The sequence below is a fragment of the Thalassophryne amazonica genome, chromosome 16, assembly GCF_902500255.1.
Source record: "Thalassophryne amazonica chromosome 16, fThaAma1.1, whole genome shotgun sequence".
Lineage (NCBI taxonomy): Eukaryota > Metazoa > Chordata > Actinopteri > Batrachoidiformes > Batrachoididae > Thalassophryne > Thalassophryne amazonica.
Window position 1 is genome coordinate 45667781 of NC_047118.1, and position 72089 is coordinate 45739869.

The 72089-nt window shown below is 44.5% G+C and overlaps 1 pseudogene; it reads right to left on the reverse strand.

The window, feature by feature from the left end:
• Positions 1-21023: 21023 nt before the first annotated feature.
• Positions 21024-57616, reverse strand: LOC117528717 (annotated as a pseudogene).
• Between the last annotated feature and the right edge of the window lie 14473 nt (positions 57617-72089).

Consider the following 72089-nt stretch of genomic DNA (forward strand, 5'->3'; position numbering starts at 1 on the left):
TGCAAGAATCCCCCGCAAAGTCCCTTTGTTAAATAAAAGACATGTGCAGAAGAGGTTACAATTTGCCAAAGAACACATCAACTGGCCTAAAGAGAAATGGAGGAATATTTTGTGGACTGATGAGAGTAAAATTGTTCTTTTTGGGTCCAAGGGCCGCAGACAGTTTGTGAGATGACCCCCAAACTCTGAATTCAAGCCACAGTTCACAGTGAAGACAGTGAAGCATGGTGGTACTACATTCTGACACATTTCTCACATTTACGAGGTCTGTTAGAAAAGTATCGGACCTTTTTATTTTTTGCAAAAACCATATGGATTTGAATCACGTGTGATTGCTTCAGCCAAGCTTGAACCTTCGTGCACATGCGTGAGTTTTTTTCACGCCTGTCGGTTGCATCATTCACCTGTGAGCAGGCTTTGTGTGAGCAGTGGTCCACCCCTCTCGTCGGATTTTTATTGCGAATAAATGTCTGAACGATTTGGAGCTTTGCTGCATCAATTTTTTCCAGAAACTGTGAGAGACCTCCAGGTGGACACCATTCGGAAAATTCAGATGGCTTTCAGGGACCATTTTATGGGGATTACACAGATTAATGAGTGCTCCAGCCGGTTTAAAGACCGCCCACAGCGTCTGAGAGCGCGGCACACTCCGAGCGCCAATCGACAGGCTCCAACCCCGCTGAAACAACCAGATCATTTCCAACGTGAAGGCTTTGTTGATCTGGGACGTCGTCTGACTTCCACAAAAAAGGCATAAAGCGTGGACATCAGCACTTTTTCAGCACATTCCACTGTTACAGGAGTTTTTTTCATGGAAAAAGAAGCGGACGGATGTGCCACCGTGCCGCTCATGGCGCGGGACAAAACTACCTCCGTGTTGGTCTCACAGGACGGCTAGAAATGGATTTCAGACGGCTGTCGGTGGCTTTTTAGTCGTGTGACTATCTGAGCTGGGGCATGTCCAGCTCATGCAAAATTTTAAACCCAGAAATGCATGAAAGAGGGTTAATTTATGCAAAATCATCAATAATTGGATTATTTAATCTTTTCCTAAGCAAATCAGTAAAATATTTCAGAAAACGTCTTTTTATCTGAAAGTCATGTTAATGAATCAGATGTAAGTCTGTCATATGGATTTGTTCACTACCCTGAAGCCAGTGCTGTCAAGTACTTCACTCCTGCTGTCAGTATATTAGTGAGCCCACTCCCTTTATATACCTGGAGTTCACAATCGAGAATTTTGGCATGAAGTTTAAGGAAACGGTATGGCTATACACACAACCATTGGTTCAATAAAGTAAATATGCAAGCATATATGCAAGCATATACGCCCAACCACAACCAACCAATGAGCGCGCTTGTTAAGTTAATTTCCGGTTTCAATGCGGGGGGGGGGGGGTGGTATTTTCTTGCCGGCTGCGGGAGGGTTCGCAGCCCGCGGAAGGGTTGTGATCTAAAGCAGTTCTGTTTGGCACATCACACCCAGGGAACTGTGTCAAACTAACACCATTTTACAGGCAACAAGCAGCATTTTGTTCATAAAAACTGTTTCGTCGTCGTTAACAGGCTTCCGTTCAAAATAGTTATGAAGTTTGTCTGCTTTCATCCATTGTGGTGTTTTTTTTCCCAGTAATTAAAGACGGCGCCATTAAATGTGTCAAACATACATCGTTTTTTACGCCTCAATAGAGCCTTAAAAAAGTGGTGTAAAAAACGGAGTTTAGATGCATTAAACGTGTCATATACACGGTCACAGTTGGGCAAATAAGATAAGACATATTTATCTGCCCAACGGCACACTCATATTTTTGTTTTTATTAAAACACAAAAGCATCACTGCATATCTTTTCAAGACTTTAACTTTGCCCACACACAACATTAGGGACTTATGGGTTCAAGTTTTAGTGTGAGACTGGTTGAAATAGCTCAGATGCCTTACAAATGTAACATCCGTCACAGTGGAATTGCCCTGAAGTCGCCAACCAGGTCTGATACAGGCACAGATATAATTGTTCTGAAAGTTCACATTCAGGTCTTTGTCAGAATTAATGTTCAGGCTAAATACTAACCCCAATGTCATTCAATGGGCTACTTTGTGTTGTATGGCTGGGGGGCCTGGCTGCCTTTTTGTTTCTGTCTTTTGTTTTTCCTTCCAGGTGGCTTGCATTTGGGACTGAGTGGCTGTGTTGCTGAGGTTATCAGGACCTCACCCTGATCACCTGCGGCTCGTCAGGACTCACAGCTGTGGTGCATTTATATGGATTGGAACATGGTGGCATTTAAGACTGGAGTATACAGTGTGTATTTGCCAGAGACTCGACCTTGTGACCAGACAGGTGAGATCGTCGTCTCGGGAGCCATCTCATCATCAGTGGATGCAGAGAACGTCCAGGGTTTGATGCACGGTCTGTGAAAGAGGAGGGGGTGAGGTCTCACGCTCGTCAGCACACTTCCTGAGGTACGTTAGATTTTGTGACTAACATTTATACAGTCAGTAAATGTGGTGTCCCTCACACCTTATTATATTGAGCTGTATGTTAGTCATGTATCGGCTTCCACTGCAGTGGAGTTTGGTGAACTGGATGTTCCATGCCTGCAGGTTGGGAAGCTGATTAGTAATCAAGCCAGGAAGTGTTTGCTGTTTGTACACCTTTAAGTGTTCTCTCTGTGTGTAGAGTGTGGACTCACATAATGGTTCCTTCTTTCACAGACTCGGTTTGTTGCGGCCACCTGGGGGGTGTCGGCGGGGTCCTTGGGTCCGAACAGCTTCTGGCTCCGGACCGTTAGCGCTGCTGGGAGCGCACCACGCCAGACCGCACTTTCTGTTATTTTTGTATCACTGTTATGTATTAAATTCAGTTAGCCTTTGTACCGTGCTCTGCTTATTTCATACTGGGTCCTTCAAACGCTGGTCGGTTCTCCGAGCTGCGTCCGACACATAACAACTTTGTGTCGAATGTAGGTCAGTGAATTTACTTTTTCAGTGTGATAATTACTGTGGGTGTTTTTGAACAATGTTAATTTGCCTCATGTTGTATTTCACTGTCAGCTTTCAGACAGAAAATCAAGAGTTCACACATATTACAGCAGTGAAGGAGAAAACCTTTAAAGTCTTTAATCAACTGCATGTATTTTTGATTAACCTTTCCAATATGTTCTACAAACCCTCACATAACAAACACATTAAAATCAAAGTTATAAAAATTTGTACCGTACAGTGGTGATTGTGAAGCAGTGGCACATCAGATGACAAGATGTGATGCAGACTATAAAAAACAAAATTGCAACAGTGCAAGGAAACATTTTTATACCAAAAGATGCCCAAAGGAGTTCGGCAATCCCTCACATAACCACAGTTATGCACATTTTTTTTATTTTTTCAGCTTAATGACTGAATGAGTGAGAGCAGGTGAAATAACACAGCTGACAAGTCTGCACTGAAAAAAAGAACTTCTAATTTTTAACTTAAAATTGTACATTATAGGTTGAGTAAACTAAAAAATGTTGATTTCAATTTTTGTATTTTCTCACTTTTTTAAAATTTCTTTATACTGTGAGTTCTGGTATCACACATAAAGCTACAGTGTATAGGATTTATTGCCATCTAGTGGTGAGGTGGCAGACTGTATTATGCCATCACTGATCACAATTTTGTTTCCCTTCACATTTTTCTTTGGCAGCAGGGATTCATGCTCTATTGCTTTCTCTTGTGACAAGCAGTATGTAAGATCCTTTATTTCACAAAATGCAAACAACAAAGTATCCTTTTTTACTGTATTACCATGAAACATGAAAGAGCCTGCTCCCACGTACTCATGAACGGTTCATTCTAACCTCAAAACACACTGACCCCTTGTTGCACGTAATTAAACATTCATAAACAGATAATTATGCTACATTTACTTCTTGTAATAAACACCCCTAAATCCTACACGCTGTAGCTTTATAATTTGTTTTTCTTTTTACATTTAATGATGCAAATTAAATAAATTAGAGAACTCAACATGCCTCAAGTTCGAAAGATTCCAATTAATGCTTACATTGATAGTATTCTTGTTGTGTGGGCCGCTGAAGAGGAGGTACTGCTGGCCCACCACCACCAGAGGGCGCCCTGTCTGGAGTGCGGGCTCCAGGCACCAGAGGGCGCTGCCGCCTCACAGGAGCAGCCGGGGTGACAGCTGTCACTTATCGCCTACGACAGCTGTCACCAATCATCTGATCAGCAGTGGTATATCAGCAAGACGACATCTCCACCTCTTTGCCGAGATATCGCTCTACCTAGGAGGTACAGTACTCAGCCGACTGTGTTGTCTTTTTGACATTAACACTTTGTTACTTTTGTGCGTTAAATAGCAGACATTCTTCCGACGAGAGGTGGAGGTGGTTTTCCCGCCATACGGGTTGCTGGGTGCAAACGCACCCACATTTAACTGTTTTTGTTCCTCGCCAGCAGTACCAGATCCGACACGCGGAGGCAGTGGCCACCTGGGAGTTCGGGACTTGGCGGCTCCAGTATTCCCGGGGTTCGGTTGCGGAGGAAATCGTGTGGTTCCGGTTCTGCTTTGGACAGACGTCTCTTATCTTCGAGCCTGCCCACGTGACACATTTTGTGAATTGACTTCTTTGTCTATTGTTGTAATCTGTTGTGTTTGTTGTGCTTATTCACAACAGTAAAGTGTTGTTATTTGACTTCCTCCATTGTCCGTTCATTTGCGCCCCCTGTTGTGGGGCTGTGTTCCTACACTTTCCCAACAGGATATCTCGGCCAGCGTCATGGACTCCGAGGGGCGTCACCCGGCTGTTGAACGACCAATGGGAGAGCAGGGAGCACAGGCGTCTGCAGGAGACGTGATTGGTGAGCTGCAGCACATTCTCACCGCCTTTACGGCTCGGTTGGATCAAATGACTGAGCAAAACATCCTCCTGAACCGCAGGGTGGAGGCTCTCTCCGCACAGATGGCGGCGAGCGCTCAGGGCGCTGCTGCAGCTCGTCCTCCTGCCGACCCTGTGCAGGATATAAACGTTCCAGTGGTGGTTCAACAACCCCTCCCACCATCCCCTGAAGCATACATAAGCCCTCCTGAGCCGTACGGAGGTTGTGTGGAGACGTGCGCGGATTTTCTTATGCAGTGTTCGCTCGTCTTCGCACAACGTCTCGTCATGTATGTGTCAGATGCTAGTAAAATAGCTTATGTGATTGCTCTGCTTCGGGGTAAAGCACGCGCCTGGGCTACGGCGCTCTGGGAACAGAACTCACGGTTGTTATCAGCATACACTGGGTTTGTGGGGGAGTTCAGAACAGTGTTTGATCACCCTAATAGAGGAGAGACCGCTTCAACCGTGCTGCTGTCAATGAGACAGGGACGCGAGAGCGCAGCCGCTTATGCAGTCAACTTCCGCATCGCGGCTGCGAGGTCCGGCTGGAATAACGTTGCGCTCCGCGCCGCCTTCATAAACGGACTGTCGTTGGTTCTGAAGGAGCAGCTGGTAGCTAAGGAGGAACCGCGGGATTTAGATGGGCTTATCGATCTCGTTATACGGTTAGACAATCGGTTGGAGGAACGCCGTCGGGAGCGAGGCGAAGGACGTGACCGGATACGCGCCGCCCCTCTCCCTTCCGGGTTCGAAAAGGGGCCGCCCTCCCCACGCTCCACAGCCGCAGCGCTTTGTGGGGCAACAGCTCCCCCTGCTGACGTTGTTAGGGAAACGCACAGGGCCAAAATGGGGAGGCTGATCCGTGGAGAGTGTTTTCTCTGCAGCTCAACTGAGCACACACAGAGAAACTACCCCAAACGGCCAAAACGACAACACTCGCCCTTAGAGACTGGGCTAAGGGGGGGTCAAAACATTCAAGTGAGACACACACAAATTGCCACACGACTCCCAGTCACAATCCTGAGCGGGGATTTAACCCTTCAAGCCCGAGCACTGGTGGACACGGGGTCAGAAGGGAATCTGCTAGACAGCAGATGGGCAAGGGAGGTAGGGCTCCCTCTGGTGGCGCTTCCTTCGCCGTTGCAGGTGCGGGCACTAGATGGCACCCTCCTCCCTTTACTCACACACAAGACACAACCAGTAACTCTGGTGGTGTCTGGAAACCACCGGGAGGAGATTGAGATTTTTGTAACTCCTTCTACCTCCCACATGATTTTGGGCATCCCATGGATGTTGAAGCACAATCCCCGGATTGATTGGCCATCTGGGGTGGTGGTTCAGTGGAGCGAAACCTGCCATCGGGGGTGTTTAGGATCCTCGGTTCCTCCCGGTTCACAGGCTAAGGAGGAGGTCAAAGTCCCTCCCAATCTGACGGCAGTGCCGGTTGAGTACCACGATCTTGCTGACGTCTTCAGTAAGGATCTGGCACTCACCCTTCCCCCGCACCGTCCGTACGATTGTGCCATTGATTTGGTTCCAGGCGCTGAGTTCCCGTCCAGCAGGCTGTACAACCTCTCACGACCTGAGCGCGAATCAATGGAGACCTACATCCGGGACTCATTAGCTGCCGGGCTGATCCGGAACTCCACCTCCCCGATGGGGGCAGGTTTCTTTTTTGTGGGCAAGAAAGATGGCGGACTTCGTTCATGTATTGATTACAGGGGGCTGAATGAGATTACGGTTCGCAACCGATACCCATTGCCATTGTTAGATTTCGTGTTCACCCCCCTGCATGGAGCCAAAATCTTTACTAAGCTGGATCTTAGAAATGCGTATCACCTGGTTCGGATCCGGAAGGGAGACGAATGGAAGACGGCATTTAACACCCCATTAGGTCACTTTGAGTACCTGGTCATGCCGTTCGGCCTCACCAATGCCCCCGCGATGTTCCAAGCCTTGGTTAACGACGTCTTGCGGGACTTCCTGCACCGATTCGTCTTCGTATATCTGGACGATATTCTCATCTTTTCTCCGGATCCTGAGACCCATGTCCAGCATGTACGTCAGGTCCTGCAGCAGTTGTTAGAGAACCGACTGTTTGTGAAGGGCGAGAAGTGCGAGTTTCACCGCACGTCTTTGTCCTTCCTGGGGTTTATCATCTCCTCTAACTCCGTCGCCCCTGATCCGGCCAAGGTTGCGGTGGTGAGAGATTGGCCCCAACCAACAAGCCGTAGGAAGCTGCAACAGTTCCTCGGCTTCGCTAATTTCTATAGGAGGTTCATTAAGGGCTACAGTCAGGTAGTTAGCCCCCTGACAGCCCTGACCTCTCCAAAAGTCCCCTTCACCTGGTCGGATCGGTGCGAAGCCGCGTTCAAGGAGTTGAAACGACGGTTCTCTACTGCGCCAGTTTTGGTGCAGCCCGACCCTAGCCGCCAGTTCATGGTTGAAGTGGGCGCCTCTGACTCAGGGATAGGAGCCGTGCTGTCCCAGAGTGGAGAGACCGATAAGGTACTTCACCCGTGTGCCTACTTTTCACGCAGGTTGACCCCGGCTGAATGGAACTATGACGTCGGCAATCGAGAACTCCTTGCGGTGAAAGAGGCTCTTGAAGAGTGGAGACATCTGTTGGAGGGAACGTCCGTGCCATTCATGGTTTTCACTGACCACCGGAACCTGGAGTATATCAGGACAGCCAAGCGGCTGAACCCCAGGCAAGCCCGCTGGTCACTGTTCTTCGGCCGTTTTGACTTCCGGATCACCTACCGCCCCGGGACCAAAAACCAGAGATCGGATGCCTTGTCCCGGGTGCATGAAGACGAAGTCAAAACGGAGTTGTCGGATCCACCGGAACCTATCATCCCGGAGTCCGCTATCGTGGCCACCCTCACCTGGGACGTAGAGAAAATCGTCCGGGAGGCCCTGGCACAGAGCCCGGATCCCGGAACTGGGCCGAAGAACAAACTTTACGTCCCACCAGAGGCCAGGGCTGCAGTCCTGGACTTCTGTCACGGCTCCAAGTTCTCCTGTCATCCAGGGGTGCGTAGGACCGTGGCAGTTGTCCGGCAGCGCTTCTGGTGGGCATCCCTGGAGGCCGACGTCCAGGATTATATCCAGGCCTGCACCACCTGCGCCAGGGGCAAGGCTGACCACCGCAGGGCATCGGGACTGCTCCAGCCGCTGCCTGTGCCTCATCGCCCCTGGTCCCACATAGGCCTGGATTTTGTCACGGGCCTCCCGCCGTCCCAGGGCAACACCACCATCCTCACGATAGTGGACCGATTCTCCAAGGCGGCCCACTTCGTGGCCCTCCCGAAGCTCCCGACTGCCCAGGAGACAGCGGACCTCCTGGTCCACCACGTCGTCCGGATGCATGGGATTCCAACAGACATCGTCTCCGACCGCGGTCCCCAGTTCTCCTCGCAAGTCTGGAGGAGCTTCTGCCGGGAACTGGGGGCCACGGTGAGTCTCTCGTCCGGGTATCATCCTCAGACCAACGGGCAAGCAGAACGGGTCAATCAGGAGGTGGAACAGGCCCTGCGCTGCGTGACGGCCGCGCACCCGGCGGCCTGGAGTACCCATTTGGCCTGGATCGAGTATGCCCATAACAGCCAGGTGTCTTCAGCCACCAGCCTCTCCCCTTTTGAGGTGTGTCTGGGGTATCAGCCCCCGTTGTTTCTGGTGGTTGAGGGAGAGGTCGGTGTGCCCTCGGTCCAGGCCCACCTGCGGAAGTGCCGTCGGGTGTGGCGCGCCGCCCGTTCTGCTTTGCTAAAGGCCCGGACGAGGGCAAAAGCCCATGCAGACCGTCGGCGGACCCCAGCCCCTGTGTATCGGCCAGGGCAGGAGGTGTGGTTGTCCACAAAGGACATTCCCCTGAAAGTGGACTCCCCTAAACTACAGGACCGTTACATCGGTCCCTTCAGAATCCTTAAGGTCATCAGTCCAGCCGCAGTGAGGCTTCAGCTTCCGGCCTCACTGCGGATCCATCCTGTTTTCCATGTGTCCCGGATAAAGCCGCATCACACCTCACCCCTCTGTGCTCCGGGTCCGGCGCCGCCTCCTGCCCGGATCATCGATGGCGAGCTGGCTTGGACTGTGCGCCGGCTCTTGGATGTCCGTAGGATGGGCCGGGGCTTCCAGTATTTGGTGGACTGGGAGGGGTACGGACCCGAAGAACGCTCCTGGGTGAAGAGGAGCTTCATCCTGGACCCGGCCCTCCTGGCCGATTTCTACCGCCGCCACCCGGACAAGCCTGGTTGAGGGGGGGGTCCTGTTGTGTGGGCCGCTGAAGAGGAGGTACTGCTGGCCCACCACCACCAGAGGGCGCCCTGTCTGGAGTGTGGGCTCCAGGCACCAGAGGGCGCTGCCGCCTCACAGGAGCAGCCGGGGTGACAGCTGTCACTTATCACCTACGACAGCTGTCACCAATCATCTGATCAGCAGGGGTATATCAGCAAGACGACATCTCCACCTCTTTGCCGAGATATCGCTCTACCTAGGAGGTACAGTACTCAGCCGACTGTGTTGTCTTTTTGACATTAACACTTTGTTACTTTTGTGCGTTAAATAGCAGACATTCTTCCGACGAGAGGTGGAGGTGGTTTTCCCGCCATACGGGTTGCTGGGTGCAAACGCACCCACATTTAACTGTTTTTGTTCCTCGCCAGCAGTACCAGATCCGACACGCGGAGGCAGTGGCCACCTGGGAGTTCGGGACTTGGCGGCTCCAGTATTCCCGGGGTTCGGTGGTGGAGGAAATCGTGTGGTTCCGGTTCTGCTTTGGACAGATGTCTCTTATCTTCGAGCCTGCCCACGTGACACATTTTGTGAATTGACTTCTTTGTCTATTGTTGTAATCTGTTGTGTTTGTTGTGCTTATTCACAACAGTAAAGTGTTGTTATTTGACTTCCTCCATTGTCCGTTCATTTGCGCCCCCTGTTGTGGGTCCGTGTTCCTACACTTTCCCAACAATTCTTATAAATACTGCATGACAGGTGTTTATTTTTGGCCATAAAGTGTGTGTCAGGGGACAGAGGATAAAGATTCAGGGTCATGAGGGATGATTCGGTTTTCACTTTCTACACATGTACAGTTTAGAAAATAACTTCTTGTTTTTGTGTCAGTCCAGCAGCTTAAAAGTGCTTTCACAGCCTTTTTATATACAGTATATTGTATATGGTGACTTTTGCATATTATACAGGAACTGTGTGAAAAATGAGGAATGTTAAAGTGAAGCAATCTGCCCACATTTGAGCACCATCTTCATGATCAGTTTTTCAGTTTGGAATTTGTATGGGCAGTGTGGAGTTGACACTAAAAGATTAGAGGTCACTGGAGGTCTGGCAACATAAAGAACAAATAAGAACACACTGGACTGAGTCTGCTGGCCAGAACAGCAAAAAATAGAGCCTTGACCGATATGGATTTTTTTTGGGGACAGAAACAGGAAAAAACAAAACAAAAAAAGATTGAGGAACAAATATCATAAGGACTCAGAAATGGACAGACTGTCATCAGAAACTGTAATCCATGGAATCCATGCCAGCAATCATAGAGCAAGAGCAGTGGTGTAGTCTACATTTTTGAAGTGGGTAGACTGTGTTTTTTGCCCGTCATCAACCCCGTGCGTATGCGCCTCTGGTTATTAACATTTTTAACACCATAACAACAAATACTTTCCATCTGATCATTTATATTCTATATTTGCCACTATAAATGTGAGAAATGTCAGAATGTGAGTAAGTAATTTGCACCAATTGCAAAATACAGTATACAACAGTAAATCTAAAAGCATGATTAAAAAATACAAAGATCAAGTACATTTATTTTTTTGGCATCTGAAAACCTAATTTAACAAAGAAATTTAATCAGGTCATAAACCAGGAATAAACAATGTTTAAATCCAGCCAAAAGTATCATATGCAAACTACTGTGTATTGTTTAACAGTAAATAAGACAACTTTAAGTCACAGTCACTCAAAAAAAAGTGACTGTGACTCCTTGTTATTAAGAAAGAAAAGTTCTTTTAACAATAATAAGGAGCAGATTATTGCCTCCCAACTAAATATATTGCAAGAGTTCACTTTTAATCCCTCTATTTAGTATTGGATATGAGCCTGTACTGCCAAATTCAGCAGCTGCAAGATTCACCCATCATATAATCTGCATGGCCCCACGTTGTTTGTGTACAGTTTAGACGCATAAACAAAAACAAAACAGAACACACCGGTCTACATGAGCATGCACTGGCTGCATAGCCTCACGCCTCCTACCACAATGTCTGTTGAAGTTGACAGTTCATCATCAGGTCCAGACGGGGGACTGAAACCTGTAGGCTTTGTGGTCCATAAGGAAACCTTCCCAGTATAAACAAGCTAGTATTAGTATACGTTAAGTTCCATTAAAACAGCAGCTAGGCTGAAGGACAGAAGCTAGCTCCCAGAAAATTCACATACAACAATGAAAATATGGGAGATGCTTTACTTTGCAGAAACCTTTTCAACCCATGACAAAAACATTGTAGGCCAAATCAGTGGCACAAAAATATAGTATGAAGACAACCATGCAACTAATACCGGAGAGTATGTCACTTACCAATTTCAGTCATTTTTAAAACTTCACTATCCAACAGCCAACAGGACTCAAGCTCAAGAGACATCTGTAGATTACGGGCAAAACTCTATTATTTTTTAAAAAGCTGTTTCATTTTATATTTTAACAATAAATGAACGGATCATTAAAAATGTCCATGAATCAAAGTCAAAAGACATTTGCCCAAATAGAAGTTCTCCACTTATGGTGCTCAAATTCATATTTTAGAAATGACTCTGTCCTGATAACAACATGAAAGGCAATTACATATCTTGGTGAAATTACAAGTTGAAATAACCATTAAAAAAATTCATCATGAGGTTTATGTCACAGAAATCCTACTTTACAATCACTGCAGTCATTGTTAAATTATTTCCTGTTGCATTTATAATAAACATTTGTATTTATTTACAGTGTCTGTTTTTCTGGTTGAAATGAGATATAAATAATCTACCAGACTTAAAAAATGTACAAATTTCCATGTTATTTTGTCTAAAAATAAATGTCAGGGGTTCCTTATGTTAAACAACAAATTATCTAATCTGAAATAACAGGTGGTTTTAATTTACAGATGAAAGGTTTCTAAAGAACCATTTATTGATTTATTTAGCTATTTTAATTACAAGTGTTCTAAACTTTTTTTTTTAACAGTAATCAGAAATTCTGAGGTAAACAACAACAAAAAATATTTCCCACGAGTTTTCTTCAGAAAACTGCTGTGATGTAGCCAGAGTCAGAGCAGCTGCTCCTACCACCAACTTGGCAATGCCCATATTGGTTTATGGGTGATTCTTAGACTACGGGCACTTATTATGTCTTTTGATCATATTGTATGAAAAACAGAACAAAAAGGGGAAATTTCACACTTTTATAGTTATCTTTACAATGAAAGTGTGTTAAGAAATTTGTTCTAGTAGTCTATGATGACTTTTTCACCTTTTTTCAGCATCATTATATGCAAATATTGCCGTTTTGTGCTTGTCCCACACCGACTTTTGATCTTCAATGATAAAAATGAATGGTAAAGAAACGTTTTTTCTAATGTTTTAAAATATCTCTGAATAAAATATCAGTAAAATAATCAAAACATAATTGGGGTATTCAATGTCATACAACTGTTGTGATTTTTTAAACAAAATGTAGTTGTCCCACACTATTGTCGTAATTTCCACCACAACACTGTAATGTCCCTTTAAACAGTTTGTATGAAAGATTGTTTGGGTAGTTTCTATGGAGATAAACAGTGACATCACATGTACGAGGTCTATTAGAAAAGTATCCGACCTTATTATTTTTTTCAAAAACCATATGGATTTGAATCACGTGTGATTACATCAGACATGCTTGAACCCTCGTGGGCATGCAAGAGTTTTTTCACGCCTGTCGGTTACGTCATTCGCCTGTGGGCAGTCTTTGAGTAAGGAGTCGCCCACCCTCTCGTCGATTTTTTCATTGTTTAGGAATGGCTCAGAGACTGCTGCTTTGTTTGATCAAAATTTTTTCAAAACTGTAAGGCACAACTGAGTGGACACCATTCGATAAATTCAGCTGGTTTTCGGTAAAAATTTTAACGGCTGATGAGAGATTTTGGTCTGGTAGTGTCGCCGTAAGGACGACCCACGGTGCCTGACGGTGATCTGCGCTTCGAGGCGGCAGCGTCTCGCCATTTCAAGTTGAAAACTTCCACATTTCAGGCTCTGTTGACCCAGGAAGTCGTCAGAGAACAGAGAACTTTCAGAAGAAGTCAGCATGAGGAGTTTATTCGGACATTCCATTGTTAACGGACATTTTGTAATGAAAGAACGTGCGGGTCACATGTCACATGTCGGGCCGGACCTGACCGCGGGGGGTCGCGACAGGAAAAACACCTCCGTTGGAAACCTTAACGGGCAAGTTGGAACATGCCCAAGCTGTTAAACAATTTCTCAGTTACTCAATTGTTGAAAGCCATCAAAAGCTGCCTGAATTTTACAAATGGTTTTCAACACAGAGGTGTTTTTCCTGTCGCGGCGCACACAGATTCGCCGAGTCGTCACGGAAACGACTTGGCGAATTTGCGCGCACGTCTTTCATTACAAAATGTCCTTAAACAGTGGAATGTCCACATAAAGTCCTCATGCCGGCCTCTTCTGAATCTTCTCTGTTCTCTCACGACGTCCTGGGTGAATTAAGCCTTAAATTAGGATGTTTTCAGGTCGAAACAGGCCGACGACGGCGCCTGGAAGCACTGTGCGACGTCCCGCTCCGTGGGAAGTCCTTACACCGATAGAAACACCCCATAATCTCTCATCAGCCGTTAAACTTTTCACCGAAAACCAGCTTAATTTCTTGAATAGTGTCCACTCGGATATTCCTCACAGGTCCAGAAAAAATTTTGATAAAGCAACGCGCACCGTCTCGAGCAGCGTGTGAAACAAAGGAATTCAGCTGAGAGGGCGGGACCACATCTCACTCAAGGCCTGCCCACAGGGAAATGACGTCACCGACACGCGTGAAAAAACTCTCGCATGCGCATGAGGGTTCAAGCATGATTGGTGTAATCACACGTCATTCAAATCCATATAGTTTTTTAAAAAAATAAAAAGGTAAGATACTTTTCTGATAGACCTCGTATATAGCGTCAAATCACAACAAACAGTTGCCCCAAGGCGCTTTATATTGTAAGGCAATGGTGTGGTGGAAATTACATTTACAAGGCCAATAGTGCCCGTAGTTAAAGAATCACCCTTATATTGGCTGTTCCAGGTCCCTATTGTAAGCCTGTGGGTGATGTCATGTACGCTTTGTCCAGTATATATACAATCTACGGTCAAAGCACACAATAAAGCTAAAGGTCACAAACTCCTGTTAAACTGTGTGGACCTGAATTTACTGAATACACACAGTCACCACATCCAGGGAAAAGTACTTCACCAGTTTTCTTCATGCTTTAATATAACTGTGCAAAAACTAGTGCTCATTGACAACAACATGGAGTCATGGAGAGTTATAGATTTTCAGTGGTAGATTCCTCTCTCTTAAGCTGTTCTCTTGGCTCTATCTGTAATTTGAAGCTGTAGTGGGCATTTAACAATGCTGAAGCTGGTTTTGAGGACATCTAGTGGTAAGGTTTTATATTGCAGCCCATCAAACAGCCTGTCAAAGTTTAATGCAGCATCTACCAAGTTACAAGAGAGTGGAAATCACCTTTCGTAATGATAATTGCTGCCAAAGGTACATCAACAAAATACTGAGTGAACGTTGTGAGTACTTATGTACATGTGATGATGTGATTTTTAATAAATTTGTAAAAATTAAAAAAAAAAATAATTTCCATGTTGTCATTATGGGGTGTTGTGAGTAGAATTTTGAGGGGAAAAAATAAACTTAATCCATTTTGAATAAGACTGTAACATAACAAAATGTGGAAAAAGTAAAGCGCTATGAATACTTTCCTGATGCACAGTACAATCACGGGAGAGCTTGTTTTCTTTTGAGAGACATCAAAGAGGGGTTGTTTCAAAAATCTATAATTGAATATTGGATCTCTGTGATCAATCAAACTCCAAATTAAGGGCTGCTTGGGAGGGGGAGCTGGGACTTCGGCTCAGTGATGAATGGTGGGATAGAGTTGTTAGTGAGCTAAGTACAGTTTTGTCTTGTGCTCCCCTCACACTCATACAGTTAAAAGTCATTCATAGAGTCCATGTATCAAAGTTAAGACTGTCTGAAATCTACCTGAAGGTAGAGGATAAATGCGATAGATGATTGAACCCACGTTGCCACTTGATGTTTTTGCTCTGCCCCTGGTTACAAAATTTTTGTTCGAGTTATATTTGCATTCTTTCTTCAATGCAGGCAGTTGACTTCCAGCTTTGTCCTTTGCCATTTTTGTGTCCTCAGATCACTTCACTTCTTTAACTTCTTTACAATAAGAAATGACTAGTTTTTCATCTCTACTGGCCAGAAGATGTGTTCTTCTGCTGTGGAACGCTCCCTTTATTTCACAGTCGCTCCAGGATATTGTGTTTTTACTCAAACTAAAAAAAAATAAAAATAAAAAATAAAATACACATGGAGAGGTAATACTGACAAGTTCTATCATAAATGACAACATTTTCTTTCATATTTCATTCATTTGGAGGTCTTACCTGCCTGAGGGCTGGGTCATGTATTTTCAATGGTGTGCATTTTTACTTTGTATACTCACTGAGCCGGGGTAGTTGTGTGTGCGTGTGTGTGTATACTGTAGATATCTTGAGGAGGAACTTCGATGCTGTGGTGGAGGTCCAGTAGCCTGTAGCCATGTTAGCTGTGGTAGAGGCCCAGTAGGGCCTTGGCTTTGTAATGAAGTCAGCATCATATAATATTTGGGGAACCGTTCCAAAAAAGTTAATGGAATGATGAATGAAATCCGTAAAGTGTCTGCTGTGTTGTTTTCTCAGGGTGATCATAAGTTGCATTCTTTCATGAGGTAAAAAGGGCAATATGTCATTATTACAGTGGTAGCATAATGCCATATGGGATGACTTCTGCCAGTCCTTTGTTTGTTTTACTTGCATTTTCAGAAAAAAACTGTATTCACAACTGAATTCACAACCCCCAACAAGCAAATTTGGATTCAGTGTGAAAAAAAATGCAAGCGTAAAATTAGTTTTTCATTCTCAGATGTGTGCCACAGCACTTGTTTTCTGAGCAAAATAATCATGGTCAGTGTTAAATTGCAGATTGCAGATAAAATATCTGCACAATAAAGAACAACAACAAAAGCTTAGAGATATAGGATTTATTTAAATCTTGACAATAACAACCTGGTCTCATGGCAAGTCATGATTCAGCAGCACAAAATATACATTAATCTATTGGTTTGTGATATTGTGACGAAAAACGCCTCATTTTCGTCACGGCAGCACAAATTCATTCTAATTCATTCCATGATGGCTGCACAAAATAAAAAGTGAAGCGGGGGGGTGTCGAGGTGGTTATGGTTAGGGTGGGGGGAGGGAGTAAAATGAGGTTATGTTAAGGTTAGGGTTGGGGGTAGGAGTAAGGTTCGTAATAGTGAGTTAAAAAAAAAGCCCCGCCACAGAAATTTGACTCATTTCGTCACGGGAGCGTAAAAAAAAAAAAAAAAAAAAAAGTGAGACTGGGCTGACAATAAATATATTAAAATACCCAAAAAAAAAACATTTGTCAAGGAATACATTCAAAAAGGAATGATTGATTAAAAAAGGAAGCAATTTGCAGCATAAGTATAAAGAAGAAAAAAAAAAGTGTCTGAATATAGTTGAGACGAAAATTCAAAGTACGAGGTCTATTAGAAAAGTATCCGACCTTATTTTTTTCAAAAACCATATGGATTTGAATCACGTGTGATTACATCAGACATGCTTGAACCCTCGTGGGCATGCGAGAGTTTTTTCACGCCTGTCGGTTACGTCATTCGCCTGTGGGCAGTCTTTGAGTGAGGAGTCGTCCACCCGCTCGTCGATTTTTTTCATTGTTTAGGAATGGCTCAGAGACTGTTGCTTTGTTTGATAAAATTTTTTTCAAAACTGTAAGGCACAACTGAGTGGACACCATTCAATAAATTCAGCTGGTTTTCGGTAAAAATTTTAACGGCTGATGAGAGATTTTGGTCTGTAACTGTCGCTTTAAGGACGGTCCACGGCGCCTGACGGCGATCTGCGCTTCGAGACGGCAGCGTCTCGCCGTTTCAAGTTGAAAACTTCCACATTTCAGGCTCTGTTGACGCAGTAAGTCGTCAGAGAACAGAGAACTTTCAGAAGAAGTCGGCATGAGGAGTTTATTCGGACATTCCATTGTTAACGGTCATTTTGTAATGAAAGAACGTGCGGGCAGAGTCGCATGTCGGGCTGGACCCGACCGCGGGGGGTCGCGGCAGGAAAAACACCTCCGTTGGAAATCTTAACGGACAAGTTGGAACATGCCCAAGCTGTTAAACAATTTCTCAGTTACTCACTTGTTGAAAGCCATTAAAAGCCGCCTGAATTCTACAAATGGTTTTCAACACGGAGGTGTTTTTCCTGTCGCGGCGCACACAGATTTGCCGAGTCGTCACGGAAACGACTCTGCGAATTTGCGCGTACGTCTTTCATTAAAAAAATGTCCTTAAACAGTGGAATGTCCGCATAAATTCCTCATGCCGGCCTCTTCTGAATCTTCTCTGTTCTCTCACGATGTCCTGGGTGAATTAAGCCTTAAATTAGGATGTTTTCAGCTCGAAACAGGCCGACGACATCGCCTGGAAGTGCTGCAGGACGTCCCGCTCCGTGGGAAGTCCTTACACCGACAGAAACACCCCATAATCTCTCATCAGCTGTTAAACTTTTCACAGAAAACCAGCTTAATTTCTCGAATAGTGTCCACTCGGATATTCCTCACAGGTCCAGAAAAAATTTTGATAAAGCAACGCGCGCCGTCTCGAGCAGCGTGTGAAACAAAGGAATTCAGCCGAGAGGGCGGGACCACATCTCACTCAAGGCCTGCCCACAGGGAAATGACGTCACCGACATGCGTGAAAAAACTCACGCATGCGCACGAGGGTTCAAGCATGATTGGTGTAATCGCATGTCATTCAAATCCATATAGTTAAAAAAAAAAATAAAAGGGTCGGTTTATTATCTAAGAGACCTCGTATTTCCAGACTTTCATAGAATATGTATGCAGGATGTAATTTGGTTTTAAAAACAAAACAACAATATTAAGTACTATGATCTGATTTAAGCGTCCAGCCCCTCTCCAGGAGTTGGGTACCAGAGCCCATGATCATCTGGTGCCTGTCGCGGCGGCAATCCCCGAACCCGGTGGTGGACACCGGGAGTAAGGGATGCCGTCAAGCTGAAGAAGGAGTCCTACTTATCTTTGTTGGTAGGTGGGACCCCAGTGGCAGCTGACAGGTACCGGCAGGCCAAGCGTGCCGCAGCCCGTGCGTTCGCAGAGGCAAAAACTCGGGTCTGGGAGGAGTTCGGGGAGGCTATGGAAGAGGACTATCGGTCGGCCTCGAAGAGATTCTGGCAAACCGTCCAACGCCTCAGGAGGTGGAAGCAGCTCTCCACCGGCACTGTTTACGGTGCGGGTGGGGAGCTGTTGACTCTGACTGGGGATGTTGTTGGGCGGTGGAAGGAGTACTTCGAGGATCCCCTCAATCCCATCGTCACGTCTTCCGAAGAGGAGGCAGAGACTGGGGATCCAGAGGCGGACTCATCCATTACCCAGGCAGAAGTCACCGAGGTGGTTGGAAAGCTCCTCGGTGGCAAGGCTCCTGGGGTAGATGAAATCCGTCCTGAGTACCTTAAGTCTCTGGATGTTGTGGGACTGTCTTGGCTGACATGCCTCTGCAGCATCGCGTGGCGATCGGGGACAATGCCTCTGGATTGGCAGACCGGGGTGGTGGTCCCTCTGTTTAAGAAGGGGGACCGGAGGGTGTGTTCCAACTATAGGGGGATCACACTCCTCAGTCTCCCCGGTAAGGTCTATTCCAGAGTACTGGAGAGGAGAGTTCGACCGATGGTAGAACCTCGGATTCAGGAGAAGCAGTGTGGTTTTCGTCCTGGTCGCAGCACACTGGACCAGCTCTACACGCTCCATCGGGTGCTCGAGGGCTCATGGGAGTTCGCCCAACCAGTCCACATGTGTTTTGTGGATCTGGAGAAGGCATTCGACCGTGTCCCTGGGGGCACCCTGTGGGGAGTGCTCTGGGAGTACGGGGTTCGGGGTCCTTTGCTAAGGGCTATCCGGTCCCTGTACGACCGCAGCAGGAGCTTGGTTCACATTGCCGGTAGTAAGTCAAACCTGTTTCCAGTGCACATTGGCCTCCACCAGGGCTGCCCTTTGTCACCGGTTCTGTTCATTATTTTTATGGACAGAATTTCTAGGCGCAGCCAGGGTGTAGAGGGGGTCTGGTTTGGGAACCACAGAATCTCGTCTCTGCTGTTTGCGGACGATGTGGTTCTGTTGGCTTCATCAAATCAGGACCTTCAGCGTGCACTGGGGCAGTTTGCAGCCGAGTGTGAGGCGTCCAGGATGAAAATCAGCACCTCCAAATCCGAGGTCATGGTTCTCGACCGGAAAAAGGTGCTTTGCCCTCTTCAGGTCGGTGGAGTGTCCTTGCCTCAAGTGGAGGAGTTTAAGTATCTCTGGGTCTTATTCACGAGTGAGGGACGGATGGAGCATGAGATCGATAGACGGATCGGTGCAGCGTCTGCAGTGATGCGGTTGCTGTATCGGACCGTCGTGGTGAAGGGAGAGCTGAGTAGGGGGGCAAAGCTCTCGATTTACCGATCGATCTACGTTCCGATCCTCACCTATGGTCATGAGATTTGGCTCATGACCGAAAGAACGAGATCGCGGGTACAAGCGGCCGAGATGAGTTTCCTCCGCAGGGTGGCTGGGTGCTCCCTTAGAGATAGGGTGAGGAGCTCGGTCACTCGGGAGGAGCTCGGAGTTGAGCCGCTGCTCCTCCACGTCGAAAGGAGTCAGTTGAGGTGGCTTGGGCATCTTTTCCGGATGCCCCCTGGACGCCTCGCTGGAGAGGTGTTCCGGGCACGTCCCATTGGGAAGACCCAGGACACGCTGGAAGGATTACATCTCTCGGCTGGCTTGGGAACGCCTTGGGGTTCCCCCGGAGGAGCTGGGGGAGGTGTGTGTGGATCGGGAGGTCTGGGCGGCTTTGCTTGAGCTGCTGCCCCCGCGACCCGACTCCGGATAAAGCAGAAGAAAATGGATGGATGGATGGATCTGATTTAAAAGTCCAACCACATATTTGTTCCATCTTCCTAATAAACCAGCTGATTGTAATTAGTTCAAATCTTCAGGCAGGTGGATGAGCTAATTATTGAAATCACCTGTTTTAGGTGCACAGCAGCTGGTCTGCTCTGTGTAAGCCTGATCCCGTCAGATCTCAGAAGCTAAGCAGAGCAGGATCTGGTTAGTACTTGGATGGCAGACCTCTTAGGAACACCAGCGGCTGTGTGTGTGTTTCTCCAGGTGAAACTGGAGTTGCGTCAGGAAGGGCATCTGGCGTAAACCTTGTGCCAATTACCAATGCGGATCTGGCTGTATCTGCTGTGGCGACCCCGAACAAAAACCGGGAGCAGTCGAATGAACAACAACAACCTGTTTTAGGTACACAGGTAGAAGCAATCCATGGTAGGGCTTTTACTTTCTGAAGCCGGAGTTTTCCACCTCTGCTTGCCACATAAACTACACAATCACCATCGTGGATTTTCTGCACTAATTTCCCCACTAAGTTAATGGATTCCATAGCCACATTCGCCATAAGCCTTGCAGGATCTCTAATGTTGCCCTCCCTGTAGATCTCTGTCTATGTTCGCAGAAAAGATGGCGACGCCTTCCCCAGTAGGGGGAAGGCCGTTTTTATCCTTAGAAAAAAATGAAAGAAGTTGCAACAAACTGCTGAAAAAACACTCAGTGCAACTCCACTTTAATTAATGGGCAAAGTAAGTTTCATGTGTGTCACAAAGTGAAAATTTCAAAAGGAATTTGCTCTTCTTTGTGGATAAAATGGTGTGTGACCAAGAATTAATTTAAACATTGTTTAAAGGAAGTCGGAAACTGTAAATGTGAACACTGAAGAAAAAAAAAAGTCAAAATACTGTCACCCTTATGTTCCTTTGGTTTTAGAGCCATTTCTCTAAGCAGCCATTCACTGATGTTTATGCTGCTGGTTTTTGTCTTTTCAATGGAGTTAGAGATTAAAAAAAAAGACTGTTGTGGATTCAAAGCATCACTGGTGTGTTCAGCACCTTCATCTGTGACAACTTTTCTGCCAGTGATGGTCACCGCCAATGTGAAGGTTGTGTCCATGTAGTACCGTCCTGGTTCAGCAATAATCTGCATTCTGCTGTCAGATGGGAAATATTCATCCAGTGCTGCATTCACGACTTCTGAAACCTAAGACAGTCAGACAGTTTGATTAAAAGCATGCAGTCTAATATTGAATCAACACCATTTCCAAAACTGATGCTATTCTGTTTAATATGATTCTTCTTCTTCTTTCACCTGCTCCCTTTAGTAGTGGCCACAGCAGATCAATCATTTCTATCTCCTTGTCCTTTGTATCTTCCTCTGTCACACCAACCACCTGCATGTCCTCCCTCAGCACGTCCATAAACCTTCTCTTTGATCTCTTCTCCTCCTGCGTGGTGGCTCCATCCTCAGCATCTTTCTCCCTGTATACCCTGGGTCCCTCCTTTGCACATGTCCAAACCATCACAATCTCGTCTGTCTGACTGTCTCCAAAACGTCCCACCTGAGCTGTCCCTCTGATATGTTCATTCCTAATCCTGTCCATTCTTGTCATTCCCAAAGAGAATCACAACATCTGCAGCTCTGCCTGCTGTCGTTTGGTTAGTGCCACCATCTCTAAGCCGTACAACATAGCTGGCCTCACCATCTTGTAAACTTTCCCCTTTGCTCTTGCTGATATTCTTCAGTCACAAATCACTCCTGCCACCTTTCTCCACTCACTCCACCCTGCCTGCACTCTCTTCTTCACCTCTCTACCACACTCTCCATTACTTTGGACAGTTGACTCCAAGTATTTAAACTCTACCACTTGCACCACTTCAACAACTAAATTTAAAGTAGCACATTTCTCAGAACCGTTGAATTTGTGGAGACATTCACTTCCTGAAGTGATATTTATTACAGCTGGGCTCAAAGGTTTACATACCCTAGCAGAATTTTTGGCTTTTTGGCCATTTTTCAGAGAATATGAATGATAACACAATCGTTTTTTCACTTTACTACTTTATGCTTTTTAAATCATAATGACAACAGAAACTACCCAAATGACCCTGATCAAAAGTTTACATACTCCTGTTCTTAATACAGTGTTTTGCCCCTTTTAACATCAATGACAGCTTGCAGTCTTTTGTGGTCGTTGTGGACAAAACTCTCTGAGTGTAAGGATGCCACTGAATATGTCTTGGACTATATTTAAATCAATTATGAAGAAATGCAAACAGTACGGCACTCTATGGTAAATCTGCATGGGGTTGACAGTTCTGAAAACTGAGTGACTGTGCAAGAAGAAGAGTGAGGAAAGCCACTAAGACACCCAGACAACCCAGAAGACCGTAGAATTTCACACAAATGATATTCTTTCACCAAAACAGATCAAATCTAGGCTTGCATCTCAGATGTATGTACCTTCTGCAATTTGTAGCTCAACTTTCAGGTCTTCTTTTTAAGAAAATCCTCTTCTATACCACTTCATCATGAAGCTATATAACTGGTGATACAAAATACAAAGCTTGCACTGTACAAAATTTCTCCAATCACAGCCACATAAGCCTAGAACTTCTTCTGGGTCGTCTGGTGGACTGCCTTTGGATCAAATGGATGGTTATGTTGGGAGACTCAAACAAGAAGTATCAATTGGATATGTGGTTTATATCATTTTGCATGACTGGTAGGTGCCTCAGTGTTGAGGAGTCTCGTGGCTTGAGAAAACAAAGGGGACACCCACATTTAACTTGGCTGCAGGAGATAGATGGTTCATTCTGCCTGGGTGGTTGCCATCAAGAACACAAAATAGTTCTGTGATGTGGTGAGTCATGTCCATGCTCCCAGACATGAGGTGACCTCTCAGCATGTACTTCCAGTAAAAAAGAACAATGTCAAGAGGCTGCTTTTTACTTCTATAGTAACTCTCGATTTTACTGTTCCCCTTGTAAGCCAGGAGCCAACAGTTTTCAGCCTATTATTGATTTTACATTTCTGAGTTGGCATCTGCATGTCAAATACCCTTTGTGTCATGAGACTATCCAGTCTTCTTTACATCATGTGGAATGTTTGCTGAGCTGGAACTGAAATGTATCATTCTGATTAGCAAAATCAAACTCTTTACCTTCTCAAAATTTATTTCATTGTCATCCCTTCCAGTAAAACCTCCACCGATGTCTAAGAGATTCATCTGGAAGGCCATTGAATTCTAAAAGGGACCAATCACAAGAAAAAGAGATATTTTAACATTTAACATAAAAAAAAAAACCAAAAAAAACTGTTGGGTCAATATTTTATTGAGAAAAGGTTGAAAATTAACCAGAGGATGTACTCTAAAATAAATTTTATAATCAAGAACTTACTGCCATGTTAAAGACACATTGTGCATCTGCTATGGCTTTCTTGAAAGTCACACTATCAGTGCATACGCAGCCTGCATGGAAACTGACCCCAATGACCTCTAAGCCCAGCTCTCAAGCGCACTCCAGCAGTTTGCTGGACATTTTGGCCCCAAACTTTGAGCTGAGTCTCGACAGCGATTTGGAGTCATCAACAGCAATTCGTAGCACACCAATCAAAACAGGCATGTTATAAAAAAAAACAAAAACAAAGCAAACAAACAAAAACACCAACACACTTTATTGACTTACTTTGCTGTGGCATAAATTTGAGAAATTTTTAAGAGTTCCTCCTCACTGTCTTCTCAACTCCACAAGTTTTGGCATATTTGATGTGGGACTGTGGCTTTATTGGATGTGCGTAGATGATGTTATCAGGTGTCCCTCCAAGGGACAAGACCAGCTGTATCTCAGTCTGTATTCAAACAAAAAGTGTTTGAATTCAGTAAGTTGTGTAGACATACTCCAAAAGGTAGAGCACAGAGAGGACCAGACACCTGAAGAAAGACAATGACTGAGATAAATAAACTCTTACCTTACTGGCACAATCAAACCCTGTACCAAGACCACTCAGCATCCTGATAATGGTCGGGTTGGGGTTGCGCTTCACAGCATAGAAAGGTCTGACCCGAGGCATCTTGTGAAGCCAGCGGTGGTGATTCCCCAATACAGTGTCAAGATTCCCCACAAGGAAGGGTACTTCTATCCCCTGGAGTAAATTTCATAAATATAGACATCAAGGTGTATGTATATTCAGTGCCGTTTGTTTAAACTCTATCAGGTTTGACAGGCAAGACAGGATGGACACAAATGCAGGACGCAGGTACACAGCTCAGAGGAGTTAAAGCATTTACTCGGTTGACAGGCTGAGGTCGGTATACAGAGAAGCAGTCCAAACAGAGCAACAGTATGACAAACATCAGGCAAGGGAGTGGTCAAGGTACACAGGCAGGTAGTCAAAAGCACAACGAGGCAGACAAAGCAAGGCAAAAATACAAGAACTGAGCTGGAAAGAGGCACTAGGCATATCAATCTGGCAAAGGACCGAGGACTCTGGAGAGCTATATACGAGGTCTGTCAATAAAGTAACGGTCCTTTTTATTTTTTTCAAAAACTATATGGATTTCATTCATATGTTTTTACGTCAGACATGCTTGAACCCTGTCATGCTTGGCCCCGGATCAGGTTTTAGGTCTTAGCCCTTGGCATATTTCTTTTGTGATTTTCTGGTTTTACTTTTCATTAGTTCATACTTTATCATGTTAGTCTCAGTTTGATTCTATCGTTTTGCTTTCTTTATTATTTAGTCACTGTTTTCATTCAGCACCTCATCATTTAGTTTGTAGTCTTTCAGTTATTTGTTGCTTTTCCTTGTGTTACACTTTCGTCACAGGTTCATTCTTTGCTTATCATTTATTGTGCAGTTTGTATTTATTACTCTGGGTCTTTTATGTTACTTTAGTCTTAATTTAGTTCTGGTTATCACATTTGTTGAATAATGTTTAGTCACTGGTTTTTGTTATTATTTATCTTTGGTGTTGCTCATCAGATTATGTTCCATTTGTTATTCATTGCATTTTCTGTTTATCAGTTATCTTGTTTTATTCTTTGCATTATGCTGTGTTCACTGGGTTTTGTTTATTTATGGATTAACCGATAGATTGTTTTGCCATTTTATTGTATTCACTTTTCTGTACCATTCAGTTAGTCCATTCAAGTTTTAGTTTTCTGGTTTTCCCCTTTTTGATTTGTTATGGTAGTTCTTACGTTTGCCCCTTTTGTTTTGTTCACATTCATTTTTGAACACGTCATGTTTCTCAGTTTTTCTGTCACTCACTTCTCTTGTTTTGCACTGCTTTGTTTTGCCCTCTCGCACACTCTTGCCTTTCTTCTCTCCTCTTTGTTCACTTCACCACACCTCTCTCCACACATCTGCTTCACATCAGCCTGATTACTTTGCTCCTCTTTAAAACCCTCACAGTTCCACAGCTCACGCTGCCCGATTGTTGACTCTGCTCACTTTCTCGCCTTTTGTTCTTGTCCCATTTTTGCTCTTCTGTGTTTTTGACCTTGCTTGTATCCTCCGACCTCCGCCTCGCCGTTGCCCTGTACTCAGCCTGTTTTTTTTTACTCTGCCACTGTTTTGCCCATATTACTCCTTGACGCCGGTTGTATGAACTTTGCTCGTTCCTGGACCCTGACCCAGCCTGCATCATGTCTGATACCTCTGTCAGTAAGTTTGACTACCTGTGTACCGAATCCTATGCCTGGTCTTCGGATAAAGCTGTTTATCAATCTAAGCCAACCATGCCTGTGAGTCTGCATTGGTCTCCTCCTGTTTCATGTGTCAAGCCATCACCAGTCCTGACAAACCCTCGTGCACATGCGTGAGTTTTCCACGCCTGTTGGTTACGTCATTCGCCTGTGAGCACGCCTTGGGAAGGAGTGGTCCCGCCCCCTCGTCGGATTTTCATTGTCTGGAAATGGCGGAATGAAAAGGACTTTTTTTCCATCAGAATTTTTTCAGAAACTGTTAGAGACTGGCACCTGGAAACCATTCGAAAAATTTATCTGGCTTTCGGTGAAAATTTTACGGGCTTCACAGAGAATAAGGTCTGTTACTACAGCTTTAAGGACCCCTTTAAGGATGCTCGGTGCACCACGCTGCGACGACGCGGCACAAGCCACCGGACCATTTCTAAATGGATGGCTCTGTGGATATGAGACCATCGTGTGCTCTTTCTCTGGTTATCACAAGAGCTGGACATCAGCCATTTTCCGGCAGATTTCACTTTTAACAAGAGATTTTGTCATGGAAAGCCGCGCGGAGGCTTCGCGCGTAAAGACCGATTCGCTTTGGAAGCGAGACAAAGGAACACCTCCGTTTCGGGGTGTCATGGGACAAGTTTGGACATGCCGATCTCGGCTTTCAATGCTTACCAGTCCAGTAAGTATCAGAGAAAATGTGGAGCTCGTATACACCCAGGTGATGAGGTGCAGATTGGATGCAGGTGTGTGTGTGGAACAGGGAAACACCCATCTCCAAGAACCAGGGGAGACAGACGAGAGACGGGGAAAGAAGAACCCAGGCAGACTAAACCTCAGCAAGAGAATAACCAAACATGGAAGACAACCTGACTAAGATAAAGTGAACCAGCAAATGAAAACAAAACAGGACCAAACTCAAACCTTGACAATTCCAATGGTATGACAGTTTATAATCATTCTCTCCTGGCTTACTAAGCCTGGTAAATATTTGTACATTTCCTGGATTTTCAGCTTTTTCATCTACACCTGAAATAAAGTCTCATAATGGATTGGCATTGAACAGAAATGGAGAATTTACAAATACCACCATGACGAACATGATACCAACCTCTGATTTGATCTCTTTTATTTTCTGTCTATGAAATCAGAGATGGTTGCTCCATTGTTGCTCCAAGACATGCCAGTCCCATTTGTCTTGGAAAGAAAGAGACATGGCTGATGATTCGTATGTTCTGATAATACTGGAAGAGATAAAGAGTGACATGTTCAGACAAAAGAAGCATAAAAATGACAGATATTTTTAGTAAGACACAATAACCACAGTCGGGAAGATGGATACAGGAGAAGTCGGCCCAGTGTGAACTCGGCCCCACGTATGAACTGGGCCCGGTGCTGCAGACTGAACATTCCCCCCTATAGATCGGTCCCCCTGCCTTCACTGTGCATGCATCATTTTGGAGCATCAGCAGCGATTCACTGATTATCGCCTCATCTCTGCTTAAAACTGCACTGTAGTCATCACTGAGCTCAGTGACAGATCTCTGCAGCTTTTGTACAACAATTATTTCCAAATAAATTCGGCATTATTTTGTAATAAAAGATGGGGGAGCAATCAGTGTGCGACACCAGCACATCTCAGTCTGACTCTCTGAGTATGACTCTCGACATCCAAACCGATCAAAGGAAATAATATGATTATTAACCATCAGATGACAAAGTAAAATCTCTTGAATTATTCTAAAGCCAGTTTTAAGCAGAAACAAGGCAATAATCTGTTAACCACTGATAAAACTCCGAACCCTAACTTCGGACAAGTTCATAACCCAGGCTTCTGTTATTAATGGGAAGACTATCGATTAGGCATGTTGAAGATATTTTGATAGTCATCCTTAGAATTTGTGTCTGACATAACAGTTTTTTTAAATTAACATTTATATTATATATATTATAGTGTAACACTGTTGTGTTTATTTAGGGCAGGGTTCATGGCCCAGTGGTTCAGTGCAGTTGTTTGCAGTACGCGAACTACCCATTCTCAGTCACAATTTGGACTCCAATTTAAAGTGCGTGTAGGACTTTAGCAGCAGTGGAACACCAAAATGTAAGTCCCTTTTCTGTTGTTTATAAATTACTAAAATATCAAATGACAAGGATCTATTTTAACCGTTATATAAAACAAATAATGAATGCTTTTCATTCTTTCAATGGAACGAATATTTAATTTGGTGAAAGCTGGAACATACCATTCAACTCAGCTTCACCTCATTGAATGGTATATTCCAGTGAAATATTCGTACCATTGAACTCATAAACATTCATTATTTGTAGACTATGTATCAAGGAAATCATTTCAGGAGATTATTCCTGGGGTGTGTTTTGTTGGAGGGGTGGTGACTAAGTGGTTAGAGTGCTTGGTTTCAGTGTGGAAGGTTCAAACCCCACCCCTGCCACATTTCTCCATGTAATTTGGAGTTGCATCAGGAAAGGCATCTGGTGTAAAACTTGTGCCAATTCAACATGCAGGTCCATCTCGGATTTGCTGTGGTGACCCTGAGTGCAAACAAGGGAGCAGCCGAAAGGATGTACTTTACTCCTGGGGTGTGCTACAATTTTTGGATGTTGTTTCTCTGCAGCAGGGCAAAGAAGTAGTCTCAAATTCCTGCAATGCGTCCCTGGGTGACATCATGACAGTTTCCCCATGTTCCTGTAAATGTGTACCTTCACTCAGGTTTGGAACTGCATACCTGGGAGTCCAAGGATTATTTGGATCCTAAAATCTCTGAGATGAACGGGCTGTTGGTTGGCCCCTTGGTCACAGGCAGGCATGTACAGGCCATCTTGGGTCGGCCCAGGGCTGTCATAATTTAAGCAAAAAAAGTATATCATAAATCATTTTTATTGACTGCGACAGCCCATTGGTTGATTTTGTTGAAGGACGTTGGACCAATCCAATGAAATCTCTCAGCCCTCCCTGGCCTGAGAGGAGGAGGTCAGAATTGCTACTGTCAGCCCGGTAAGAAGTAGCCATAAATGTTAATTGTGGTGTCTGTAAGAGACCAACAGGGGGCACTTGTCCTATATGTTGAAAAATAGTGAGATTGCCATTTTCGTTTGCACTTGTAGGTGAGCAGGCAGGAGAAAATCAATTAATAGTCTCTGGTCCGCTCCCCTCCCTGGCTAATGATGAGGCATTTAGCAGGCTGAGATCATTAAATAGGTGGCTGGTGCAATTTTGTAGCCAGTAAGGCTTTAGTTTTATTGATAACTGGCCTTTGTTCTGAGGCCGCTGTGGCTTGCTGATGCCGGATGGCCTTCAACGTACTGGGGAATGTGCCTCAAAATCATTGTTGATTAATGATCTAATTATGGATCATCAATTAGATATGATTGAGTTATGTGAAACCTGGCTTAAACCTGCAACTCTCCTCCTCTTAAATGAGGCCTGCCCACTGGTGTACACATTTAGTCATGTCCCTCGTGATGCGACGCAAGGTGGGGGTTGTTGCTGTTATTTATAAATCTCAGTTTAGTTTATTAGCTTTTGGGAGTCACAAATATAACTCGTTTGAACTTCTGATTCTCCACTTTGCCCACAATGCTACGTATTGCCAATGTCAGAAGAATAAAAATCAGCCATATTACTTTGTCACTGTATATAGGCCCCTGCCCCATACTCTGATTTCTTAGATGAATTGGGTGCATTCATCTGTAACTTGTCAACAAGTGCAGATAACATTCTGATTATTGGTGACTTTAACATTCATATAAATAAGCCTTCTGATCCCCTCTGCAAATCATTTATGGAAATCACGGATGCATTAGGATTTCAGGAATGCATTCAGGATTCGACACATTAGTGGAAATACCCTGGATTTGGTTCTCTCACGTGGTATTGCTCACGAATACAAGGTCTGTTAGAAAAGTATTGTACCTTTTTATTTTTTTCAAAACTATATGGATTTGATTCATATGTTTTTACGTCAGCCAAGCTTGAACCTTCGTGTGCATGCGTGAGTTTTTCCATGCCTGTCGGTTGCCTCATTTGCCTGTGGGCAGGCTTTGAGTGAGCACTGCTCCACCCCTCTCGTCGTCGTTTCATTGCGAGGAAATGGCAGAATGATTTAGGCTTTTTTTCCATCAGAATTTTTTCAGAAACTGTTAGAGACAGGCAGCTGGAAACCATTCGAAAAATTTATCTGGCTTTCGGTGAAAATTTTATGGGCAAGTTGAGACAAGCCTATCTCGGCTTTCAGTGCTTACCAGTCGAGTGAGTATAAGAGAAATTGTGGAGAGCTGGGCTTGTCCCAACTTGTCCTCTAACACTCTGAAACGGAGGTGTTCCTTTGTCTCGCTTCATCAGCGAATCGGTCGTGACGAGCGAAGCCTCCGCGCGGCTTTCCATGACAAAATCTCTTGTTAAAAGTGAAATCTGCCGGAAAATGGCTGATGTCCAGCTCTTGTGATAACCAGAGAAATTGCACATGACGGTCCTGGCTCCACACAGCGATCCGTTTAGAAATGATGTGGTGGTTTCTGCCTCTTGATGGCGGCTCGGAGCGTGGCGCGCCGTTTGACATTGTAGGCCATCCTTAAAGCTGTAGTAACACTCCTTATTCTCTGTGAAGCCCGTAAAATTTTCACCGAAAGCCAGATAAATTTTTCGAATGGTTTCCAGCTGCCTGTCTCTAACAGTTTCTGAAAAAATTCTGATGGAAAAAAAAGCCCAAATCATTCCGCCATTTCCTCGCAATGAAACAACGAAGAGAGGGGTGGAGCAGTGCTCACTCAAAGCCTGCCCACTGGCGAATGACGCAACCGACAGGCGTGGAAAAACTCACGCATGCACACAAAGGTTCAAGCTTGGCTGACGTAAAAACATATGAATCCAATCCATATAGTTTTTGAAAAAAATAAAAAGGTACGATACTTTTCTAACAGACCTCATATTGACATCATGCCTCTTGCATCAGTGGTCTCTGATCACTCACTTATTAGGTTTACCGTTTCACTGCTGTGTTTAATGGAACAACAACCTTATTTATCGCTGCGGTGATGCATCAGCTCCTCATTTACGACTGAAGTTGAAGCGAGACTGCCTGATATCTTAGCTTCATGTTTCCAATATGCCCAGTCAGTAGACAGTCTTGTGGATAGTTTAAACTCTGCGCTCAAAACTACGCTTGACATGATTGCGCCACCTTTATTAAAACCCTGTTCCCCCTCCAAAACACAGTCACCTTGGTTCATTGATTACTTGCATGACCTCAACCATAAGACTAGAGCTCTAGAACAGAAATGACATAGTTCAGAATAAGAAGTATTCTACCTCGTGTGGCGTGATGCTACCTTAGACTATAAGCATGCACTACTGGCTACAAAGTGACCTATTACTCTGATTTGATCAACAAAACCAAGCATAACTCAAAGTTCTTGTTCAACATGGTGGCAACACTTATTCATGGACAACCACCTGTAAGTCCCCCCGCCCTTACAGCACTAAATTTCTTGGATTACTTTGAGAGGAAAATAGCCGGTATTAGATTAAACATATCCCAGCATGCCTTAACCCAGCCACAACACCCTGCTATTGAGGTGGGCACCATTACTGAGGTATTTAGGTACTTAGATTTACAGAATTTGATAGGATCTCACGAGGTGTGCTGACGAAATTCGTAACGTCTACAAAAAGCACAACCTGCTGATTTGATCCTATACCAACAAAACTGTTTAAGGACTTGTGGCCCACTCTTGGGCTGACTGTGCTAGAAATGATTAATCTCTCATTAACCTCTAGATCTGTTCCTAAATGTTTCAAATCTGCAGTGATTAAACCATTACTTAAGAAATCTAATCTTGCCACTGGTGTTTTGAAAAACTATAGGCCGATATCAAATCTATCATTTTGCTCTAAAATTCTAGAAAAGGTGTTGTGTTTGATTCCATATTCTACTTGACAGGCTGGAGAATCATTTTGGGATTACTGGGAGTGCCCTTGCATGGTTGACGTCATACCTGACCAGTCGTTCTCATTGTGTTTTGTACAATAACACTACCTCTAACCTTAGTGACATGAAATCTTGGGTTCCACAGGGGTCCGTCTTAGGCTCCCTGCTTTTCTCCCTTTATATAGCACCCCTTGGGAACATATTGCGGTGTTTTGGGATTACCTTTCATTGCTATGCTGATGATACTCAGTTATACATGCTGATAACTGCTGGTAATTTCATCCACATAAAATTCTTAGAAGATTGCCTTGCATCAGTCAAAAGCTGGATGTCTAGCAACTTCCTCCTTTTAAACTCTGATAAGACTGAAATGATGGTCCTTGGTCCAGTGAGACATTGGCATCAATTTAAGCAGCTAACACTTAGCCTAGCCTTGTGTGCCATACATCACACTGACAAAGTGAGGAACCCTGGGGTAATTTTTGATCCTACATTGTTCTTTGATTAGAGATTTTATGAGGACTGCTTTCTAACACTTGCGAAATATAGCGAAGATTCGTTCATCCTCTCTATGGCTGATGCTGACAGTGATGCCGGTAACGCGTTACTTAGTAACGCGTTACTCTAATCTGACCACTTTTTTTAGTAACGAGTAATCTAACGCGTTAATCTTTCCAAATCAGTAATCAGATTAAAGTTACTTCTTCATGTCACTGTGCGTTACTATTATTTTTCATTGTGGGTCGATAGCAGCATTAAACTTGGTCTGTGGGCAGGAGGTTGGGGTTCGACTGAACTGCCCACTTTAAGTGAGCTGTGAGCTTTTCATCCACGGTTTTTTGCAGCTGCTCGACTCGTCGTCTCCTCTTAAAGCACGGTGATCAGCACACCTGCACTGAGCTTTACAAAGACATTTTTATACTTTTTTCCTCCTTTATTTAGAGCTGAGCTGAGCTGCTCTGTATCTGCACGTTAAAACAGCTGATCCTCCGCGACGCGTCAACAACTAACACTATTTTCCACTCAAATGCACCTAAACTCTCTTTCTGAGGACCACATGATGTGAAAACACAATAAAACTTTCTTACCTGTAAATCTGGTCACGTTTTCTGCATAAATAAATGTTATCCATTCTTTGTGCTCAAACGCCAAAGTAGGGGCGAATCCAGATGGAATGGGGGCGTGGGGAGGGATGTGCCCCCCTCACAACACCCCTAGATTAAAGGTCCAGTTTTGAAGCCTTTTTTTACTACAACTACTAATACTACTTAAAATAATATTAATTTCGACAAGTAAAATATTTAGAGAGAATTTAAATGTTAGAAAAATGCTAGAATTAATTTAATAGTTACATTTATAAACAATGTAGGTTCGAAATTGCAAGTTTTACTGTTACAGTGCTGTCAACAGTTAAATATGAGGTCAAGAAAGAGGTCTTTATTTTACTTTTTATAAAACAAGTATTTATTTTCATTGAAGTCAAGAAAGGGTGACTATAAAGTAAGTTTTGGCAAAACAGGTATCATTGTCATGTTGAGGTGGCAGAGGGTTGTTGTCGGCAGCTGGGAAAAGTAACTAAAAAAGTAACTAGTAATCTAACTTAGTTACTTTTACAATTGAGTAATCAGTAAAGTAACTAAGTTACTTTTTCAAGGAGTAATCAGTAATCAGTAATTGGATTACTTTTTCAAAGTAACTGTGGCAACACTGGATGCTGAGACCCTGATTCATGCATTTGTCTCTTCTTGACTGGACTACTGCAATGTTCTATTTTCTGGTTTACCGCAGTCCAGCATTAGGGGTCTCCAATTGGTTCAAAATGCTGCTGCCAGACTTTTAACACGAAGCAGAAAGTTTGACCACATTACACCCATTTTGGCATCTCTTCACTGGCTTCCAGTCCCTGTGAGACCAGATTTTAAGGTTCTGCTACTAGCCTATAAAATTATTCACGGACTGGCACCTCTCTATTTAGCTCACCTAATTAAACTCTACATACCGGTTGGGCAGGACTTTGTGTCCCTTGCGTGAATAAAAAGTCTGCGGGTCACAGAGCTTTCTCTTAGGGCCTCTTCACACATAGTATGAATAAATAAAAATCAGGGCAAATGTGGCGGAACAGCTCGTATGAGTGAACCACCAAAACATCGAGCTGACGGGCAAGCATGAAGAACACGCTGCAATGGTATCATGCACGGGGCCGTGTTATGCAAGCAGAAACACAGTGCAAGCAGCTGGGACATGGCGCCACTGATGTGGAGAACAATAAAATAAAAACCAGCTGTATAATTAGTGAATATCACCGGGCTGATATAAATAATGAATAAAAGGGGACGCCATACAGAATCCTGGTTAAATGAAAAATAAATGGCACTCACAAGATTCGAACCTGCAATTTTACAAAAGCTCTGATTACCTGACGGAAACTTTACCACTAAGCTACAATCACTGTCTTCTAACAGGAGCCATGAGGTGGAGGTCTTGGAAAATAAAGCAGTGCTGACTTATTGTTTAATTTATAAATAAAATTAATCTGGATAGTATAACTCCATGAATGTCAATTCTGTCATTTGTACAAAGTTAAAATATAACACATATCTTTTGATTTTAAATAATGCACTAATTCTGAAGTTTTGTAACAAACACTGACAGATGCGAAAGGGATTATGGGTAAATGAGCCTCCACTAACACTGATTGGTTGACTCATTCATTCTATGTAAAAACCAACACATTATACATTATACAACCAAAATGTATATTTTTTTTCTTTAGCTGCAGCAAGAGGCTGCAACAACTGTCAGGCACGCAAAGAATTATAATTTATGGGATATCTCAATACTTAGGGCAAATACTGCCAGGAACACTACAGGCCAGTAGATGGCAGTAGAGACCGTAGAGCAAACAGGAAAATATTGGAGAAGCAGTCTGAGCTTCTGCTAACATTTAAAACAAACACAATAACAAGTAACAACGTCTATAAACCGAGAGAATATATTCATGAGAGATTTAGGCACAATATACAAAGAGTTTAATGCTGTTGTCTGTGTGGAGCCTGATCCGAGCGACTCAAATGCATTTCTCCTGTCGTGACTGTACCGGGATTACTCATAATGCACCACCTGCACACAGCATGTCCACACTTAAACCTTCAAATTTAGTGCATTACTTTACAACTAAAACATATAGCTGATATTTTCACTTTATAAAACTTCAGAAGTGACGTTAATTTAAATAATATGTCCAAAATTAGTTTTGTTAAAATTTTAACCATAAGTTAAAACTATATGCCTCTGGATGACTTGGGTGATATTGCCAGTGAGTTGGGATGTTGTCAAGGGGAATTATCTTGTGACCAGTTCTTCTCTGACTGCAGAGATAGCGGTTTCTCCTGAAACCAGTTCTCTTTTGTTTACAGCAAATAGAGCAGTTTCTCTGATACAAAACCTTTAACAGGTAGATGCTAAAGTCTTTGATATCAGACTTAACAAAGGTTTTTAGCTGTTAATGTTTTATTCACTTCACCTGCGAAAACACATTAGTGATCTAAAAATTATCAAACCAAAACTTATTGAAAGATAATTGGTCTGATGATGCTTTTCAAAGTTATCTGAAAAGCTAATCCAACAATGAAAACATTAGCTTTGATCATTAGAGGTTAGTGGATTAGCCGAACTGTGCCCACCACTGATTTCTACTGATACCTGACTGAAAATTGTGTATTTGTCACACTGTTGGTTTGTTATATAGTCCTGCGCTGCTCACATTCTGTAGTCTAATGAGTCTCCGACTCCACTCACGTGGGATCATTATTCTGATTTGGTACAGTCACATCTCATTTACTCTTTATATTTATTTGTTCAGCACAGAAGTAGGCGTGATTATAAACGTCAAGATGAAATGGATAAAAAATAAATAAATCATCATTTACTTACATTTTTGTCAGGATAACTTTTAAATAAGGGCTACTGCGGATCACGTGAGACAGAACAAATAAGTTTAAAGATCTATACTTGCAGCAAGGGAACAACAGTCAAAAGTCGCACACTCTTGTATAGGAGAAGCAAGAAACCATCAGTACAACACGTCCGTTATGCAGCATGTATGGATAGCTTCATGAAACCCAGCCTGGTCAGGTCATAGTTTGCACAACCAGTATCCGGGAAGACAATGACAAGAATTTCTTGTGCAGGCATGACGAGTAATTCAAGGGTGTCAGCAGTTTATGCAGGGATAAAAAAGCTTTTCAACCTACCATCCCTGGTTCTCAAGACCAGGCACTCTACTCTTTTCTCTTTTCTTCCTATTTTACTCTTCCTTTTTAGATATTTAGATATACCTTTACATACTAGCATAGTTCCACCTTAGAACTGGAATATAATATATGAGGTATCTTATAAAACTAACCGGCAGTTTTATTAAAAAAAACGATATGGATTTGAATAACATGCGATTACACCAATCATGCTTGAACCCTCGTGCGCATGCGTGAGTTTTTTCACCCGTGTCGGTGACGTCATTTCCCTGTGGGCAGGCTTTGAGTGAGCACTGGTCCCGCCCTCTCGGCTAATTCCTTTGTTTGAGACGCTGCTCGAGACGGTGCGCGTTGCTTTATCAAACTTTTTTCAGGACCTGTGAGGGATATCCGAGTGGACACTATTCGAGAAATTCAGCTGGTTTTCGGTGAAAAGTTTAACGGCTGATGAGAGATTATGTGGTGTTTCTGTCACTTTAAGGACTTCCCACGGAGCGGGACGTCACGCAGCGCTCCCAGGCGATGTTGTCTGGCTGTTTCGAGCTGAAATCATCCTAATTTAAGGCTCTGTTGACCCAGGACGTCGTGAGAGAACAGAGAAGATTCAGAAGAGGCCGGCATGAGGAGTTTATGCGGACATTCCACTGTTAAAGGTCATTTTGTATTGAAAGAATGTGCGCGCAAATTCGCCGAGTCGTTTCCGTGACGACGATGCAAATCTGTGTGCGTCGCTACAGGAAAAACACCTCCATGTTGAAAACCATTTGTAAAATTCAGGCGGCTTTTGATGGCTTTCAACAAGTGAGTAACTCAGAAATTGTTTAACAGCTTGGGCATGTTCCAACTTGTCCGTTAAGGTTTCCAATGGAGGTGTTTTTCCTGTCGCAACCCCCCGCGGTAGGGTGCGGCCCGACATGCGACTCTGCCCGCACGTTCTTTCATTACAAAATGACCTTTAACAGTGGAATGTCCGCATAAACTCCTCATGCCAACTTCTTCTGAAAGTTCTCTGTTCTCTGATGAGTTACTGGGTGAACAGAGCCTGAAATGTGGAAGTTTTCAACTTGAAACAGCGAGATGACGCTGCCTCAGAGCGCAGATTGCCGTCAGGCACCGTGGGCCGTCCTTAAAGCGACACTACCAGACCAAAATCTCTCATCAGCCATTAAAATTTTCAACGAAAACCTGCTGAATTTATCGAATGGTGTCCACTCAGTTGTGCCTTACAGTTTTTGAAAAAATTTTGATCAAACAAAGCAGCAGTCTCTGAGCCATTCCTAAACAACGAAAAAATCAACGAGAGGGTGGGCGACTCCTCACTCAAAGCCTGCCCACAGGCGAATGACGTAACCGACAGGCGTGAAAAAACTCTTGCATGCCCACGAGGGTTCAAGTCAAATCAAGTCAAATTTTTTTCAAATCCATATGTTTTTGAAAAAAAAAAATAAGGTCGGATACTTTTCTAATAGACCTCATATATAAGATATACCTTACTGAATTTTCATGCACAAAACCTTCTGTCACAAAGATTCTATCACAGGTTCACGAGGTTAGAAATGTTCCGAACATAATATTACTGTTTGTACTTTAGTACAACAACAACAACTAAATAAATTTATGACCAGAAACTCAACACAATTTGAAAGATCATGGTGAAGAAAATATTTACATTAGATGTAATTTAATGTCGAATGGCCTCATTACGGGAGCACCACAATAATGTAGCAAATTTAAATATTAAACATTCAAACACAGACTCAGAGTGGAGCGGATTGTGTGCTATGCCCGTTTAATTAGGTCATGTGACTTTTGACACAGAGGCGCGTCAGAAATTTTATGAAAATAACTGGCTGGATTTTAACGGTGAATTTGGGTTTACAAATTATCATCATCATTATTATTATGATCATCATCATTATTAAGAAAATTAACTGAAGCCAGGAGAACAGTGCACACAACTTCAAATGCAAAAAGTTTTTTTTTTCTCAAACTGAATTTCTCTGTTTTGCTTCGAATGCAGCAGAACAACTTTTTATCTTTGTGTTCCTTTCAACTGGCTTCCTGAGCAATAACTATTTTACAACAGTAGAACAATGCTCTCAAAATGGCATTACCAGGTCATGTAGGTGGGCCACAATCTGTGAAAACCCTTCAATGTATCTTCTGTAATAAGCCAGTTTTGAGTTTAAGCACCACAGGGGCTGCTGCGTAAGTTCAAAGGTCAAGTCATACAAACCCCACATTGCCAGGATCACAAACACAAAGCAAACACACAAAAAAATAAAATAAAAAATAAAACCCCAAACACGGTCATCTTTATCAAAAGCAGTAAATCACAGTATTAATTGTCACAGTTTATCTCTGTATTATATTTGTAAACTGGTGTTGCACTCGCATTGCATTCATAAAAACACAAAACAAATGGATGTAAAACAAATAAATCTACTTACTTTTGAACTGTTTACATACCGTTTCTGTCCACAGTGTAACTTATTGTGGCTCCTTAAGCCATTATGTTGCTTCAAAAACGTCTTCTAACCAGCATAGGAAGTTTGATTGTATGCACTGACCTGTGAACCAGACGTGTTAACTAGCTCTCCGCGCATGCACACTGATAAACTCAAAACTGGCTTAGAGCTACACAGGCCAAGAAATGATTGCAGCACGGAGCAGGTGATTCGAGACACTGCAAGGTTTATAACAAATGTGAGTGTGAAATCCATTAGCTTAGCGGGGAAATTATTGCAGAAGATCCATTATGATGATAGTACAGTTTATCTGCCAGGGAGGGAAATTCAACAAGTTGAGACTGTGGCCTGCTTCCATAGATATGTCCATAAAAATCATAGTGGGATATGCTTTGCAAATTTAATACCATTACTACACTGGATGATGTTGAAATTGAGGATGGCCCGTTGGCTGTTCCAGCAATATCAGAGATTTCCTGTCTGCTACCTACAACTCGTGTGGAATGTCTCAAACCTAAACCTACTCCCAGGAATCTTATATATACTACTCTGGAACCACCCCTAAATCCAAACAGCCCAACTGTCAACCCTACTGAGGTCCTTAGTCTGGGTCTCATTAACATAAGATCACTATCCTCAAAATCGCTGTCGATTAATGATCTATGGATTATGGATTACCACTTAGATATGTGTTGGGAAAGTGTAAGTACACGGACCCACAACAGGGGGCGCAAATGAACGGACAATAGAATAGGTCAAATAACAACACTTTACTGTTGCGAACGTGCACAACAAACACAACAGATTCCACAATAGATCAAAGGTCAAATTACAAGGTGTCGTGTGGGCAGGCTCGAAGATAGGAGACGCCTGTCCAAAGCAGAACCGGAACCACACGATTTCCTCCGCCACCAGACCCCGGGAATACTGGAGCCGCCAAGTCCCGAACTCCCAGGTGGCCACTGCCTCCGCGTGTCGGACCTGGTACTGCTGGCGAGGAACAAAAACACAATTAAACGTGGGTGCGTCTGCACCCAGCAATCTGCACGGCAGGGAAGCTACCTCCACCTCTCGTTGGAGAAAAAGTCTGTTATCACTCACAAAAATCACAACAAAAAGGCTTTCTATCAAGCAGTCAGGCTGAGGATATTACCTTTCAGGTAGAACGATATCTCGGCAAAGAGGTGGAGATGACGTCTTGCTGATATACCGATGCAGATCAGATGAGTGGTGACAGCTGTCACAGGTGATGAGTGTCAGCTGTCACCCCGGCTGCTCCTGTGAGGCGGCAGCGCCCTCTGGTGCCTGGAGCCCGCACTCCAGGCAGGGTGCCCTCTGGTGGTGGTGGGCCAGCAGTACCTCCTCTTCAGCAGCCCACACAACAGGACCCCCCCCCCTCAACGGGCGCCTCCTGGCGCCCGACCAGGCTTGTCCGGGTGGCGGCGGTAGAAATCGGCCAGGAGGGCCGGGTCCAGAATGAAGCTCCTCTTCACCCAGGAGCGTTCTTCAGGTCCGTACCCCTCCCAGTCCACCAAATACTGGAAACCCCGGCCCATCCTACGGACATCCAAAAGCCGGCGCACAGTCCAAGCCGGCTCGCCATCGATGATCCGGGCAGGAGGCGGTGCCGGACCCGGAGTACAGAGGGGTGAGGTGTGATGTGGTTTGATTCGGGACACGTGAAATACAGGATGGATCCGCAGTGAGGCCGGCAGCTGAAGCCTCACTGCGGCTGGACTGATGACCTTCTGGATTTTGAAGGGACCGATGTAACGGTCCTGTAACTTGGGGGAGTCCACTTTGAGGGGGATGTCCTTTGTCGACAACCACACCTCCTGCCCTGGCCGATACGCAGGGGCCGGGGTCCGCCGACGGTCTGCATAGGCCTTTGACCTCATCCGGGCCCTCAGCAAGGCAGAACGGGCGGCACGCCACACCCGACGGCACTTCCGTAGGTGGGCCTGGACCGAGGGCACACCGACCTCTCCCTCAACCACTGGAAACAAAGGCGGTTGGTACCCCAGACATACCTCGAAAGGGGAGAGGCCGGTGGCTGACGACACCTGGCTGTTATGGGCATACTCGATCCAGGCCAGATGGGTACTCCAGGCCGCCGGGTGCGCGGCTGTCACGCAACGCAGGGCCTGCTCCATCTCCTGGTTGGCCCGTTCTGCTTGCCCGTTGGTCTGGGGATGGTACCCGGATGAGAGACTCACCGTGGCCCCCAGTTCCCGGCAGAAGCTCCTCCAGACGTGCGAGGAGAACTGGGGACCGCGATCTGAGACAATGTCTGTTGGGATCCCATGCAGCCGGACGACGTGGTGAACCAGGAGGTCCGCTGTCTCCTGGGCCGTCGGGAGCTTCGGGAGGGCCACGAAGTGGGCCGCCTTGGAGAATCGGTCCACTATCGTGAGGATGGTGGTGTTGCCCTGGGACGGCGGGAGACCCGTGACAAAATCCAGGCCGATGTGGGACCAGGGGCGATGGGGCACGGGCAGCGGCTGGAGCAGACCCGAAGCCCTACGATGGTCAGCCTTGCCCCTGGCGCAGGTGGTGCAGGCCTGGATATAATCCCGGACGTCGGCCTCTAGGGACGCCCACCAGAAGCGCTGCCGGACAACTGCCACGGTTCTTCGCACCCCTGGATGACAGGAGAGCTTAGAGCCGTGACAGAAGTCCAGGACTGCAGCCCTAGCTTCTGGTGGGACGTAAAGTCTGTTCTTCGGCCCAGTTCCGGGGTCCGGGCTTCGTGCCAGGGCCTCCCGGACGGTTCTCTCTACGTCCCAGGTGAGGGTGGCCACGATAGTGGACTCCGGGATGATGGGTTCCGGTGGATCCGACAACTCCGTTTTGACTTCATCTTCATGTACCCGGGACAAGGCATCCGATCTCTGGTTCTTGGTCCCGGGACGGTAGGTGATCCGGAAGTCAAAACGGCCGAAGAACAGTGACCAGCGGGCTTGCCTGGGATTCAGCCGCTTGGCGGTCCTGATATACTCCAGGTTCCGGTGGTCAGTGAAAACCGTGAATGGCACGGACGTTCCCTCCAACAGATGTCTCCACTCTTCAAGAGCCTCTTTCACCGCAAGGAGTTCTCGATTGCCGACGTCATAGTTCCGTTCGGCCGGGGTCAACCTGCGGGAAAAATAGGCACACGGGTGAAGGACCTTATCGGTCTTCCCGCTCTGGGAAAGCACAGCTCCTATCCCTGAGTCTGAGGCGTCCACTTCAACCACTAACTGGCGACTAGGATCGGGCTGCACCAGAACAGGTGCAGACGAGAAGCGCCGTTTCAACTCCTTGAATGCGGCATCGCAACGATCCGACCAGGTGAAGGGAACTTTTGGTGAGGTCAGGGCTGTCAGGGGGCTAACTACCTGACTGTAGCCCTTAATGAACCTCCTGTAGAAATTAGCAAAGCCGAGGAACTGTTGCAGCTTCCTACGGCTAGTGGGTTGGGGCCAGTCTCTCACCGCCGCAACCTTGGCCGGATCAGGAGCGACGGAGTTGGGGGAGATGATAAACCCCAGGAAGGACAAAGAGGTGCGGTGGAACTCACACTTCTTGCCCTTCACAAACAGCCGGTTCTCCAACAACCGCTGCAGGACCTGACGTACATGCCGGACATGAGTCTCAGGATCCGGAGAAAAGATGAGTATATCGTCTAGATATACGAAGACGAATCGGTGCAGGAAATCCCGCAAGACATCATTAACTAATGCTTGGAACGTCGCGGGGGCGTTGGTGAGGCCGAACGGCATGACCAGGTACTCAAAGTGACCTAATGGGGTGTTGAATGCCGTCTTCCATTCGTCTCCCTTCCGGATCCAAACCAGGTGATACGCATTTCTAAGATCCAGTTTAGTAAAGATTTTGGCTCCATGCAGGGGGGTGAACACGGAATCTAATAATGGCAACGGGTATCGGTTGCGAACCGTAATCTCATTCAGCCCCCTGTAATCAATACATGGACGAAGTCCGCCATCTTTCTTGCCCACAAAAAAGAAACCTGCCCCCATCGGGGAGGTGGAGTTCCGGATCAGCCCGGCAGCTAATGAGTCCCGGATGTAGGTCTCACTTGAATGTCTTGACCCCCCCTTAGCCCAGTCTCTAAGGGCGAGTGTTGACGTTTTGGCCGTTTGGGGCAGTCTCTCTGTGTGTGCTCTGTTGAGCTGCAGAGAAAACACTCTCCACGGATCAGCCTCCCCATTTTGGCCCTGTGCGTTTCCCTAACAACGTCAGCAGGGGGAGCTGTTGCCCCACAAAGCGCTGCGGCTGTGGAGCGTGGGGAGGACGGCCCCTTTTCGAACCCGGAAGGGAGAGGGGCGGCGCGTATCCGGTCATGTCCTTCGCCTCGCTCCCGACGGCGTTCCTCTAACCGATTGTCTAATCGTATAACGAGATTAATAAGCCCGTCTAAATCCCGCGGTTCGTCCTTAGCCACCAGGAGCTCCTTCAGGACCAACGACAGTCCGTTTACGAAGGCGGCGCGGAGGGCAGTGTTATTCCAGCCGGACCTCGCAGCCGCGATGCGGAAGTCGACTGCATAAGCAGCTGCGCTCCGGCGCCCCTGTCTCATTGACAGCAGCACGGCTGAAGCGGTCTCTCCTCTATTTGGATGATCGAACACTGTTCTGAACTCCCTCACAAACCCATCATATGTCAGAAGGAGCCGTGAATTTTGCTCCCAAAGCGCTGTAGCCCAAGCGCGTGCCTTGCCGCGAAGCAGATTAATTACATAAGCTATCTTACTAGCATCAGTCGCGTACATGACGGGACGTTGTGCGAAGACGAGCGAACACTGCATAAGGAAGTCCGCGCACGTCTCCACACAACCTCCGTACGGCTCTGGAGGGCTTATGTATGCTTCAGGGGAAGGTGGGAGGGGTCGTTGAACGACCAGTGGAACGTCACTGTTACGCACAGGGTCGACAGGAGAGAGAGCCGCAGCAGCGCCCTGAGGGCGCGCCTCCACCTGCGCGGCGAGAGCCTCCACCCTGCGGTTAAGGAGGACGTTCTGCTCGGTCATTAAATCCAACCGAGCCGTGAAAATGGTGAGGATCCGCTGCAACTCACCGATCATTCCTCCTGCGGGCGCCTGTGCGCCCTGTTCTTCCATTGGCCGTTCAACAGCCGGTTGACGCCCCTCGGGATCCATGACATTGGCCGAGATATCCTGTTGGGAAAGTGTAAGTACACGGACCCACAACAGGGGGCGCAAATGAACGGACAATAGAATAGGTCAAATAACAACACTTTACTGTTGCGAACGTGCACAACAAACACAACAGATTCCACAATAGATCAAAGGTCAAATTACAAGGTGTCGTGTGGGCAGGCTCGAAGATAGGAGACGCCTGTCCAAAGCAGAACCGGAACCACACGATTTCCTCCGCCACCAGACCCCGGGAATACTGGAGCCGCCAAGTCCCGAACTCCCAGGTGGCCACTGCCTCCGCGTGTCGGACCTGGTACTGCTGGCGAGGAACAAAAACACAATTAAACGTGGGTGCGTCTGCACCCAGCAATCTGCACGGCAGGGAAGCTACCTCCACCTCTCGTTGGAGAAAAAGTCTGTTATCACTCACAAAAATCACAACAAAAAGGCTTTCTATCAAGCAGTCAGGCTGAGGATATTACCTTTCAGGTAGAACGATATCTCGGCAAAGAGGTGGAGATGACGTCTTGCTGATATACCGATGCAGATCAGATGAGTGGTGACAGCTGTCACAGGTGATGAGTGTCAGCTGTCACCCCGGCTGCTCCTGTGAGGCGGCAGCGCCCTCTGGTGCCTGGAGCCCGCACTCCAGGCAGGGTGCCCTCTGGTGGTGGTGGGCCAGCAGTACCTCCTCTTCAGCAGCCCACACAACAGATATGATTGGGTTATGTGAAACCTGTCTTAAACCTACAGCTGTCCTCCCCTGAAATGAGGCCTGCCAACCAGCATATACATTTAGTCACATCCCTCGTGATGCAAAGCAAGGCGGGGGTGTTGCTCTCACAACCCCAATCCCAATGAAGTTGGGACATTGTGTAAAATGTAAATAAAAACAGAATACAATGATTTGCAAATCCTCTTCAGCCTATATTCAACTGAATACACCACAAAGACAAGATATTTAATGTTCAAACTGATAAACTTTATTGTTTTTGTGCAAATATTTGCTCATTTTGAAATGGATGCCTGCAACACATTTCAAAAAACCTGGGACAGTGGTACTGTGTCACATCACCTTTCCTTGCAACAACACTCAATAAGCGTTTGGGAACTGAGGACACTAATTGTTGAAGCTTTGTAGGTGGAATTCTTTCCCATTCTTGCTTGATGTACGACTTCAGTTGTTCAACAGTCTGGGGTCTCCGTTGTTGTATTTTGCACTTCATAATGCGCCACACATTTTCAATGGGCGACAGGTCTGGACTGCAGGCAGGCCAGTCTAGTAGCTGCACTCTTTTACTCTTTTTCGTACTATGATGCCACACTGTTGTAACACGTGCAGAATGTGGATTAGCATTGTCTTACTGAAATAAGCAGGGACGTCCTTGAAAAAGATGTTGATTGGATGGCAGCATGTGTTGCTCCAAAACCTGGATGTACCTTTCGGCATTGATGGTGCCATCACAGATAGTCGCCAATGCCATGGGCACTAACACAACCCCATACCATCACAAATGCTGGCTTTTGAACTTCGCGCTGGTACTATTCTGGATGGTCTTTTTCGTCTTTTGTCCGGAGGACACAACATCCATGATTTCCAAAAACAATTTGAAATGTGGATTCATCAGACCACAGCACACTTTTCCACTTTGCGTCTGTCCATTTCAAATGAGCTCGGGCCCAGAGAAGGTGGCGGCATTTCTGGATGTTGTCGATGTACAGCTTTTGCTTTGCATGGTAGAGTTTTAAATTGCACTTGTAGATGTAGCGAACCACGTTAATTGACAATGTCTTCCTGAGCCCACGCAGTAAGATCCTTTACACAATGATGTCGGTTTTTTTATGCAGTGCCACCTGAGGGATCGAAGGTCACGGGCATTCAATGTTGGTTTTCGGCCTTGCTGCTTACGTGTGGAAAGGTCTCCAGATTCTCTGAATCTTGTGATTATATTATGGACTGTAGATGATGGAATTCCTAAATTCTTTGCAGTTGAACGTTGAGAAACATTGGTCTTAAACTGTCTATTTTTTACGCAGTTGTTCAAAACGTGGTGATCCTCGCCCCATCCTTGCTTGTGAATGGCTGAGACTTTTGGGGATGCTCCATTTACACCCAGTCATGACACTCACAATTAATGTCCTCAGTTCCCAAACGCTTATTGAGTGTTGTGATGTAAGGTGATGTAACACAGTAGGAAACATGCCACTGTTCCAGCTTTTTTGAAATATGTTGCAGGCATCCATTTCAAAATGAGCAAATATTTGCACAAAAACAATAAAGTCTATCAGTTTGAACATTAAATATCTTGTCTTTGTGGTGTATTCAATTGAATATAGGTTGAAGAGGATTTGCAAATCATTGTATTCTGTTTTTATTTACATTTTACACAACGTCCCAACTTCATTGGAATTGGGGTTGTATTTATAAATCTAGGTTTAGCTTATTAGCTGTTGGGGGTCACAAATATAACTTGTTTAAACATCTGATTCTCCACTCTGCCCACAATGCTACGTATTGACAAGGTCAGAAGAATAAAAATCCCCTGTATTATTTTGTCGCTGTATATAGGCCCCCTGGACTATACTCTGAATTCTTAGATGAATTTGGTGCGTTCATCTCTAACAGGTCAAGTACTGCAGATAACATTCTGATTATTGGTGACTTTAACATTCATATAAATAAGCCTTCTGATCCCCTCTGCAAATCATTACTGGAAGATGGGAGCATGGGCTTCCCTGAGCTATCCTCCCTTCCCCGTGATGACGTGGATTGTTCACATTTTTGTTATTCAGGAGAGACTTTTTTTTAATGGTTAAGTGATTTTGTGGGTGGTATAGTGAGCATCACAGAGCCTTTGAGCTCACGCCATGTCCAACCAAAGACATAGATCTGATTGAGCTTAGTGACACAGCAGATGACTACCATTTGGCAGACTACTTTGTTGGATCTCTCAGAATGGTGACATTAAAAAGACACATACATGTATAAGGTATGATGACTTTCTGACTTAAAATTTAGAGTTTATTGGACTGTCATTGGAATTAAAAAATAGTTATAATTATTTCACAAATATAGAGTAATCAAAAGAATGATTAAACTAGCATGAAAGTAGATGAACTGGTGAAAAAAGATTTAATTCAAAAACTACATTAAATGCAGTATTAAACTGGCAATTATCATAAACCTCTGCTTAATGACACTGGAAAAAGTAAGCTTAAAATATATTTTGTCCCTGTAGTGCTTTTGTTTACTTTAATGAAGATATTTTGATCAATTTGTTGGACACTGTAGTTTTCCTGTTAAATGAGACTCTTAGCTTTCTGTCTGTAATATAGATCACTTGAAGAAAAAAAAAATCTTAAAGCTTTGGAAAGTAAGACTTTTTACATTCTTTACTGAAATTTTGAATACATTAATTAATATAGAAATATGTTTTGGGATAACCAATGACCTCACTCACGTATATGTTTATACATAATGTATTTATATATGTGTTTATTTTTATTTACAGATTGCTGTGAAATGCTTGCTCCAGTAAAGCTTAGAATTATCTGACCCTGCAAGATGGGATTCCAGAAACTGTTGGTAAACTTGTTCAGCACATAAAGACACAGCGTGGGGTCGAAGTCCACTTCAGGCTGCAATTTATGGATGCCAAGTTTGGTAATGAATTTACCAACTTGACTTCAGTGTCAGAGATCCAGGACAAAGGTACCTTAAAGCTCGTCCTTGATTTAGCTGCCTCTGCTGTGCCCGGTGACTGCCCACCTCCACCCTTCTCCATTCCTGCAACATCATCGTCTGGTAATGATTCATCACCGTCAAGTACCTTCTGTCTCCTCCCGAATCCACCTCTTCAAGATCATCTGGATGGCCTGTTATTTTTCTTGTTCCCCGATTCCCATTTGATTGTGAGCTGCAGCTGGACAAAGCCAATGCGCCATTCAAAAAAGGTGGAACTTTATTGAATTCATTTATATAGCACCAAATCACAACAGAGTTGCCTCAAGGCGCTTCACACAAATAAGGTCGAACCTTACCAATCCCCATCTCATGCAACACATGAACGGAAATTCGAAAAATATTATTATTGTTCAGAAAATGTATATCCCCACATCAAAATGCCCAAAAGCATGAAAATGAATAATTTTGGCAATTATTTTCACTTTAAAATTCGCTCAACCAGTCAGCGACACTGTATTAGACAGTCTTGCAAACAGACTCTTCATTGAAACCGACACCCCTAGTAAAATTTTTCTTTGAATGTTTAGCAAAAAAATACATGCTGTATATGCGCAGGACACTCACAAAATACACTGTGGGAATTTTCCCGAAGAAATTAGTTGAAAATGAACCTAAATTCACTATGGAGCATACCGCTAGCAGAGATTAAATCATATAACGAATTCCTCATGAAATAAAGTAATTTTTACTTTTTATTATAGTTCTTCAATAATTTGGTTATGTACAATGTATAATTGATTGTTTTATGCACCATCCATATCCACCAAATTACTGAGGGATGCTTAAAGAATTAGAAAAATATATGATTCACCGTGCCAAATGGTTCCAAGCTACAGTACCTCCTTGAATATTGATGAAAAAGTGAGAATTAGAAACTATAAAACACTATAACTTGTCTGTGTTGCTTATTAGAGTCATATTGTGTTTTTGTTTACACAATGCACATAATAGGATGGTTTCTACTATTTCAGTCCTTTGCATTTTCATTATTTTTCAGTAGCATCTCCCTTCGCATCATGGTGTTTTAGACTCCGAGTCATGCATTCAAACCGTATAATGCACGGCTTCTCGTTGTTTAATCTTTACGTAGCCCCAACTCTAAAAAAGCACACGCGTGCATAATTTAATTTAATTTAGTTGAGACTACATATATTTATTAGATGGAAATCCAATCCAATGAATCAGTTTTTGAGTGAAGGAGGTATATGACAATAATTGGACCCCCAGCACCATTCTGGCTTTTTTTAAGTATTACCATTGAGGTTTTTTGTATATTAATACATTGTAATCTGTAATTATTTTCCACAGTCTGCTTCACTTTACCCCTCCAAAATGTAATAGGAAATATTGTTACATTACCTGCTAATAATAATTTTTCATCAAATACGTGGCATAAATTTGCCCCCTTTCCCCACCCCACCCCTGCAGATCCAAGAAACGGCCTTGCAGTACTTCACAATAGTTTGGATAATGTTCCCAATCCATTTTAATCATCAATCTGATGATCTGTGGAAAACATTAACCACAATACACCTGATGTATCACTTGACAGTAAACCTGATGTTTTCATTAACTACACGCCATAAATTCGTGAGAACCACCACCCCCCACCCCTACACGTTGCTGTCATAGACAACTGCCTGTAAAGTTTTTTGGCAAGTTATAACTTTCTAAACAGCGTAATTTGTAATGAAAGCTGCATCATTTGTGCGGCTCTTTCGGCGCCATGTTTGTTTTTTCTGAAACAGAGGTAAGCTCCTCCTACCCCTCCAAATGGAGTGTACATCCAGAATCACTCCAAACAGAGGGGTTTGTAGCCCTTCGCCTACCTCTCCGCCTCTCTACTAAAAGAGAATTGAGACACCCCTCTGTCTCTCATGTCCGCGCAAAACGGGGGGGGAAGGGGTAAGGGGAAGGGCCAAGGGGTAGAATTGAGACTCAGCCTTAGTCTTGTCCATCCAAATTGGAAGTCTCAAAAAACAGTTTTATTTGTTATCTATCGTCCACCTGGTCGTTACTGTGAGTTTCTTTGTGATTTTTCAAACCTTTTGTCTGACTTAGTGCTTAGCTCAGATAAGATAATTATAGTGGGTGATTTTAACATCCACATAGATGCTGAGAATGACAGCCTCAACACTGCATTTATTCTATTATTAGACTCAGTTGGCTTTGCTCAAAATGTAAATGAGCCCACCCACCACTTTAGCCACACTTTAGATCTTGTTCTGACATATGGCATAGAAATTGAAGACTTAACAGTATTCCCTGAAAACCCCTTTTTGTCTGATCATTTCTTAATAACATTTACATTTACTTTAATGGACTACCCAGCAGTGGGGAATAAATTTCATTACAGTAGAAGTCTTTCTGAAAGCGCTATAACTAGGTTTAAGGATATGATTCCTTCTTTGTTATGTTCTTCAATGCCATATACCAACACAGTGGAGAGTAGCTACCTAAACTCTGTGAGTAAGATAGAATATCTCGTCAATAGCTTTACATCCTCATTGAGCACAACTTTTGATGCTGTAGCTCCTCTGAAAATGAGAGCCTTAAATCAGAAGTGCCTGACTCCGTGGTATAACCCACAAACTCGCAGCTTAAAGCAGATAACCCGTAAGCTGGAGAGGAAATGGCGTCTCACTAATTTAGAAGATCTTCATTTAGCCTGGAAAAAGAGTCTGTTGCTCTATAAGAAAGCCCTCCGTAAAGGTAGGACATCTTACTATTCATCACTAATTGAAGAAAATAAGAACAACCCCAGGTTTCTTTTCAGCACTGTAGCCAGGCTGACAAAGAGTCAGAGCTCTATTGAGCCGAGTATTCCTTTAACTTTAACTAGTAATGACTTCATGACTTTCTTTGCAAATAAAATTTTAACTATTAGAGAAAAAATTATTCATAACCATCCCAAAGACATATCTTTATGTTCGGCTTCTTTCAGTAATGCTGGTATTTGGTTAGACTCTTTCTCTCCGATTGTTCTGTCTGAGTTACTTTCATTAGTCACTTCCTCCAAACCATCAACATGTCTATTAGACCCCATTCCTACCAGGCTGCTCAAGGAAGCCCTACCATTAATTAATGCTTCTATCTTAAATATGATCAATCTATCTTTATTTGTTGGCTATGTACCACAGGCTTTTAAGGTGGCAGTCATCACTTGACCCAGCTATCTTAGCTAATTATAGGCCAATCTCCAGCCTTCCTTTTCTCTCAAAAATTCTTGAAAGGGTAGTTGTAAAACAGCTAACTGATCATCTGCAGAGGAATGGTCTATTTGAAGAGTTTCAGTCAGGTTTCAGAATTCCTCATAGTACAGAAACAGCATTAGTGAAGTCAGTGGACTCATCTCTGTGCTCATCCTGTTAGACCCCAGTGCAGCTTTTGATACTGTTGACCATAAAATTTTATTACAGAGATTAGAGCATGCCATAGGTATTAAAGGCACTGTGCTGCAGTGGTTTGAATCATATTTATCTAATAGATTACAATTTGTTCATGTAAATGGGGAGTCTTCTTCACAGACTAAGGTTAATTATGGAGTTCCACAAGGTTCTGTGCCAGGACCGATTTTATTCACTTTATACATGCTTCCCTTAGGCAGTATTATTAGAAAGCATTGCTTAAATTTTCATTGTTACACAGATGATACCCAGCTTTATCTATCCATGAAGCCAGAGGACACACACCAATTAGTTAAACTGCAGGAATGTCTTTCAGACATAAAGACATGGATGACCTCTAATTTCCTGCTTTTAAATTCAGATAAAACTGAAGTTATTGTACTTGGCCCACAAATCTTAGAAACATGGTGTCTAACCAGATCCTTACTCTGGATGGCATTACCCTGACCTCCAGTAATACTGTGAGAAATCTTGGAGTCATTTTTGATCAGGATATGTCCTTCAATGCACATATTAAGCAAATATGTAGGACTGCTTTTTTGCATTTACGCAATATCTCTAAAATTAGAAAGGTCTTGTCTCAGAGTGATGCTGAAAAGCTAATTCATGCATTTATTTCTTCTAGGCTGGACTATTGTAATTCATTGTTATCAGGTTGTCCTAAAAGTTCCCTGAAAAGCCTTCAGTTAATTCAAAATGCTGCAGCTAGAGTACTGACAGGGACTAGAAGGAGAGAGCATATTTCACCCATATTGGCTTCTCTTCGTTGGCTCCCTGTTAATTCCAGAATAGAAGTTAAAATTCTTCTTCTTACTTATAAGGTTTTGAATAATCAGGTCCCATCTTATCTTAGGGACTTCATAGTACCATATCACGCCAATAGAGCGCTTCGCTCTCAGACTGCAGGCTTACTTGTAGTTCCTAGGGTTTGTAAAAGTAGATTGGGAGGCAGAACCTTCAGCTTTCAGGCTCCTCTCCTCTGGAACCAGCTCCCAATTCGGATTAGGGAGACAGACACCCTCTCTACTTTTAAGATTAAGCTTAAAACTTTCCTTTTTGCTAAAGCTTATAGTTAGGGCTGGATCAGGTGACTCTGAACAATCCCTTAGTTATGCTGCTATAGACTTAGACTGCTGGGGGGGGGGGGGTTCCCATGATGCACTGAGTGTTTCTTTTTATTCACCTCTTTTTGCTCTGTATGCGCCACTCTGCTTTTAATCATTAGTGATTGATCTCTGCTCCCCTCCACAGCATGTCTTTTTCCTGATTCTCTCCCCTCAGCCCCAACCAATCCCAGCAGAAGACTGCCCCTCCCTGAGCCTGGTTCTGCTGGAGGTTTCTTCCTGTTAAAAGGGAGTTTTTCCTTCCCGCTGTTGCCAAGTGCTTGCTCATAGGGGGTCGTTTTGACCGTTGGGGTTTTTCTGTAATTATTGTATGGCTTTTGCCTTACAATATAAAGCGCCTTTGTTATGTTGGGACGCGGGTTAGAGGAGCGAACCAGTGTCTGACAAGGACCCAGTGCTAAAGAAACAGAGACCGGTTCCAAAGAACATAACAGATTTATTTCAAGTGCAAATATAAACAAAAAGTGAATTAACGGCCTGGCGGGGTGGAGGATGACGCGCTCTTCCTAGTGCCCAAGGGATTGGAGCCCGACAGTTCTGGACCCAGAAATTCCCGCCGGCACCCCCCCAGGTGGTTAATGAGTCGGACAGCGCCTGTTAAGGATGAGAGGTGAGATAAGTCAACACTGTTCACACAAATACTGTTTAGGGTTCACACCATCAGCAAACACATTCAGGTTCTAATTCAGACTCAAATTACAGTAACAGCTCTCACAGCCCGTGGAGGACCATCAATCCACACACCACGGCTGTGAAGAGCGAATTTACACAATTATCAGAGTAGCTCAAATATAGCTGCGTACAAAACGCCAAATTACTATTGTTAATTACTCAGTCATTCACAGCTTTAGTTACCTCTGAAGTGTGCTGATGGAGCATGTCCTTCACCCATCTCCTTAACAGGCACGGTGCGTCAAACCTGGAGCGATCCTCAGCGTCACAATGTTAGACAAACGATCGTCACACAGCAGCAACAAGGTTGAGTCCCCAGCACCTTACACAGAGCAGTCATGGCTTAAATGTAGTACATCTTTAGGATATCTACTTCAGCTGGAAGTCCTTTGGAACTGTACGTGAACTGCTGATCAGGATATCCACTTCAGCTGGTAGTCCTTTAGCTCTGCACGTGAACTGCTCATCAGGTGCATCCACTTCAGCTGGTAGTCCTTTAGCTCTGCACATGAACTGCTCATCAGGTGCATGGGGTTGGCGTGATGACAGTGGAGGGTGAGAGACGCTTCATCCATCATCACAGCTTCAGACACGCCCCCCACAAACCACCTGGAGTGCACACAAAACACACAAACAGTATCTTGGCCAGCCAACCCCCCCCCCAAACACATAACAGCCTTGAGCAAACTGTTTGTTGTGATTTAGAGCTATATAAATAAAATTGATTTGATTTGATTTTGATTTAACATTATTGATAAGAGCATGCAGACTGTCAGCAATTGAGGTGGAAAATCACGGTCAATAATCATTAATTATTCATAAAACGTGTATAAAAATACAATAAAAGCACATCATTCGTCATTTAAAAAGCATCATAGTAAAACTCATAAATATAACTGTATAAGCACAACAAAAGTCAAACACCATAATAAAACTGTCACTCAATAAAAATCAAACACCTTAAAATAATCATAGTAATCATTTGAAATAATAACACTTGGAGCATTTACCACATGATGAGGGAGGCTGGTCCACAAAGTTACCACTAAATATAAAATATTTTCTTGAGACATATCTGCATATTTGCACCTCAAAAATGTGAGAGTGACCCCTCAAACATACATAAACTATTTTGGGGGAAAAAAAATTACGGCCTGAAAAAAATATTTGGGGGGGTTAGTAAGTCCAACGGCAACATGCAGAGATATGTGCGATATCAGAAGGTTTCCGGCCTCACTGCAGTAATTTATATTTATTTCCCCCAGGATTTTAAATAAATATTGGCAGGCATCAATCTTGGAGATCCTGATATTGTTCCAGAAGAACCATGTTCTTTTGCTGAACAAGAAAACTCATTGTTAAGAACAGTTCACATTTTATTTTCAGTCATAAATTATTTCAATATCACTGAGGTATCACACAGTCAATACGATAAAATATGCATCATTTATTTCAGTCCACACAAATCAAAGAAAATATGAGAGGCATCATGAAGGACCTGACACCTGCCATTAGTTTCTATCAAGCTGCCAAAACTATGGAAAAATCACCAGCAAGCCCAGCGGGTTTGTATGATATTACATGATTCAAATTGACATGAAAGTTTTGTAGTCTCAGAACTGTGCACATTGCTAGAGAAGCATCTGAGTTCTTGCATCATGAAAATGTCCAGGATATCTGGGATCAACTGCAAGGCCTCACAGGTGGCATTCTACCAGACAGCGGCTGATAGGATGACGCAGGTGACAGGAGACCACCAGCTGACTCTTGGGTGCTGAGTCGAGCAGTTCTCGGTCTGGCAATATGGACAGCCTTGTTCTCTCAGATAAAATATTTTTTAGAGTAAAACAAAAATCATCAGTATTTACAGAATTGATTGAGTTAATTCTGTAAAATCACTATAAACACAGAAAGGTGAATACGAGGTCTGTTAGAAAAGTATCCGACCTTTTTATTTTTTGCAAAAACCATATGGATTTGAATCAGGTGTGATTGCATCAGCCAAGCTTGAACCTTTGTGCAAGTTTTTTCATGCCTGTCGGTTGCGTCATTCGCCTGTGAGCAGGCTTTGTGTGAGCAGTGGTCCACCCCTCTCGTCGGATTTTTATTGCGAATAAATGTCTGAACGATTTGGAGCTTTGCTGCATCAAATTTTTCCAGAAACTGTGAGAGACCTCCAGGTGGACACCCTTCGGAAAATTCAGATGGCTTTTAGGGACGATTTTATGTCTGTCTCAATGTGCCAAAAAAGTGCAGATGTCCACGTCTTCTGAAATTCCTGTGGAAGTCAGATGACATCCCGGATCAACACAGCGTCCAGTGTGGAAATGAACAGCACATTTCACTGTTACAGGAGTTTTTGTCATGGAAAGAGGAGCGGAGGAATTCCACGTGTCGAGGTGGAGCCACATGGCGCAAAGCAGCGCCGTGATGAAGCCTCACAGGACATGTTCTGGCATGTCTAGCTCATGCACAATTTCTCGGATAGTCACACGACTGAAAAGCCACCGAAAGCCATCTGAAAGCCATCTGAAAGCTGTCCTGTGAGACCAACATGGAGGTGCTTTTGTCCCGCGCCATTAGCGGTTCCATGACGCATCCCTCTGCTTCTCTTTCCATGAAAAAAACTCCTGTAACAGTGGAATGTGCCGAAAAAGTCTTGATGTCCACGTCTTCTGCCATTTTTGTGGTAGTCAGACGACGTCCCGGATGAACAAAGCCTTCACGTTGGAAATGATCTGGTTGTTTCAGTGGGGTGTCAGCCTGTCGATCGGCGCTCGGAGTGCGCCATGCTCTCAGACGCTGTGGGCGGTCTTTAAACCGGCTGGAGCACTCCTTAATCTGTGTAATCCCCATAAAATCATCCCTGAATGTCATGACCGGCCCTGTTCCAGGCTTTGATCCCTTATTTGCCCCTTTCTTTGCAGCATCTTCTGTTCTCGCTTTGATTTATTAGTAGTTTATTTTCATCATGTATTTCTGCTATGTTCTATTTTGCTTTGTCACTTTGTTTCTTTGCTACTTTTATACTTTAGCCATTGTCCTGTTCCATCTTTGTTTTAGCCAGTTTGTGTTTTCATTGTTTATCACTTGTTTATTTTGTTCTTCTCATTTGTTATGTTATCTGTTGTGCTTTAGTGTCAGGTTTTGTTGATCTCAGTCTCTGTTTTATTTTGTAATTTGCTTAGCCACTTTGGTTTCTTAGTCAGTCCAGTTTAGTTTTATCTTTGTCTTCTTTCAGTTCTCATGTTCATGTCTGGTCTGCTATTGTGTTATATTCTGCTCCTGATTCCCATTTTAGCTCCATTCTGCTTTTACCATTTGTTTCCACTCCGCACCTCCCATCAAGTCTTTGCTCCTCACCTCATGCCCAGTTATTTATGTTACTTCACTACATCTGCCCCATGTCTTTGTCTCCCACATTGTTTATGTCTGCTTTGTGTTTCCATTTACTCACTCTCTTGCACCTGTTCCATTGTCTTTGTCTATTACATCATGCCACTGTGCTCACTCCCTTTAGTCACACTCTTGACTCCTGTTCACACATCTTTGTCTTTTCTTCTCTCCAGCTTGTGCTCTCTTCCCTCACTGTCTTGCACAACATTGTGTCTTTGTTCATGAGCCATGCCCTCTTTCTGGATCCTTCCTCTCACGTGCACCTTGTTTACACAACCTGTCACTAATAGGCCACATATATTTAAACCCCACAGTTCTTCACTTCCTCGCCAGATTGTTATCTTTGTACACTTTCCAGTGCCCATCACAGTCCTGTTTTTGTCTTGCCGTGTACTGAACTTTGCTCTGTTACCTCGACCATGCCTTTTGTCTCATCCCAGATGTCGGTGTTTGCTCGTGCTTCTGACCCCTGCTTGTTTTTGACTGCAGCTCAGCCTGATCCTGTTTGTACCTCTGCCACGCTGACTGACCAAATGTGTACCGAACCTTTGCCTGAAATAAAGACCACATTTTCTCTTTCACCTAAGTCAAGTCTGGGAGTGTGTATTGCGGGTCCAGCCGCCCCGGGTAACGGGCGCCCGCCCGTTCTGACAGTACAATCTGGCCAAAACATGGACTCTGCACAGACTCCACTCCTGCCATGGAAACCGCTGCTGTACTCCCGGATATTGAGGTGATTAAGAGGATTTTTTCTGACCTCTCATTTTTTTTGTCTGTTTTCGTGAGTGTTATGCTCCAAGAGAAAAGTTTGATTATCTTGACCAGGCCTGGAATCTTGTGAATTCAAACCCCTGGCTATTTGACTATTTCCCAGAGCTTTTGAGCATGGATGATGTTTTTTGTGAACAAAAGCGGCCAGAGTGCATGAAGCACCCGGAGGCCTTCCTGCTGTCTGAGTCAGAGCAAGTAGCATTACAGAACATGGCTACATCTTTATTTAAAATACAAGACCTATTTTTTGAATTTCAGGACTGTCAAAGTCAGCGGAGTAAACGGCGGATTTTCTCGGCACTTGACCAGATTTTTTAGCTGAGCCTGAATTGCTAACCACTTTCCCTGAACTGAATAACATAAAAGCGCAGTTTAAGCAGGATTTGGTTCCACCATGTATAGAGGACCCAGTTGACTTTTTGTTTGAGTCTGAGCTCACTGCTGCTTGTTACGAGGAGCCGCGCATCATTACGCTTTCAGACGCTGCTCTCGCTCCAGCCTGGTATGATACAACACCAAAGAAAGCTGCTTACCTGCTGCCCTTTGTTCCAGAAATGCAGTCAGCAGATCCAGCCACACTCCTGATTCCCCCAAAGCCGGCACCACGGAAAATCCAAGCAATGCTCGAGGTCTCGCAGCAAATTCCTGGTGAGCTGTGCGTTCCGGTCGTTGGTTCCACAGCGCAGCCACTCAATGCAGTGCCGATCCCCGTGCCTCGAAGGATACGAATGCCACAGACAGAATCACGAGCTCCAGCTGTCGAGATCATGTCTCCAAGGAACCCGGAGGCGACCATGTTCCCTGACCAAGTTAAGCCACCCACGTCTTCTGTGTTTCCAGTCTCAGTCGCAGCGCGCGGCCCGCCGCCAGAAGAGGACACAGTCGTGGCGAGCGGCCCCCTGCCAGAAGAGGACACAGTCGCGACGCGGGGCCCGCCGCCAGAAGAGGACACAGTCGCGGCGCGTGGCCCACCGCCAGAAGAGGAAACAGTCGCGGCGCGCGGCCCCCCGCCAGAAGAGGAAACAGTCATGGCACGCGGCCTGCCACCAGAAGAGGACACAGTCGCAGGCACACGGCTTGCCGCTTGAAGTAGAAAACGTCAGAGCACGATCCGCGTCGTCTTGTCCCTCTATCGGAACGCCCACAGCCGGCCCAGCTTCTCTGCTACCTGCAGCCCTCTCAGATTCTGCTTCCACATACATCGCGGTCACCTCATTGGTGACGTCACGCCCATCTGCTTCCTCTCTCTTGCCTGCCGTCGTCATAGCTTCACTATGCTCCACCACAGATTTCCCCCCGGTGGCTACTGAGGGGGACTCCTCGCCTTCTTGGTTTTGGCCAGCAGTGGCTCTAGAGGGGGGTGGCCGCCCACATACTGACAGTGGTCCTGAGCTTCTGCAAGCTGTTCCAGTGTCAATCTCGAGGACAACCTCAGAGAATTGTGACTGTGGGACGGTCAGTGGCTCTTCTTTTCCCATCTGGTTTATGACGTTGTGTATCCTTGCCTGTGACTCTGTCAGAAATCTGTTAAATCTACCGCATCTGAATCATAAGCAGTTTTCATGTGAAGCTGTGAGAGGTCCGTTTAACATGCTACGTCAGAGTCTGAGATGTATTTCTTGTAAGCCACTTATTCAATTACTGCTTTTTATGTGCTTTTGGAGGAGTTCCAGTATTCCATTCTGGGGGCTCTCTCAGGGGAAAGGTCATGATTTTGTAGGAATGAACTACACATGTGAGGTTGCGCAGTTTGGTCTGGGGTTCCTGGCTGCTGCTGCTTCTGATTTGCTCAGTAGAGTTTTGTATTTCCCACATTTTGTGAAAAAGATGAGTTTTCTGACTCGCTCCATTATTGGGGAAATTTCTCTCCCTTTGCAGCGTTCCCTGTCTTGCAATGGGATAATGAATCTTTTGTATCCTTTGTTTAAGGGGTTTACTGTCTCATGGAAGCTGTTGCTAGGTGCTCTCTATAGCATGTTAATCAACTGGTTAAGCTCTCTTCAAAGCAAATTGAATTGCTGGTTCTCAAACTCAGTTGAGGGGAGTATAGCTGACATTTGGAATTGGGATCTAAGTCACACATTTCCGGCGCATTGGGCATTTAGGGTGGATTGGGTGTTATATTTGTTGCATGGTTGGGTTAAGCATCTAAGCGCTGCTTTTCACCTCTCTTCAGTTGTCCTCTATAATGCTCTGGTAATGCTAATTAAGCTTCCACTGAGTACATTAAGTCTCCGGGGCCCATACGTAGTTGGATCAATTGATGCCTGGATTAGTATTCTGGACATTAATGATGGTTTTCCTGCTCGTTGGGTTGATGTTATTTCTGGGGTTCTATCACTGTACCTGTCTCAATGGCTTCTCTGTTTCGTGGGCACCACCTGTATTTGTACAGTTTTCTCCTTATGAGGTTCCAGGTGTTTCGGCCTTAAGCCTTCTCCTGCATGCCTCTCTGCCTCCGCCTTGGGGATCAGTAACCCCACTGGTCGGCTCCCTAATTCAGTCAGTTCTGTTGATAAGCCTCATGGTCGTCCCCCGGACCCTGTCTTGGGTCGGTCCCCTGACACTTTCATGCCCCGGGTCCCATCGTTTGTTTTTGGTCATGTTCTCGGTCTTCCTCGGGGTCTCCAGCCTTTTGGGCCTGGTGGAGTGCCCCCTGTCTCTGGGTTTCCCCCATCCTGGGTCCCCCGCCATCCCGCCCATTGTTTGGGGTGTGTGGCGTGGTGGGGGGGTTGTTGTGGCAGCCTCCGGGGGTTGGCTGCCTTGGGGGGAGCTCTGTCATGACCGGCCCTGTTCCAGGCTTTGATCCCTTTTTTGCCCCTTTCTTTGCGGCATCTTCTGTTCCCGCTTTGATTTATTAGTGGTTTATTTTCATCATGTATTTCTGCTATGTTCTATTTTGCTTTGTCACTTTGTTTCTTTGCTAATTTTATACTTGAGCCATTGTCCTGTTCCATCTTTGTTTTAGCCAGTTTGTGTTTTCATTGTTTACCACTTGTTTATTTTGTTCTTCTCATTTGTTATATTATCTGTTGTGCTTTAGTGTCAGGTTTTGTTGATCTCAGTCTCTGTTTTATTTTGTAATTTGTTTAGCCACTTTGGTTTCTTAGTCAGTCCAGTTTAGTTTTATCTTTGTCTTCTTTCAATTCTCATGTTCATGTCTGGTCTGCTATTGTGTTATATTCTGTCCCTGATTCCCATTTTAGCTCCGTTCTGCTTGTACGATTTGTTTCCACTCTGCACCTGCCATCAAGTCTTTGCTCCTTGCCTCATGCCCAGTTATTTATGTTACTTCACTACACCTGCCCCATGTCTTTGTCTCCCACCTTGTTTATGTCTGCTTTGTGTTTCCATTTACTCACGCTCTTGCACCTGTTCCATTGTCTTTGTCTATTACATCACGTCACTGTGCTCACTCCCTTTAGTCACACTCTTGACTCCTGTTCACATATATTTGTCTTTTCTTCTCTCCACCTTGTGCTCTCTTCCCTCACTGTCTTGCACAACATTGTGTCTTTGTTCTTGAGCCACGCCCCCTTTCTGGATCCTTCCTCTCACGTGCACCTTGTTTACACCACCTGTCACTAATTAGTCCACATGTATTTAAACCCCACAGTTCTTCACTTCCTTGCCAGATTGTTGTCTTTGTACACTTTCCAGCGCCCATCACAGTCCTGTTTTTGTCTTGCCGTGTACTGAACTTTGCTCTGTTACCTCGACCATGCCTTTTGCCTCATCCCAGATGTCGGTGTTTGCTTGTGCTTCTGACCCCTGCTTGTTTTTGACTGCGCCTCAGCCTGATCCTGTTTGTACCTCTGCCACGCTGACTGACCAAATGTCTACCGAACCTTTGCTTGAAATAAAGACCATGTCCTGACACTGAAAGCCATCTGAATTTTCCGAATGGTGTCCACCTGGAGGTCTCTCACAGTTTCTGGAAAAATGTGATGCAGCAAAGCTCCAAATCGTTCAGACATTTATTCACAATAAAAATCCGACGAGAGGGGTGGACCACTGCTCACACAAAGCCTGCTCACAGGCAAATGACGCAACCGACAGGTGTGAAAAAACTCACTCATGCGCACGAAGGTTCAAGCTTGGCTGATGCAATCACACGTGATTCAAATCCATATGGTTTTTGCAAAAAATGAAAAGGTCGGATACTTTTCTAACAGACCTCGTATATCAATGATACACAGATGACACAATAAAAAAACCCTTATTTCTATTCTGGTCCATGTGAGGCTAAAACTTGACAACACTGAGGAGCTCGATTAAACATGTAAAGATTGCAAAGACATTATAATCTCATCAGTTAATGTAAGTAACAATAAGTGTATAGTTTATATATACACAATTTACACTGGGATACCAATAAAATAAGAACAAGTTGAACAGAGAACAATAAGATCTCAATAAATTAAAATAAATAGCAACTGTATCCCTGTAGAAGTGTAGACAACAAATTTAGCACCACGTTTTGGACAAGAAAATAATGGACTACAAGTGTAGAGGCAGGATTTTGCCCCCGTCTGAACTGAGTGCTCGCCGACTGAACTCTCAGGCGTCCTCAAATTGAACTGTGTGTCCGATATTTGAACTCATCGAGTGTCCTCAAACTGAACTGTGTGTCTGGTGGTTGAACTAAACAGGTGTCCTGCTAATGAGTGCCCCAGTAATCTGTCAGACTGACAGGTATCTCTACTGACAGGGCCACATTAATCTCTCAGAACTGCCAATTATTTTCCAACCTGGTAGCAGAGCTGGCTGATGCCCAAGCAGTAATGAGCCCTAAGGCCAGGTGCCGCTCGTAAAAAGTGATGTTTGTCAAAAATAATGATGGCAGCTGTCATATAAAGATAACTAGTATTACCAATAGACAATCTTGTTGGGGATTGAAATGATTAATATCACGATGGAACGATGCCTGCAGGTTTCTTATAAAAAGACAGTGCGGTTAGACCATTTTCAGTCTCTCGCGCGAAAGACTCAATTTGTACAAGGGTTTCATTTTGCCTAACTCTTGAATAAACGTAACCTTTGTGTATTTGTCCTGTCCAAGGCTGAGTTTATTTTTAATGTTGTGACTTCTCTCTTGAAAACAACCTGCAGTCATTTTTGCGTTATCCGAGAAGGAATCCTGAGACCAACAGAGGGCAGGACCATGGCATAAATTGGCGAGCCAGCCAGGAGGGTTCAGAGGCGTCACAAGTGACGTGGGTCGGGCTGGATCAACCTTCCAGAACATAAATAAAAGTGATCACATCAAAAGGTAAGCAGAAACCTTTTTATAAAACTCTGCACATTCTGGAGGAGTGATTCTGGATCCTGCCCAAGTCCAAGGTGAAAGCTTTGTAAATTGTAAGCTGCCACTTACCTAAAAAAAAACCTGTAGTAGTAAATTGATAAAAGCTAAAATTGACAAAATCCTCAGGCCTTGTGGACAAATGCTCAGAGACTGAATGAGTGATGAGTGATCCCGGGGGAGAGAGTGTTTGCGTGGGGACTCTGGAGCGGGAAGAAGCGTGTGTGACTAACTGAATGCTTGGAAACAATTGATGTTAGATCTATCACTGAAATGCTGGCTGATAGCATGCGCTGTGGGGGTTAATTTGGGGTAGCATACTGAAGAATAGGTACAAGGTAACATAAGTTTATATATAGAAAAATGAGACTGAAGCAGAATAACAGAGAAAAAAGAGAAGTGTTTACTGAGAAAAAAGAGATTAAAGAAAATAGTGCGGGAAGCACACGCTGAGCTCACGGGAAGCTCAATAAAGAAAAAGAATAAGTGCAGAGAAGCATGATAGCGCCTGTGGGGCGCGATAGAAATACCATATGTGATAAGGAAAATAAATAAAGTGCAGAGGAGCACAGCTGACAGTAAGTAAAAAGAGCTCAATAAAGGACATCTATTTTATAAGAAAAGAGAAAAGAAAAAAAAAATTAGAGACAGTGCAAAGGTACAAGAGAATTAATGAAGAAAAGACTAAAGTGCAAGAAGGCACAAAATACATGCTTGCGGAGCGCAGGCGAAATACATAAGTGAGAAGAAACGTGCACAGAAGCGCGATAATAGCACTGGCAGGGGCGCAATAGAAATACTGTGATTAATGATAACGTGCAGAGCAGCACAGCTGATGCGGGGAACGCGGGACCTTGTTAAGAGAAAAAACTAATATATCAGATGCTGGCACCAGCGGAGTGCTGTCTAAATGAAATACTGTACACTCGGAGAGGAGCTTGTTAAAATAATATAACAGCTGCTGGCAGCAACAAGAAGAGATACTCAGACGTAATGCATTGGTGTTATAAGTGACTAAATAAGTTGTTTGAAGCCACGGAGTAAAGGGTGGCAGAGATAAATTAGATATAAAGCATTGAGGTCTTAGGTGGCATAAGAAAACTGCCTGAGGCCATGAAGTAACGGAGTAACAAAGACATAAAGATTTGGTTTAATAGTTTCTGTGACAGGGGTCAATACAGAGACGTGTAGGAATTTGTTTTAATGTTTTTTTTTTGTGGGAAAAAAAAAAGAAGAGATTCGGGGTTGTTGGATTTTTAATAGTTTCGTATCAGATCAAATAACAGAGACGTGTAGAGTTGCTTTTAATATTTTTGTGATTGGGAGCCGCTGTGTAATCGCTCAGGCGAAGCGGCCAGAGAGAAGGGAGTCACAAGCGCGCTGGGAAGCGCTTAATTAAATGAGATGCAAGCCGGCTGACACATAAGATTAATGAGTGTGCAGGAAGGCTGAATTGGGTGTGTAACAGCTGAAGAAAAAGAAAAAGAAAAAAGGCTGCACGAGTGCAGTGATTTAGCAGAAATAGAGATGAGTATAAGATATAGATAGAGATATAGATATATAGTAAGATAAAGATAAAGCAGATATTATTTCAAAGAAAGGGTGACTAGGTATAAATTAGTGCAGGAAAAGAAAAAAAGGAACGTGGAGAGTTAGATATTAGGAAAAAAAATCTGGAAGGCAAGCACGTGAGGAAGTGTTTGAAACAACTAAAAATAATTGAAAGAGATAGAATTGACTAAAGCTAAAGAATTAAATTAATTAATTAATAAATAAATAAATAAACTGTGGAATGATTAAAGAAATAAAATTGATTAGTTAGTGAAGAAAAAATATATCACATTAGGAAGGTGTTTGGTAGTATAAAATTGATTAAAGCTAAAGAATTAAAAAATAAACTGTGGGATGATTAAAGAAATAAAATTGATTAGTTAGTGAAGAAATATATATATATATAATTAAGAGAAATAAAATTGATTATAGTTAAAGAATTAAAAACCTGTAAAAAGATTAAGGCGATAAAATTGATTAAAACGAAAAGTAAAGTTCTTTATATATATATATATATATATATATATAGTGAAAGGCTAGCAGACTGATCAAATGCCTGGGACAGTGATTGATGGGAGACTTAAGTGATGATGAAACAATACTCCCCGAACATTATTCAGCTGACGGAGACATAGAATCTCAGGGAATTAGGACACATTTTTGGCTGGAACGAACGTATTATGACACTTCAGGAAGCGAACATTGGCAGGCAACTTAAAACAAAAGAAAGAACAATTCCCTCTAATTAACTGGGAGCTGATCAGAACAGCCCCTGAGGGAGAACCAGAATACCACAGGAATACTTCACATAGTGTTTGCCAGAGTTATATGGGTAACATTCAAGGTCAAGGTCGGGGAGCCACCCCGCTGGACTTGGTACTAAGAAGGTATCCGGGAAAACGCATTAAGGCCAACCGATGTATGAGAAAGTGGAATAGAAGGTCACGTGGGGACAGGCAATGGCCATTAGAGGGATCATTTGATCTGGTTATGTGTGAAGCAGTTGCTGTAGAAATAGAGAAAAAAGAAATTAAAGACCAGCAGAAAAACATGAATAATAAAAAAATGAGCTGAAGAAAAAAGAAGCGTTGGCTCTATTCAAACAGGAAACACTCAAGCTACAGCAGAGAAAAAGAAAAGGTGGCAGAGGAAAAAATCTACAGAGACAAAAGCCAGCACACCAAGCTGGGAAGCAGATCCACCCCCATATAAACGTCATGGGGGGGGGAACGGCTGGACAATTTGTGCTGGACACTCTTGAAGAAGATCAGGGCATGGATGTAGAGGGCAAATTCACATTGACACTAAAGACCCGAGAGCCACAAGGAGACAGGCCCTCAACCTGTCAACAGGATCCCATGAGACCTTCGAGTTCACAGAGGAACGACACCTCAACCTGGCCTGCAGAGGGGGCAACACGTGACAGTGAAGCTGAAGTAGATGGGGAAAGAGAGAGAAAACAGGAATCTCCACCTGCAGTCGGAAGCCGAATGGAAAACAAGTGCCAAATGTCGTGCCTCATGTGACCCTTCTAGTTTCAGATAAGTACGAAACTCATGACCTAGGTCCAATGGTAAAGACAGCCTCAGAAGTCAGAGAATGGCAAAACATAGAAAATCGACAGGTGCATCTTTCAGAAGACAAGCAATTTATACGAATTAGTCTAAATGTAAACGATGAGGGTGTAGCCCAAAAAGTGCAGCTCAATCCCAGACCAGAGACACAAATGGGGATATCGGCCCAACAAGAGAAGCTGTTAGAGCAAATACCACCAGTGGTGTGGTCCAAAAGCAAAACAGATGTAGGACTGGTAAAAACAGCCCTACCGGTGAAAATAAAAGTAAAACCAGGAGCAAAACTACCTCACCAAAGACAGTATCCATTAAAACCTCAGGCTATTGAGGGCCAGTAATTAAGGGACTAATGGCAGCAGGGGTTTTAGTAAAAACTAGCAGCCCGTGTAACACTCCCATCTATCCTATCCCTAAAAATACCAAAGAGTACCGGCTAGTACATGATCTGTGTCCTATCAATGCAATAGTAGAAATGGATGCACCTGTGGTTCCTGATCCACATACTATATTATCAAGCATCCCTGCTGAAGCAAAATGGTACACGGTGATTGATTTGTGTTCAGCCTATTTTAGTGTACCCGTGCACCCAGATTCACAACACTTGCTTGCATTCACATTTCAGGGACAACAATTAACTTATACACGTCTGCCTCAGGGACTGAACCTGTCCCCAGCTATTTTTAACAAAGTCCTGGCTGAAGATTTACAACACCTTGACATACCCAACACATTGGTGCAATATATGGATGATCTCCTCATTGCATCAGAGACCCAAGAACAATGTGAGACAGATTCATTAACTGTATTGCATGCTCTTGCAGATGGAGGTCACAAGGTGAGCAAGGACAAATTGCAGGTCTGCCAACAACAAGTAGAATACTTGGGGAGACAGTTGTGTGGGACCACGTGATGTATGGCCCCAAGCCAAGTGGAGGCTATAATCACGGCTCCCAAACCACAGACAGTGGGACAAATGCTTTCATTCCTTGGGATGGCAGGTTACAGTCGGCCGTGGATTTGTGACTATGCTATAAAAACCGCACCCTTGCGTGCTATGATCAGAGCTGCAGGTCAAACAAATAATGCAGCCCTCCTTATCTGGACAGATGAGGCAACTGGAGCTTTTGAGGCCCTAAAGACAGATATGCAAACTGCTCCAGCATTAGGCAACCCTGATTATGGAAAACCTTTCCATTTGTATGTTGCTGAAAAAGCTGGTTATGCCTGTGCGGTATTAATGCAAGATACAAACGAAGGAAAACAACCACTGGCCTATTACAGTACCAAGCTTGACAACATTGAAACGGGATTGCCACCATGCTATCAGGGTCTAGCAGCAGCTACCTTCGCATTTCAAAAAGCATCATCCATAATCATGGGACATGCAGTAACATTGTACACGTCGCACCAACTGCATGCCTTGTTGACAAGCCAATGTTTCGTTCTAACACAAGCTCAGCGCACCGGGTACGAAGTCGTGTTATCTGCTTCAGAAATAACAATACAACGTTGTCACACGGTGAACCCCGCCACCAAATTAACCACACCGTTAGATGGCGCTCCACATGATTGTGTGGCAGAAACTGAAAAATTCTTGAGAGCCAGGGAAAATTTGTATAACCACGTCATAGATGCAGATTTAACCCTGTTTGTGGACGGCTCATGCTTCCGAGATGCTACGGGATTACATGCAGGCATGGGTATTGTTAAGCTAAACACTGATGGGGAGACCTTTGAGCTGTTGGAGTCCCAGGGAATTGATCAGCCTTGTTCAGCCCAACTGGCAGAAATTAAGGCCTTAACAGTAGCCTGCCAGATAGCTAAAGATCAACGTGTTAACATCTACACAGATTCAGCCTACGCTACGGCGTATGTCACGTACATGCAAACATCTGGAAACAGAGGGGTCTTTTGAGGGCAGATGGCACCCCCATCACACATGGAGAGGCAATTTCACAACTGTTACAAGCCCTCCAACTGCCATCTGCAGTAGCCATCATTAAATGTGCAGGTCATCAAAAGAACAATAACATTATAGCTCAAGGTAACAACCTGGCAGATGATGCAGCATGAAAAGGAGCACAAGGGGAAAATATGTTTTCATTATTAACCATCCAAGACTGTGCCCCACTGGTTTCACTTGAGGCACTGATAGTGGCTCAGAGTAGGGCCAGTGGAGAAGAAAAACGTATGTGAGTTAAACGAGGAACCATTGAAACGCATAGCCAAGGGCCAACTGACAAACTGTGGCGCAGTAGTTATGGACATTTTGTGTTACCCACCAATTTATTACGACAGGCGATCATTTGGGCCCATGGACCAGATCATTGTTCGCGAGTCCAAATCATGAACAAGTTAACAGCTGTCTGGTGGTCACCATATATGGCAGCCACGGTGGACCGACTGTTGAGTGAGTGTGAGGTGTGCGTGTAGTACAATGTCAGGAAATCATTCACGGCACCCCTAGCCCACATTCCGGTCCCTGATGGGCCGTTTAGACATCTCATGATGGATTTCATAGATATGGGAGCTCACCATCGAGTCAAGCGAATGAGATATGTTCTGGTAGTAGTATGTAGGTTCAACCGATGGATTGAGGCAGTGGCCTCTCCAAATCAAGATCATAAAACGGTGGCCAAATTCTTGTGTTGAGAAGATTTGGCATTCCGGTTACTATCTCGTCCGACAACGGTAGTGCCTTTGTAGCTAAGGTCACACAGGAAATGTTCAAACAATTGGGCATCAAGCAGAAATGTGGGTGTGTTTATCACCCCCAATCAAATGGGGCGGTGAAACGGGCTAATGGCATCCTAAAAAGCAAACTAGCAAAGATCATAGCAGACAGCAATGGCAAACTAACCTGGCTGGATGGATGGATGAATGCGCTACCGCTTGCTCTGTTGTCAGTGCCCTCACAAACTAACCGACTAACCCATCTAACACCATTTGAAGCTCTCACAGGTCGGCCGATGCCTATTCCATACCTGAGAGGACCCTACGAGGGACCATCGCTGGAGCAGCTACAGGATGAATGGCATAATTATCTGAGGCAATTAACCCAAATACACAAAACTATCTTTTTGCAGGTCAAAGGTGCCACAGAAGACAGAGAAGCAGAGATTCCACCCGAAAATCAGACCATCCAACCTGGTGATCTGGTTTAAGTTAAGGTGTTCAAAAAGAAGTGGAACCAGCCCCGCCGAGAAGGTCCTTTTAAAGTGATTCTTGCCTCGTGAACAGCAGTCAAAGTATACAGTAAGGACACTTGGTTCCACTTTAACCACTGCTGTAGGGTTGGTGGCCCAGCGCCCCTGCGGCCTCGGCAAGCTCTTCTTGGCAATGCCGCCGGGCCAAGGGGGGAAGCAAGAGAAGCCAGAGACCCTACAGCAGCACAGAGGGAAGGCCACGTCTCCCTGCAGCCAGCACCGAGGGAAAGCCACGCCTCCCTGCAGCCAGGAACATCAGGCGAACACCGGCTGAGGCGATCACAGAGACTGATCGAACAAAGACAATGCACGCCTTCAGAAAGTAGTGGATCCCTGCCAGATAGAGCAGTATCAGACTCAGACTCAGACGCGGACCGACAGATAGAGAGGCCACAGGAGACATCAGACTCAGACAGTAACCCGGCGGACGTACCCACAGTAGAACTATAAGACACGCCGACATCAGAACAATGATCAGGGAATTACTCAAGGGATTGACGGTAGGAGGGAGGAACAAAACTGACAACCCCTGGGAAAGTATCTTTGGAGGTGGAATAAATATTGGCTCACTGTTCGCCACAATTTCTGGAGGTTTAAGGAATGGGTGGATGTCATGGTGGGACAGGTTATGTCAGATATGTGTGGTCTTGGCGCTGATAGGAGTGGTTGTCCTGCTAGTAATATGTTGTGGTATTCCCTTGCTGAAATGCCTGGTTGGTAAGTTGATTGCATCCACAGTAGGACAACTCCCCCTGTTAGCCACCCAAAGCCAAGGAGAAGACCTTGAGGAAATAGGCAAAGAGCCAGAGTATATAGAAATGAAGGAAATACCAACTGTCCTCCCTGACACCCCCAACTACCTGACATCGTGATACATACCCCACCAAGAAACAAGGAGGACTGGGAGAGACAGTATTTAGAGGTGTTATAGACAAGGGAAGAAGACATGCACGCACATGTACATTCACACACATGCACCCACAGAAATGAGGGGTAGGATAGACAATGTCTGATAGAATGACAAGGAGATATAGAATGACTGTATATATGAGTAGTACTGACTGTATATGTATATATTAATAGGACACAGAAGTATGGCTGAGAGACCAGAATCTTCTGACCTGGGACTTACTTCTGATCTGCCTCTACCAAGTCTGGGTGATCTCTCAGACCTGTCTGAAGGAGAGGATCCAAGAGGAGGCCAGCTGAGACAAGGTGTGCTGCCACAACAGCCAACCATCCAGCAGCTATCCCATTTGGCGCCAGGAGGACCCTGTTGTCTCAGCTCGGAGCGACTAGGGCTCCACCAACTCAGCCTACACCAAGGAATGGCCCAGGAATTCCGCCTTTGTCTGGAGGACCTGCTGATCCCTGGGGACCACCTCCACTGCAGATGCCATGGAGACAATCACAGGTGCCGATAGCAACAGTGCCTATGAGGGGAGGTAGCCGACATCGGCCATATGGGGCAGAAGCTGCTGCCCCTGAAAGGCAAACCCCCTCATATTCCCCAACTTCTCCTAGAACCTCGGACGCTGAGTGAACGCTGGGGGATTTAATGGCTCGGAAAACGGACAAGGACTTTGGTTTCGGATTTGGATTATGGACTCGTTTCAGAAATAAGTGTATGAAAAAAAAGAGAAAAAAGAAAAATGGAGTGGTATATGTCAACAACGAAGGTCTGATAAATGTCTATCCTTACCATCATTTGTGTAACACAGATAAGGTTAAATGCACACACATAGTTAGCACATTTGTTAATTTACACAAGGGGACCCTTACATGGCATATCTGGAGGGTTAATGGTAAAGAGTCGTCATAGGGACCCTTTTCTTTATATTACTGCATGCCTTAAGAGACATGCATTGCTCAGGTTTGGCGTCTTGCTGAACGAGCATTGGAAACAAGCTGAAAAAGAAAAGAAAAAATAAAGTGGAAAATGTTAGAAATGGCCTATAATGGTAAATCATTATATGATTGGATAAAACAAATGACTTAAGGATGGACACGAAGGGTAACAATTCATTATGCTTATTATTAGGCTAGACTTTGCTGTGCTGACCCTAGACTAGTCCCTTGGCTGACTGAATAAATAGTGATAAGGTAACCCTTGCTTAATATGCTGAATGATAGACGTGTGAGCTTTGATAACAATAATACACTCAACAAAAATATAAACGCAACACCTTTGGTTTTGCTCCCATTTTGTATGAGATGAACTCAAAGATCTAAAACTTTTTCCGCATAAACAATATCACCATTTCCCTCAAATATTGTTCACAAACCAGTCTAAATCTGTGATAGTGAGCACTTCTCCTTTGCTGAGATAATCCATCCCACCTCACAGGTGTGCCATATCAAGATGCTGATTAGACACCATGATTAGTGCACAGGTGTGCCTTAGACTGTCCACAATAAAAGGCCACTCTGAAAGGTGCACTTTTGTTTTATTGGGGGGGGGGGGGGGGGATACCAGTCAGTATCTGGTGTGACCACCATTTGCCTCATGCAGTGCAACATATCTCCTTCGCATAGAGTTGATCAGGATGTCAATTGTGGCCTGTGGAATGTTGGTCCACTCCTCTTCAATGGCTGTGCGAAGTTGCTGGATATTGGCAGAAACTGGTACACGCTGTCGTATACGTCGGTCCAGAGCATCCCAAACATGCTTAATGGGTGACATGTCTGGTGAGTATGCCGGCCATGCAAGAACTGTGACATTTTCAGCTTCCAAGAATTGTGTACAGATCCTTGCAACATGGGGCCGTGCATTATCCTGCTGCAACATGAGGTGATGTTCTTGGATGTATGGCACAACAATGGGCCTCAGGATCTCGTCACGGTATCTCTGTGCATTCAAAATGCCATCAATAAAATGCACCTGTGTTTTTCGTCCATAACAGACGCCTGCCCATACCATAACCCCACCGCCACCATGGGCCACTCGATCCACAACATTAACATCAGAAAACCGCTCACCCACACAACGCCACACATGCTGTCTGCCATCTGCCCTGAACAGTGTGAACCGGGATTCATCCGTGAAGAGAACACATCTCCAACGTGCCAAACACCAGCGATTGTGAGCATTTGCCCACTCAAGTCAGTTACGACGACGAACTGGAGTCAGGTCGAGACCCCGATGAGGACGACGAGCATGCAGATGAGCTACCCTGAGACGGTTTCTGACAGTTTGTGCAGAAATTCTTTGGTTATGCAAACTGATTGTTTCAGCAGCTGTCCGAGTGGCTGGTCTCAGACGATCTTGGAGGTGAACATGCTGGATGTGGAGGTCCTGGGCTGGTGTGGTTACACGTGGTCTGCGGTTGTGAGCCTGGTTGGATGTACTGTCAAATTCTCTGAAATGCCTTTGGAGACGGCTTATGATAGAGAAATGAACATTCAATACACGAGCAACAGCTCTGGTTGACATTCCTGCTGTCAGCATGCCAATTGCACGCTCCCTCAAATCTTGCGACATCTGTGGCATTGTGCTGTGTGATAAAACTGCACCTTTCAGAGTGGTCTTTTATTGTGGGCAGTCTAAGGCACACCTGTGCACTAGTCATGGTGTCTAATCAGCATCTTGATATGGCACACCTGTGAGGTGGGATGGATTATCTCAGCAAAGGA